This window comes from Zalophus californianus, chromosome 3 (genome assembly GCF_009762305.2).
Source record: "Zalophus californianus isolate mZalCal1 chromosome 3, mZalCal1.pri.v2, whole genome shotgun sequence".
NCBI lineage: Eukaryota > Metazoa > Chordata > Mammalia > Carnivora > Otariidae > Zalophus > Zalophus californianus.
The window spans coordinates 58,573,307-58,645,395 of NC_045597.1; the positions used below are offsets into that span (position 1 = coordinate 58,573,307).

The following is a 72,089-nucleotide window of genomic DNA, read 5'->3' on the forward strand; positions in this document are numbered from 1 at the left end:
TGGCTGTCCAATTTTCCCAACACCATTTGTTGAAGAGACTGTCTTTTTGCCATTGGATATTCTTTCCTGCTTTGTCGAAGATAAGTTGACCATAGAGTTGAGGGTCCATTTCTGGGCTCTCGATTCTGTTCCATTGATCTATGTGTCTGTTTTTGTGCCAGTACCATACTGTCTTGATGATGACAGCTTTGTAATAGAGCTTGAAGTCCAGAATTGTGATGCCGCCAGCTTTGCTTTTCTTTTTCAAGATTCCCCTGGCTATTCGGGGTCTCTTCTGGTTCCATACAAATTTTAGGATTATTTGTTCCATTTCTTTGAAAAAAGTGGATGGTATTTTGATGGGGATTGCATTGAATGTGTAGATTGCTCTAGGTAGCATTGACATCGTCACAATGTTGGTTCTCTGAATCCATGAGCATGGAACGTTTTTCCATTTCTTTGTGTCTTCTTCAGTTTCTTTCATGAGTATTTTATAGTTTTCTGAGTACAGATCCTTTGCCTCTTTGGTTAATTTATTCCTAGGTATCTTATGGTTTTGGGTGCAATTGTAAATGGGATCGACTCCTTGATTTGTGTCTCTTCTGTCTTGTTGTTGGTGTATAGGAATGCCACTGATTTCTGTGCATTGATTTTATATCCTGCTACTTTACTGAATTCCTGTATGAGTTCTAGCAGTTTTGGGGTGGAGTCTTTTGGGTTTTCCACATACAGTATCATATCAGCTGCAAAGAGTGAGAGTTTGACTTCCTCTTTGCCGATTTGGATGCCTTTGATTTCTTTTTGTTGTCTGATTGCTGTGGCTAGGACTTCTAATACTATGTTGAATGGCAGTGGTGATAGTGGACATCCCTGCTGCGTTCCTGAGCTTACGGGGAAAGCTCTCAGCTTTTCCCCATTGAGAATGATATTCGCTGATGGTTTTTCATAGATGGCTTTTATGATATTGAGGTATGCACCCTCTATCCCTATACTCTGAAGAGTTTTGATCAAGAAAGGATGCTGTACTTTGTCAAATGCTTTTTCTGCATCTATTGAGAGGATCATATGATTCTTGTTCTTTCTTTTGTTAATGTATTGTATCACGTTGATTGATTTGCGGATGTTGAACCATCCTTGCAGCCCAGGGATAAATCCCAATCGGTCGTGGTGAATAATCCTTTTAATGTACTGTTGGATCCTATTGGCTAGTATTTTGGTGAGAATTTTTGCATCCATGTTCATCAGGGATATTGGTCTGTAATTCTCCTTTTTGATGGGGTCTTTGTCTGGTTTTGGGATCAAGGTAATGCTGGCCTCATAAAATGAGTTTGGAATTTTTCCTTCCATTTCTATTTTTTGGAACAGTTTCAGAAGAATAAGTATTAATCCTTCTTTAAATGTTTGATAGAATTCCCCTGGGAAGCCATCTGGGCCTGGGCTTTTGTTTCTTGGGAGATTTTTGATGACTGCTTCAATTTCCTTAGTGGCTATAGGTCTGTTCAGGTTTTCTATTTCTTCCTGGTTCAATTTTGGTAGTTGATACATCTCTAGGAATGCACCCATTTCTTCCAGGTTATCTAATTTGCTGGCATAGAGTTGCTCTTATATAATATGTTCTTATAATTGTTTGTATTTCTTTGGTGTTGGTTGTGATCTCTCCTCTTTCATTCATGATTTTATGGATTTGGGTCATTTCTCTTTTCTTTTTGATAAGTCTGGCCAGGGGTTTATCAATCTTGTTAATTCTTTCAAAGAACCAGCTCCTAGTTTCGTTGATCTGTTCTACTGTTCTTTTGGTTTCTAGTTCATTGATTTCTGCTCTGATCTTTATTATTTCTCTTCTCCTGCTGGGTTTAGGCTTTATTTGCTGTTCTTTCTCCAGCTCCTTTAGGTGTAGGGTTAGGTTGTGTATTTGAGACCTTTCCTGTTTCTTGAGAAAGGCTTGTATTGCTATATACTTTCCTCTCAAGACTGCCTTTGCTGTATCCCAAAGATTTTGAACCGTTGTGTTTTCATTTTCATTGGTTTCCATGAATTTTTTTAATTTTTCTTTAATTTCCTGATTGACCCATTCATTCTTCAGTAGGATGCTCTTTAGCCTCCATGTATTTGAGTTCTTTCCGACTTTCCTCTTGTGATGGAGTTCTAGTTTCAAAGCACTGTGGTCTGAAAATATGCAGGGAATAATCCCAATCTTTTGGTACCGGTTGAGACCTGATTTGTGACGTAGGATGTGATCAATTCTGGAGAATGTTCCATGGGCACTAGAGAAGAATGTGTATTCCGTTGCTTTGGGATGGAATGTTCTGAATATGTCTGTGAAGTCCATTTGGTCCGGTGTGTCATTTAAAGTCTTTATTTCCTTGTTGATCTTTTGCTTAGATGATCTGTCCATTTCAGTCAGGCAGGTGTTAAAGTCCCCCACTATTATTGTATTGTTGTCAATGTGTTTCTTTGCTTTTGTTATTAATTGCCTTATGTAATTGGCTGCTCCCATGTTAGAGGCATAGATATTTACAATTGTTAGATCTTCTTGTTGGATAGACCCTTTAAGTAGGATATAGTGTCCTTCCTCATCTCTTATTACAGTCTTTGATTTAAAATCTAATTTGTCTGATATAAGGATTGCCACCCCAGCTTTCTTTTGGTGTCCATTAGCATGGTAAATGGTTTTCCACCCCCTCACTTTCAATCTGGGGGTGTCTTTTGGGTCTAAAATGAGTCTCTTGCAGACAGCATATCGATAGGTCTTGTTTTTTAATCCACTCTGATAGCCTGTGTCTTTTGATTGGGGCATTTAGCCCATTTCCATTCAGGGTAACTATTGAAAGGTATGAATTTAGTGCCATTGTATGGCCTGTAAGGTGACTGTTACTGTATATTGTCTGTGTTCCTTTCTGATCTATGCTGCTTTTAGGCTCTCTCTTTGCTTAGAGGACCCCTTTCAATATTTCTTTTAGGGCTGGTTTCGTGTTTGCAAATTCCTTTAATTTTTGCTTGTTCTGGAAGGTTTTTATCTCTCCTTCTATTTTCATTGAGAGCCTAGCTGGATATAGTATTCTTGGCTGCATATTTTTCTCGTTTAGTGCTCTGAAGATATCTTGCCAGTCCTTTCTGGCCTGCCAGGTCTCTGTGGATACGTCTGTTGCCAATCTAATATTTCTACCATTGTAGGTTACATATCTCTTCTCCCGAGCTGCTTTCAGGATTTTCTCTTTGTCTCTGAGACTCGTAAGTTTTACTATTAGATGTTGGGGTGTTGACCTATTATTATTGATTTTGAGAGGGGTTCTCTGTGCCTCCTGGATTTTAATGCCTGTTTCCTTCCTCACATTAGGGAAGTTCTCTGCTATTATTTGCTCCAGTATACCTTCTGCCCCCTCTCTCTTTCTTCTTCTTCTGGGATCCCAATTATTCTAATGTTGTTTCGTCTTATCATATCACTTATCTCTCGAATTCTGCCCTCGTGATCCTGTAGTTGTTTATCTCTCTTTTTCTCAGCCTCTTTATTTTCCATCATTTGGTCTTCTATATCGCTGATTCTCTCTTCTGCCTCATTTATCCTAGCAGTTAGTGCCCCCATTTTTGATTGCACCTCATCAATAGCCTTTTTGATTTCGACTTGGTTAGATTTTAGTTCTTTTATTTCTCCAGAAAGGGTTTCTCTAATAACTTCCATGCTTTTTTCAAGCCCAGCTAGTATCTTTAAAGTCATGATTCTGAACTCTAGGTCCGACATCATACTAATGTCCGTATTGAGTAGGTCCCTGGCTGATGGTACTACCTCTTGTTCTTTTTGCTGAGGTGATTTTTTCGTCTTGTCATTTTGTCCAGAGGAGAATAGATGAATGAGAGAACAAAATGCTAACAGGTTAACAACGTCCCCAGCAAATATACTGTATACAAATCAGAAAAGACCTGAAACCAGGGGAAAAGAAAGGGAAAGAAAGAAAAAAGAAAGAGATAAAAAAGATAAAAACAAAAACAGAACAATACAAAAAAAGCAGAATATGATCAAATATGATCAGGCTAGTGGATAGATCAGTGCCACACACTAGATTTTAGGCGTATTTTGGTCTGTTAGAAAAAAGTGCCTCCTAACATTTTAAAGGAAGAAAGACTTATATATGTACAAAATAAGGGTTGATACAATGAAGGGATGGAAGATGACTGTAAAGATGAAAATTATAAAAGATTTTATAAACGGAATTGATAAGATAAGTTGTTTGAAAAAAGAAAGAAGACTTAAAAAAATAGAAAGAAAAAAGGGAGAGAATGTGATCAGGCAGGAGACTAGAACAAAGCCATACACTAGTGATTTAGGGTATATTTTGATCTGTTAGAAGAAACTGTATCTCAAAATTTTAAAGAGAGAACAACTTATATATATATGCCAAAAATAAGGGTAACTACTATGAAGGGATAAAATATGACTCTAAAAATGAAAAATAAAAAATGTTTTTTTTTTTAAAAAAGGGATTGATAAGATGTTGGTTGAAAAAGGGAAAAAGAAAAATTGAAAAAAAAAGTTAAAAAAATTAACTTTGATGAACTAATGAATCATGGTTAAAAAAAGCCATGAATTCTATGTGCCGTATTCCACTAGCGCTGGAGTTCTCCCATTCTCCTTGATCGGTAAACTTGGTCTTGGCTTGCTGGCTGTTCGTGCTGATCTTCTGGGGGAGGAGCCTGTTGCCGTGGTTTCCAAATGTCTTTGCCGGAGGCTGAATTGCCCCGCCCTAGTTGGTCCAGGCTAAGCAATCTGCTCGGGTTTGCTCTCAGGAGCTTTTGTTCCCTGCAAGCTCTTGGTACAGCTTTGGAGGACCAGGGTGAAAATGGTGGCCTCCCAGTCTCCACCCCGAGCTGAGAACTCAGGGCCCCGCTCCTCAGTGCGCCCCCAGAGAAAAGCAGTCACTCCTGTCTCCCTGGTCTCCCCCAGAGAAAAGCAGTCACTCCTGTCTCCCTGGTCTCCGGCCGCACTCCGTGCTCACCCGGCCTGTGACCGAGCGTTTCTATCTCTGGCTCCCGACCCCGTGTGGAGTCTCCAAACCCAGCAGATCCCTGAGGTGCGCTCCCGTGCCGCTCCTCCCGGGGGAGGAAGGGGAGTCTCCCCAGCTCTGCCGCTTGTTGGGTCCCTGCTGGAGGAGCAGTGGCCTGACTGGGCCGCGGATCACAGTTTATGGCAACCCCGAGCTGAGAGCCCGCGCCTCGCCTCCGTCTCTGCAGCCGGCTTCCCTGCTCCGATACCTGGGAGCTCTGCTGCACTCAGGCACCCCCGGTCTTTCTGTGACCCCGAGGGTCCTGAGACCACACTGTCCCGGGAGGATTCCACCACCCGCTTAGCCACTGCAGCGACGTCCCTCAGCGGAGCCAACTTCTAAAAGGTCCGATTTTGTGCTCCGCGGCTCTAGCACTTGCCAGAAGCGACCAGCGGAGGCCCCCTCCCCCGCCGTCTATCCTCCCGAATATCGTCTCGGATTCACTTCTCTGTACGTCATACCTTCCAGTAAGTGGTCGCTTCTCTGTTCAGAGAGTTGTTGCTACTCTCCTCTTCGATCTCCTGTTGAGTTCATAGGTGTTCAGAATGGTTTGACCCCTATTCAGCTGAATTCCTGAGACCAGAGAGATCCAGGTCTCCTACTCCTCCGCCATCTTGCTCCGCCCCCCCCCCTTTTTAAAGATTTTATTTATTTATTTGACAGAGAGAGATACAGCGAGAGAGGGAACACAAGCAGGGGGAGTGGGAGAGGGAGAAGCAGGCTTCCCGCGGAGCGGGGAGCCTGATGCGGGGCTTGATCCCAGGAGCCTGGGATCATGACCTGAGCCGAAGGCAGACGCTTAACGACTGAGCCACCCAGGCGCCCAGTTTGAGCATTCTTATACCTGTGTGTGTACAATTTTGATGAAAATAAAAATTATAATGCAACAACATGGAGATGTGGATTTGGTATGAAAAAACAGGGTATAAAATTGTATGTATACCATGACCACAACTATTCTGAAGTCCACTCACCCACAACAAAAATTCTTAGCATCTACTATGTGCCAGGCCATGATCTAGGTGCTGAGGTTTCATTGGTGAAGACAAGTATGGCTTCTGCCTTCCAGGCACTTAGAGGCTGAGAAAGAGAGAGAGAGAGGAATCCTATAATTACATGTCTGATGACTATTTTGAAGTGGAAATTCAATGATTTAATTTAACTTTGTGACTTTTATGTTGAGATCTGAAAGAAGAGGTTAACTGGGTGAAGGAGAAACTGGGAGAAAGAGCCTTCCAAGGAGGAAGTACAGAACATACTAGAAGCCCAGGGAGGGAAAGAACACAGTGTGTACAATAAATGAGTCAAGCCCAGAGTGTCTGGAACAAGAAGAGTGAGGAGGCCTCAGCCGTGTTGAGTGTCACTGTTGGGGGTCAAGCAGGCTAAGGAGTGAAGGGAATCCATTGGGTTCATTGGTGACTTTAACAAGAGCAATTCCAGTGGCATTGTGGGGGCAGAATCCAGACTAGCGTGGGTTTGGACTGAGTAGGAGGTAAAAGCGTGAATATAAAAATAATTGGAAGGAAATATATGAGAAGAAAAAGTTTTGTATTGTTAGGATGAGATTATGCATGTCTTTTTTCTTCAAACTTTCTTAGATCTATCATCCTTTTTTTTTTTTAGGAAAATTGAAGGAACGTATTCAAATTTAAAGATTTATTTTTATTTATTTTTAAGTATTTTATTTGACTATAGTTGGCACACAGTTTTATATGACTTTCAGGTGTACAACACAGTGATTCAACTTCTCTGTACGTTTTGTCGTGCTCACCAGTGTGGCTACCGTCTGTCACGACACAACGCGATTACATTACCATTGGCTATATTCCCTGTGCTGGGCCTTTTATACCCATGATTTATTCACTCCATAACTAGAAGCCTCTAACTCCCACTTCCCTTCACCCATTTTGCTTACTCCCCACCCCCTTTCTCTCTGGCAACCTTCAGTTTGTTCCCTGCATTTATAGGTCAAACTTAAAGATTTACGTGAAGGTCAAAAGTTACTATTGTTTTTAGGTGGTTATACAGACCAACTGTGTACTTAGTCTTTCTGAGTTATATTATTATCCTACATTGTAAAAATGAAGTACTTTAAATATATTAGAAATACATTGTTTTCAAGGTATTGTAAAAACATTGGTAAAAGTTAGAATAATAAAGAATGTAGGACCTGGGGAGTCCTCACTTTCATTTGCTACACACACACACACACACACACACACACACACACACACACACACCATTTTAATACAAAACACATGGTGTGGTGAGGTCAGCAATCTAATGATTCAACTTTGGCCCAGAATCAGAGACAGCTCTGCAGCTTCAAGTGCCTTCATGCCACGGGACAGAAACAAAAGGGAGCTGAGTGCCACAGTCCAAGAGAGGTTTATGTTTATGGAAACAGCTTCCTTCTTTAGGGAATACATACCTTTGCCAGAAGTATTCTCTACATATTTATTTATGCTAAAGGCTCTATTGAGAAAATGAAAGGTTTTATTTCATTTGAAAACCAAGGCATAAGTAATCCAAGTAATCAGCAATATTTAGGGAAAGGTTATTCTCCTCATGAATTCCGATACTACTTGAACACTATTTCTCTGGGTCCCTTAATACTTTCTTTGTTATATGTGTATGTCTTGTCTCCCCTGATTCAGCAACCCATCTCTAATTTCCTTTAGCACCAGACCTTGCACAGAAAAGCAACTTAGTAGGTTCTGCTGCATTTTTTCATATCTACATCCATCCAGCATGGCAATAGACAAGGGGTAGAAACCTTTACCTTTTACAATGGCATTTGTTTTTCCTTTTCAAATTTGCCTTGATTTTCAATGTCTCCTTTGGTACTAGGTCATTGCTGTGACTAAATCTGCAGAAATCCAACACGCCCTATATTGCATCAAACTTTGGTCTCAGGTCCTCTAAGTGATGAGTAATAGTTTTGTCCACCAGAATATTGGCCCAAGATTTGAACCAACTGCTCATATTTCATTCCTTTTTTGGGCTAGTTTCATCAACAGCAGCTATGTCATATAATTAACATTACAATTATAATAACATAAGCCTTTGTAATTAATTTGCTCTTGCACCCTCTAGTCCCAAGAAACAGTGGTGACTCATTATCCTTAATTTGCAAAACACACTCTATTTTTTAATTTTATATTTAACATAATGAGATACAAAATTAATTTATTCAGGGTCTTACAAAAACAGAATTGCTGAGACAGGATTAAAACACAATTAACAAGTCTCAGGTCTTAGTGTTGCATCAATCATTCTTCTAATAGTCAAATTCATCCATCCATCCAGCCATTCATCCATTTATTCATTTGGCATAACTCTATCAAGCTAGGCATTGTGCTCAACTCAATAGAGAAAAAAATAGTTGTTACTGCTCTTAAAAAGTTCACAACTTTGTTGACAAATGCACTTAAGAAAACAGGCAGTTAAAAAAAAAGAGGAATAAATACAATGATTAGAAATGTGCCATGTGTTTTGCAAACAGATGTGTAGCCTTTTGATGTTTGAGCTGATAAAGGTTTCATACTTTCCCAAAGACAGGTAGCATTCCACCACCAGCTCTCAGGTAGGAATTTTACATGTAGGAATATTACAGTTATTTGAGAACAGTTTTAGGATTGTTATGTGACACTAATTTCTGAAGTATTTTCTTTTTTCTTTTAAGCCATGGAACTTGTCCTCCAAAGGACATTTTACAGACTTGTAAACAAATCAAATACAAACAAGGGTCCCTGGATGAAGGCAAAAATAACAGATTGGAGCCGAATCCAATTGGCTTGCTTGAGATTTCCATGAAACCCCAAAGGTTCCTTGGAACACTGTTGAAAACTAAGAAAAGTCACCATCCTTTCAAGTTTAAGTATCAACATGTCAGATTAGCCCAATTTTGGTCAATTGTGAAAATTAACTTAGGGTCTGATACTTGAACCAAACTTGGCTAATCTAAAAGTGGTCAGTTTATGGGTACGAATGCTCTGCTCTATTAACAAGCTTCAGAAATACTTCCTGATACTCTTCAGGTTTATCAGTGGCAATTTTTCCCCCTTACTTTTATAATCTGCCGAGTGCTTTCAGAAATTTTAAGTTAACATTGATCTCCTTTTCACAAAAACTGAATAATTACTTTTGAAATGTAACTTTGTATCAGGATTGGAGATGTCATGTTTGGCAAGGCAGACTCACTTCTTCCCTAAAAGGAGCCATACATAGAAATAAGTACTTCTAAGGAAGACCTCATAAAGTCTAGGCAAGAATCAAATAACACAGGATGCCTGGATGGCTCAGTCGGTTAAGCAACTGCCTTCAGCTCAGGTCATGATGTCAGGGTCCTGGGATCGAGTCCCACATTGGGCTCCTTGCTCAGCGGGGAGCCTGCTTCTCCCTCTGCCTGACGCTCCCCCTGCTTGTGCTCTCTGTCTCTCTCTGTCTCTCTGACCAAAAAAAAAAAAAAAAAAAGAATCAGATAACACAAGTTCATCGTAGCCAGATTATACAACTGTCTTATAATTCAATTCAACAAATAATTATTGTTACCTACTAAATGTCATGCACTACGTTAGACTGAGGGAGACAAAAGATGAGTGCTGCCTTCGGCCCCAGGAAGCTCACAGTACAATGTAGAACAAGGAAAAGACAAGCATACAAATGGAAGGCCATTGAATGTTGATGTGGTTCACCATCATGGTTCCTAAAAAGGGTGACATTAAAATGTCCATTATAATCATGTGTGGAAAAGCCTGCACCACAGACTTTTTCTGAACCTGTCTGCATGGCTCATAAAATGATAATTTTCTTTGGGGGAACTAACCTGTTCTTCCTTCGTCTTCCCCCTCCTGGTAGGTTACCAGCCAGCCATTTAATTATCCAGCCGTGTCCTTGACTCCTTGCTCACCTTCACGACGGCTCACACCCACATCTAATAAATCCCTAGGCCTATTGATTCAGCTTACTAAATATATCTTAAATAGATCCATTTCTGTCTTCCATACTCAATCAGCCTATATTTCTACACAGCACTTGTAAACATAATTAACTGTCTGCATAATTAGTGGTTTGCTATTTCAAATCCCTCCATCCACCACACTTTGCCCAGCTCAACTATAAACACCCTGAGGCCAAGAACAACATCTGTCATATTCACTACTATATCCCCAATATCTAGAGCAGGCTCACACAGAACATGTGTTCGATGAGGGGAGGAAGGGAGGAAATAAGTCAATCAAAATTCAGTAATTATCAGTGCTTCCATTAAACTCCCTCGTGATTATGTGAAAACAAATGTAGATAGAAATCTAGGTATATTCACTCTAAGACAGTATCATTATTTTACAGAAATAGTCAACTCCTGACAATGTCAAGTATTCAAGCTTCCTCCATTTTATAATAGATAAAGATAAAGAAATACAATGTATATGTATACCAAATCACCACTATGTACACTTTAATTATCTTATAGTTTGATTTGTCAATTATACCTCAATAAAGCTGAATTTTTTTTTTTTTTAAGAAAAGAAACAGGACCACATATCCCTTTAGGAGTTGACACAGTGCAGCACTCTAACCCAGTTGTTCACAATCTGAGTCTTTTAATTAATCTGCTGGTCTCTAAATACTGTGTGACTTGTGCAATTGAATTTGCTATGCTCTTTCTGCGACCCTGCCAAATACTCAGCCCCTGACCAAGAGTACATCCTAGATGTGGGTATGAGTGCATCTAAGCTTGACGTCTGCGATATGCATTACGTACTTGGTTTATTCTTATGTTTATTTCATTTACCAGGAAATACAATAGGCTCTTGTGTCCACTGTTGATTTGGGAACATGTCCTCTGCTTGTCAAGGTTGTCTCATAACATAGTCACAAGGTTTATGTGACTAGAGCCAACATTTCCCAGATCAACACACTTTGAAGCAGAACTCATTTTCAACAACCTTTTTCAAAGAGGGAGGAGTCTCCATCTCACCTTTCAAAGAGTAGAACATTTGCTTTAATTTGGTCAACAGTAATATTTCATCCCCTGCCTGTCTGCTGCAGAGGCTGCATATCACAAAACCCGAAATGCCACTGGAGGATTCAGCCTCCAGGCTGGATGCTCTTTATCCAGTCCAACCCAGCAATTCCCACCAAGCAAAGACAACCTCATTATGGCCTGTTCCATCTGCCTCTAGTCTTGGAAAAGGTTAAAACTTTGCAGAGGCTTAATGAACCATGTCCTGCCCTGAGAAACACAGATTTGTTACTGCTTTGCACAGAAATGAAACAAATGGAATAAAAACAGGAGTGGATGCTCTGAGTCACAGGATGTGGGTGAAGAGCTCTTACAAAATTGAGAACTTAAAAACTAATTCATTGAAGTGACAGCAAGGATATTTGAAGTCAAGGTCCTGTTCTGCACCAATAAACTATGTGACCTTGAGTAAATTATTGAACCCTATCGGGCCTCTGTTTCCATACCTCTAAAATGGGAATAATAATTCTTATTCTCACTTTCTTTCAAGACTTATAAAAGGATGAGATGACAGGTGGGAAAGCATTTTATTACTCTAAAGAAAACCAAAAGGTACTCCAAAATAGAGGCAACCCTCCCCCCAAATCACTCCTATTGAGAACTTGAAACAAGTAGATAGGTTCCTTTGCAACAATCTCCTCTTCTAGATGAATATGAAATTTAACATTTCCTGAATGTGCTTCTGTGTTTCAAGAGCAAGTTTCTAGAACTGGAAAAAAACAGAGGAGGAAAGACAGGTCATGATTCAAATTTTCCAGCAAACACTCCAAAAAAGCAGATGATTGGGTTTGTTCATTCATACACTCATGCATTAATTCTAGAAGCAGCCATTCAGTTCCACAACTGTTTATCAAACACCTACTATGCTCTAAGTACTGTGCCAGCCCCTGTGGACACAATAAGGATAAAAGTCATCCCGATCCCTGTCCCTGTGGATCTTACATCAAAGCATTTTTTGAAATGCAAGAATGAATCAGACATGATTTCCACCCTGAAGCAGTTATAAACTAGTTGAAAGGAAAGTGGCCATAAAACAAAATTGAATCATTCTCAGAAGACTCTGCTTTTAAGGACAAGAGGAGATGAATGGGTCACATCAATTCTCTCTTTTCCCTGGATCAGCACGCAGCATTAATAGCAGCCTATAGACATGCTTTAGTAGCTTCTGTCTTAAACCCTCCCTTGACCTCACTCCCTTTCACAGCAAAAGGTCTTACAAGACTTGTCTATGGTCAGAATCCCTTTTTCTTTCCTTGACTTGCTCTTCTTGAACCAGTTCATTGGGGATTCTCTCCCCACCACTCTATTGAGACCACTTGTGGCGAGATCACCAATGGCCTCCAACTTGGCAAGTTAAGGAGTCACTGAATTCAGTGGTCAATATATTGTGTTGAGATTTTTGTTAAATTTATTTCAAGATTTTGAAGTCTATAACTGTATTTTAAAAACATCTCTTTTCTCGTGGAGAGTCGGTCTTACTTAATTCATTGAGCATTATCGCCAATGCAGTATGGGGAATATCCGCGATAAGAGAAGGGCAGGAACATTACCTGCATGTGTGGGTGGGGGGAGGGTGGGGGAAAATTCAGAGATGAAACAACACAGGGAAATGTTGCCTTCCGTCCGAGTGAGGGATGTGCACATGCTCTCCTCTGTCCTCTCTAGTAAAACGGTTCTGTGAATCATCGACGGGATGATGGGAAGTAGGTGGTAATTTTAGACTCTGTTTTGTTCATTTTATCAAAAGCCATGCGGAATGGTGAGCCCAAACCTCTCCTCCAAGTTGGAGAGTGTGGCAGCAGCACAGTTTGCTGTCCCCGCCATTTCCACCTCCTGGACACCCCCCTCTCACCCACCGGGACACCATTTAAAGGTAGGTCTTGCTTCCCAGGGAGCCAGTGAGAGAGCACTCTGACTAAACACAAAATAGCAGTGTTCTCTGCCTTCTATAACGGCAGGAGATGCTGTTTTGACGGGAGGGGAGATCTCAGCGATAATTAAAAAGTCGGCTTGCGTCATTTATAGCCACGAGGCCCCTGTCAGTCTGATGCAGTTGTTATGTAAAAACACATCTGTCCTGCCCAGAATGCCCCAGTCCCGGCCTCGGCTTTCTCCATCTGTAGGGACCAAAGCTAGCTTGCATTCCCAGCAGCAACATGTTTATAACAGAAATATTAAGTGAGCCGAGATGATAAGAGACTTTTACCCACTTTTCCAGAAACACACTGGGAAATATGCTACGAGAACAATTCTTGCTTGTGTGTGACAAATCCCAACAAATCTCAGAGGCTGTGATTTAGAAATGACATCCTTCCCCAAGGAAAGAAAGCTCATGAGACTCAGTGGATGGCCTGGGTTGCAAATGGAGACTTTTCTGGCACCATAAAAGCCCACTGTTGCTCTTTATAACAGGCTGCACACAGCCCAGAGTGACTACACCAAAGAATACATTCAGAGTCAGGATCATTGGACTTTGACTGCATCAACCGATGGCAAGGCCTTTCCAGGTTAGCAGGAGTATTGCAGGCCAGGCCCGAGTCCAAAGAGGTGGCCACACATGAGAATGTGCACCATATTTCTCCTTGTATTTCTCACGGCTCTGAGCAGGGAGGTCTGTCATTTTTCTGAGTGTTACAGTCACCAGCTTGACCTAAGAATGTAAAAATGAAAAGCTAAATGGGAAAGCCCTGTATGGGCATTGATTTTTCACAAGCAGCCATGACCCTGGGCTTACAAAATATCTTTCAAATCATATAGCCATAGACCTGCGTAGGAACCTGCAGTAAAGTTTATCCTACAGAGAATGCACAGCAACCCTCCAGACTGGTCTATATTTCCTTCACTGTCAGAAGTTCCATGCCAGCCTTCGGAGCCCATTCTAGGACTTAACGGCTTCTCAGTCAAAACGTGCCAAATCCTGTCCAATTTCAGTCTCTCCTCCCACACACAGTCAAAACCTACTGGCTCAGGTTCATGATGCAAATGCAAAAGGGCTGCTTGCTGTCCTCCCTATAAATGTATTTTGCCTATTAGAAGACATGTATTTTATTTTTCATTTATGATTTGTATCTCCCACTTATTAATATGATTAAGGTGTCTGCAGAGAATTAGTAACCATACTTTCTCTCCTGTGGCCAGTGAAGAGCTTTTCCTTTTCAGTAATAACCTCCATGGTTTAACAGAGACAAATCAGTTCTGAGCTGCCCGCCCTGACCTGTGAGACCCACCACTGCTTGGCTTCGGCCCACCTGGGCCAACCCACCACCTTCCCTCCTGCTCTGGGGATCATTCGTAGCAGCTCATGAGCAGAAGATCTTCAGTTCCCCTTTTACTCATGTTAATGGTCTCGTCTGTAATGAGTTCATTTTCCCAACCAATGTCTCAGGGCACTTTCCACCTCAGCCCTTACCGGTATCTGCTGCTCTGGCCTCCTGGGGTACTCCGTGTGCGCCCCACAACTTAACACTTCATAGTCCCATCACCATCAGCCATGGCTCCGCTTGTGATCCCGCCCCTCCCCCCGCACCCCATATTTTAAGTAAATTTTTACTTCAAAACAATTTCAGATTTGCAAGAAAGTTACAAAAATACCACTGAGAGTTCCCGTGTACCCCTCACCCACTTAGTTTCCCCTAATGTTACCATCAAACACTATGATAGTACCTAGAGCAGTCCAAATTAAGAAACCACTACTGATACATTGCTATTCACTGAACTCTAGATCTTATTTGAATTTTACCAGGTTTTCTTTTTTTTCTTTTCCTTTTATTTATTTTTTTAATATCAGGTTTTCCTTAAAGTTCTTTTCCCGGTCCAGGATCCAATCTGGAACACCCAGTTGCATTTAGTTGTCATGTTTCCTTGGTACTTTCTTGTCTTCCAGGGAGAGTGTCTGTTTCTCCTTGTTTTTCATCACCTTGACCTTAACAGACTTGAGACATACTGGTCAGGTATTTTGTAGCATTTCCCACAATCTGGGTTGGTCTGTTGCTTTTCTTATGACAAAACTGTGGTTATAGGTTTTGGAAAGAATGCCACAGAGGGGAAGTACCTTTTTCATTATATCATAACTGGGGGTACGTGACAGCGACAGACACCACTGGGAATGTTAGCCTTGGTCATCTGGTTAAGGTAATGTTTGCATGTTTTCTCCTCCATAAAATTTATATTTTTCCCTTTCCGTGCTCTGTTCTGTGGAAACATGTCTAGCTCAGACTCAAAGCACCCTCACGCTCCTTTTTAACTACCTAATTATTTTGGCTGCCATTTGGGGGTACGTTTCTAAATTCTTCATGATCTCTTCCCAAAGTTCATCCCTAAAAGGAATATCATATTTTAATACGGATTCAATCAACAGGATAAACATTTTTATAACTTCTGCACATTACACACTGGTCAATTGTTTTTATTCTTGTTACATCGCTCTACCCCCATTCTTTTGCAGCTATTAGAAATTCACATGGCAAAGATTTCTTTAATTTGTCTCTTTCAAAGTGTATTTAAAAATAGATAGAAAGTAAATTATCTTAGATCCTTTAGGAAACAGTTTCAGAAAACAAAAACAAAAACAAAAAAAAGACAGCCAGGCTGTGAAATACAAGGCTTATTAATGGAGTATTTTCAGCAACACTGCAGCCATGGAAAAATAAAAGTGGAATTTGGAGTTTCGAGTGAGCGGGTTGGGGCAGGAGAACAAATACACTGCAGTCTCAGGGAAGGTGGCAGAACCGCCACGGGGAGACAAATGCAATCCCGGGGCTGCTTCCAGAAGCGGTGCCCCTTGGGAGTGGCGCAAATGGAGAAAAAGTCAGATGTGTTTATTGATTGGATCAACACTCGGTAGAAGGTTGGGACTGAATGACCAATAAAATCAATTAAATTTTTAATAATTTTCTGAATCTATAGCATTCAAATTACTTGGAAAAAAATTTTTTAAGATTTTATTTATTTATTTGAGAGAGAAAGTGAGAGAGAGCACAAGGCAGGGGAGAGAGAGAGAAGCAGACTCTACGCTGAGCGGGGAACCCACTGCGGGCTCGATCCCAGGACCCTGAGATCATGACCTGAGCTGAAGGCAGACATTTAACTGACTGAGCCACCCAGGAGCCCCCAAATTATTTGGAAAATTGCCTGGCTTTTTGCTTTCGTTCATACCGTGTTGATCCAGCCCTTTCAGGGCTTCCTGGTGTCTGTGCAGCGGGGTGCTAACACCAGGAGATTGTCCTCTACCAAAGGGTTCTGTCATCAACATATTTTGGATACTTTGCATACTATAGATTAGGGACGGATTGGCAAACTTTTTCTGGAGAGGGTCAGATAGTAAATATTTTAGGCTTTGTGGGCCCCATACGGCCCCTGTTACTCCTCCTCTTCTTCCTCTTCCTCTGCCACTTCTCCTTCTACATCACCTTCTGCTTCTACTCCTTCTTCACAATCCTTTAAAAATGTAAGGAACAGGCTTTGGGCCACATTTGGTCCATGGACTCCTGTGGACACTTTCTGAGGATTCAAAATGTATATTAACCCACTGATGTCTCTGTAGGATGGAAATGTGTTTATTATTGTTTAACCAGATTTATCCCAAATTTATTTAACCATAGAACTCTTATTTTTTCTGTTACCCACTTAACACCTCACGTAATTTATAGTCTTCTATGGAAAATGCTTTGGGAAATTCTGGCCTTTTTCACATATGGAGAATAATAAAGCTTATCCTTACCTCCCCCCAGATGCAAAGAAACACTCCAGATGGCTTAAAAACATAAATAGAAAAAGTGTCAGAGACTGCATCTGTGACCTTGCAGTACAAACAGATTCCCACGCAAGACTTCAAAAGTATTAAGCAGAGGGTAAAAATTATGCATTTGACTACATCAAAATTGAGGATTTCTGCTCAACAAATAGCACAGTAGAAAACCTTAACAACTGAGTAAAATATTGGGTGAAAATATTTGCAATGTCAGAGACCAAAGAAACTCGTACCAATTAATAAGAAAAAGATTGGGATCCCAATAAAAAAAATGGACAAATAATATGAATGAGCAATGTATAAGAAGGAACATCAGCGGGGTGCCTGGGTGGCTCAGGTCATGATCCTGGGGTCCTGTGATCGAGCCCCGCGTCAGGCTCCCTGCTCGGCGGGAAGCCTGCTTCTCCTTCTCACACTCCCCCTGCTTGTGTTTCCTCTCTTGCTGTCTTTCTGTCAAAAAATAAATAAAATCTTTAAAAAAAAAAAGAAGGAACATCAGAATAGTTAACATGTATATGAATAAGATGTTCAGCCTCACTAGTAATCAGAGGAATGCAAGTTGAAAGAATAAAATACTCCTTTATCCTATGCATAGTTTGGCAAAAATTTAAAAATTGGATAATAGTCAATGTTGGTAAGAATGTGGGGAAATGGATTTTCTCATTCACCACTGGTGGAGGCATCAGACCACTGCAACCATTCTGGAGAAGAAATTGGCAGAACTTAACAAATTTAGTATGTGCATACTCACTGTTGGGTGTAAAACCAGAGAAAAGTATCCACAGGTCCTAGGGTGACAAAAACAAAGAAGCTCATCACAGCATTTTATTTTGTGGCAGGGAGGTGGGAAGCAAAGTAGCTGCCCATCCCTATGGAAATGGATAAATAAGATACGGTAGAAGCTCATTCTGGAATACTGTATAGAAGACAGAACCAATAAGCTGGAGGTACATAAAACAACATGGATAGAGCTTTTTAAGAATAGTGTTAAATTTAAAAAAGTAAACAGAGTGGGAGTTATAGCATAATCTCAATCATATAAACTTAAAGCATATTAACTTATACTTAAATATATGACATATATTTGGTGTATGTACACACACACACACACACACACACACACACACACACACACACACATATATTTCAAAGATGCTTATCAAAGTACATGTACCAAACACAGAGGTGAGGTACCAAGGCTGAAGGGGAAAAAGAATAAGAAAATAAAACTAACTTTGCACAGATAAATGATGTTATTGTATCATAAACGGAAAAGTGCAATCAACTCAACTCTTGGCAACTAACATTAAACTAGAAGTCTTAGTTATATAAATGTAAATGCCTGTTACTATTCCATTTTCCCCATGATTCATCCTCTATCAAAGACAAAAATTAAATTGATCTTATGTTCTTTTTCCCCACACTGATCTGTGGATCGATATTCAGTAAAAAACAACCTGGTTTGAGCATATTAAGAAGAGAAATTTTTTTACATGGTAAAATGTACCATTTTAATCATTTTTAAGTGTACATTTCAGGGGCATTAAGTACATTCACATTCTTGTGCAGCCATCACCACCATCCATAACTCTTTTTATCTTCACCACCTGCAACTTCATAACTCATTAAACAGTTAAGTTCCCATTCCTTCTCTGCCCCCCTCAACCCGGCCCCTGGCAACTACCATTCTATTTTCTCTATTCTCCATGATTTTCACTATGCTAGGTATCTCATATAAGTAGAATCATACAATATTTGTCCTTCTGTGACTGGCTTATTTCACTTAGAATAATGTCTTCAAGATTCATCCATGTTGTAGCACGTGTCAGAATGTCCTTCCTTCTAATCTTCCACTGTATGTATACGTCACATTTTGTTTATCCATTCATCCACTGAGGGACACTTGGATCATTTCCACCTTTTGGCTATTGTGAACAATGCTGCTATGAATGTTGGTGTATCAGTTTGAGTCCCTGCTTTCAATTCTTTTGAGTGTGTACCCAAAAGTGGAATTGATGGATCATATGGTATTTCTACATTTAATTTTTTGAGGAGCCTCCATATTGCTACCCACAGTGGCTGGACCATTTTACATTCCTACTAACAATGCATGAGGTTTCCAATTTCACCACATCCTTGCCAATAGTTATTTTCTCTTTCTTTTTTTTTTTAATAACAAGGATGCCTAGAATTGGCAGCCAGTTAATCAGCATTCACAGTCATTTTTTTTGGAGCAAGTATTCATGCTTATCCAATGTCTTAACCGGGGTAGGTTAACTGCAGTAATGACCCCAAAATCTTAGTGACTTAATACAATAGATGTTTTCAATGTTCACCGCACACCCCAGTGAGTGTTAGCAGGAATCTGTTCCATACAGTCATTCAGGCACCCAGGCTCTTTTAAGCTAGTGTTTCTGCATCATAGGGAAGCTCTGGAGTCTACCACTGGATCCTCTATGATCACCCTGCTGTTGAAGAAAAGAGAGTACACAGCAAAGGCACCCCAACTCTTCTTTTTTTTTTTTTAAGTGAACTCTCTGTCTGACATGGAGCTCGAACTCATGACCCTGAGATCAAGAGTCACATGCTCTACCCAAAAGGCACCCAACTCTTAACTGCCTTTCTGGGGTGACACCTATTACTTCTCAATTGCCATGAGTCATATGAACCCACCCAGATACAAAGGGACTAGGAAATATAGCCAAGGAAGAAGAGAGGAAGAGAGTGTGGATTTTATTGAAAAGTTACCCAGTCTTTGCCATGGTTAATAGCAAGAGGTTAGAGGAAAATTTGGGGTTTGAGAAGAATTTTTTTAAAATACAGATTTCCTTTACTGTCTGCAAATTATTTTTAAGACTGCAAATTATTTACTGGTTGAAATTCTTAAATTTCGTATTGAAAGTATATGGCTTTCCCAAAGAATACATTATCCTAAGTACTTGGAGTGATAATTTTGTTAGTGTGACTCTTGAACTATTCAAGACCCATAGGTAAACAAAAACTCTTTTTGAAAAAGCAGTACATTTGGGGATGTACTATAATATATGTGAGAGTATCTTGAGGGTGTGGAAATAATGTGGCTTAATTTTCCCAGATGGAGAAGTAGGATGAAGCAAATGCATCTAAGATCTAATCATTCATTCTCCATTTGCATATTTTCTATCAATTTCAAGTGAGATAGCAAACTACAACCCGCCTATTACAGGACTCTAAAGTCAGAGTAAATTCTCTACCGCAAAATAATCAAGGCAAAACAAGATAAGACAAATGCACGCATGAGGAACTAAGCAAAATAGGCTGAATTAGAGCTTTTCAGCACACACTCTGAAAAACATAAACACAAAGCAACCTCAGACAGGCAACAAATTTGTCCTGAGTTCCACAGTGGAGTGATAAGACAGGTGACCTGGAAAATGGGGTTGGTGGGGCTGTCTGAGATTGATTAGTTCGTTGCCCTAATGCTCATGTAATAGGATGCCTTTCAGCTCCATTCTGCCTATTTTAGTCCAGATTCGTTTTCCCTGCTACCTCAAAAACGAGAAGAGATCCTGTCACTTCAGCCGTGCCATCCTGCGGAAGCCCGCTCCCCCAGCCGTCCTCCAAAATACACAAATGCAATTCTTGTTTGCTCTGCAACACAAAATGCAGTTCATCAACACACAATCTCAGAAAGTACTTCCCAAGAGACTGATTCCAAAACAAAGCAAAATGCCAGGAATTGAACAGAAGGGTGGGGGGAAAAGGGCAGACAATCTCATAAATGCAAAGAGGGCAGCCACGAACAAGCTACGGGACCGAAAAAATAGATGCGAAAGTGAATCCATCTCTATACTGCAGTCTTCATGGGAAACCTGAAATGCAAACAATCATTCCAAACCCACAAAATGGAGGCACAGCGAGGTCTGTCAGAGGGAAAGTGGGGGGTTTCTGCACGAAGTTTGGAAGTAGCCTGAAAACCATTGAAACCAATCTTTTGAAGGGGTAGTTCTGGAACAATGTGCTGCGGAGGTGACAATGCTAAGGATGAAGGATGAGCTTAGGAGCAGATATATGATTTGCAGCATGTCAAATATCTCCGACATGAAAAGTTATGCGCTAGGCAGTCTTCTCTGAACCTCCATCTATGTAATCCTAGCTAAATCGCTTTCTGCTGGGAGAACTCCAGCTTAATCCAGCCTGGAGCTTTCACAGAGAGCTCTGTGAACTGTCCATATCAGTATTCTGCTCTCTGAGGGAGAGAGTTGTGCACAGAAAATACTATTTATAGTTATCGAGTTTAAAATTAAACTGGTTGATCAAATAACAAATTTGAAATATTGTTTACTTGAAGGCTTAAGGTTTCACTTACCTTACCAAACAAACCTTACCAAACTATAAATCTGATAAATTTTTTAAATTAAAAACAAGGAGGCTTTTGATTGCTACCTGATCTGCTCATACTGAACATGCTAGGCGTCTATAACAGTGAATCCCATTTACAAACTTAATCAGATCCCTTTTTGACATTTTAAACATCATTAGTAAAAATAATGTATTCAAGTTCTTTTGAAGCCCTCCAAACGCCCAAGTGGGCAGGCTTACAACCAGAATAAGTAATACTTCCTTCAGGAACTTAGGTACTTTGGTAAATCTAATGAATTAAAATTTTAAGTTCTTCTAAACAGAAAATACACCTTGCAGGCTAAGTCCATTTTTTCTTATGCTCTTTTTGCTTGCATGACAAGCCTAAAATCAATGACACATTTTAAAGTGAATGCATGAGACTAACCTGCAGTTTCTCTAACATCTTAAATTCTCTAAGACACAATATATACTTTTATCATCAAGCGTTCATGAAATATTCGCATACTTATGCATTAACACTATAACTTTGTTATCCTTCATCATTTCCATATTCAATTCTTCTTACTTACAGTTTTGTATCTTAGGTGAGTTGAGGTTATTGCCTTGACAGTGACCACAATAGGATCATTATCTCAGGCAGCCTGAGATTGCTTATTGATCAGAGATCTGAGGCCAGCACGCAGGCCTAGGGGATGAATAAATTTGAAGGGATTCTTTCTGAGTCATTGAAGGACATACTGAGCCTTTTGGAGATAATCTCTATGACAATAAAGAATACTAAATCCCATATCGTTCAGAGAGGGTGAGTTGCTCCTGGTTTAAAGTTATGCTTTAGGTAATTCTTTCATCTTACAATCTCAAGTTTTCAACCTTTATCCAGGCTAAGCTATTTATTTTGTACCTCACTGAATTTTAGATTCTTTTATTATCCTTCATGTCTGCAGACCAGCAAACTTCCTGGCTTTTTAGTGAGATCCAGCTGGATTCTGCCTTTCCTCTCACACCTTTTCCGTGCTGTGTCTGGACAATTCCCAGCTCATCGAGAGACAAGAGGGAAGGCAGAAAAGGGTGTGGGCTTGCCCATGGATTCTGTCGCTAAAGCTGGACGGGATGGCTCTGTTTGTAGGCACCACAGGGAATGTTTTCTCCAAATACCTCCCCCTGAGACTCCCATTCAAGTTGTCTTCTCTTCTGTGATGCCAATCCCACAGCAGCACAGCACACATGCAACGGGCAACATGTCCTATTTCACTATGAGAAAATAGGATCGCGGGACATGAGCTGTAAACTACTTGCCTATTCCCAGTCCTACGTAACACCTGGCAGGTTTGACTCAGCTCCACCTATTCCCATGTAGCAGGTTGAATAATGGCTCCTGAAGATGGTCATGTCCTAATCTCCAGGGCCTGTGAATTTTTTGCCTTATATGGCAAGAGGGACTGGGCAGATGGGATTTCATTAAGCATTTTAAGATGGAGAGATTATCCTGGATTATCCAGATGGGCTCAATGTAATTACAAGGAGTCTCTCTAACAGGGAGGCAGAAATTAAGAGTCAGAGGAGATATGATGATGGAAGCAAGGGGCTGGAGTGATTTGAGGACAATGCCACAAGCCAAGGAATGCAGGTGGCCTCTGGAAGCTGAAAAGGGCAAGGAAATGGGTTCTCCCTTGAAACCTCCAGAACAAATGAGCCCTGATGACATCCTGCCTTTAGCCCAGTGAAACTGATTTTAGACTTCCAGGCCCCAGAACTGGACTGTTGTTTTTAGCCAATACATGTGTGATAATTTGTTATAGCAGCATTAGGATCCTAATAGGACCAGTCTTCTCCAGACAGCTATGGTTATGGTCATGCTATTTGATGCCTCCTCAGATCTTACTTTTGACTATCACAGTGTCCTTCCTGGCTAGGCTGCCCCATCTCCACTCAGGGGGGTCATTGCCTATTTGCTCATACATGTATTCCTCTGCTGGTTTCCAGCAGGGTCCAGCCAATGGGTGGAGCCTGGCGGGCAGGAGGGATGGAGAAGCCAGTGTATGTCCTACCCTCTCTCTGTGCCATGGAGTCTGTACCTCCAGGAGTCACTGTGTCTCTGCAATTCCTGCTGACACCAGTCCTAGCCTCTGCAGTGCAGAAACCCCTCCCCAAAAAGCACTCTAGCTCTACCACCTGCTGCCCTCCATCCCTCCAGCCAGGGGTGAGAGGTAGTGCGTTCTATGTTGGCTTATCTCTGTGGTGCCTCAACTTCCCTTGCTCGCTTTTTCTTCTAAACATGATGTATCTCATCTTTCATATTAAATTTCCACTGTGGGAAACCCTAAGTCATTTCTGAAGCGCTGCCACGGTTGTGCTGCTTTTCTCAGTGTCCTTGATCATTGCAGTAGGGGGACATAATGATTCTGGTTCTCTGGTCTACCTCAGAACCTGGAAAGTCCCATACCTCACAATTCTCTCAGCCTCCTGGAATCCTGCCACAGAAACATCCTCTGACTCTGGCCCAGAATTTCCCAAGCCCTGCTTTTTCCTGAGGGTATGCCCTTGAATGCTTTTTAATTTCATATCATCTCAATGGTCTTCTTCATATTAATTTTCCATTTGTATATTAGTCACCAACTCTGGCTATCTTAAGCCAAAAGCATTTGCTGGAAGGACCTGGGGGCTCAGAGAATCCACAGGGCCCGGAGGCATTCAACCATTAAAACCCACAGGAACTGAGGGAACCCAGAAGACCGGATGCAATGAGAACCACAGCCACACAGCGTGGTGGGTTGGTCAGCCAGCAGTAATGGCCCAGTTCTCATGTTCTTTTAGTACTTGTGCAAGATTCCGGTTCCTGACCCAGTGAGTTTGATTGATTGAGCCCAGATCATGTGCCATCCCCCAGGGAGAGGGAGGATGGATTCCTTTCAGTCTCCTTAGAGGATGGCAGGTGCTCCTTGTGCCATCAGGACAACACACATGGGGAAAAGATAATTCCTTCCAATGAAATCAGGATGCTATGAAAGGGCTCAAGGTTGGACAGCCAAAAGCAACAAATGACAATTTTCTACTTATTATCTTATGTTTCAAAATTCACCACTGATCCTTTTGAGATTAAAATTCTCACACCTCCGCATTTCTATTGTATCTCACAAATCCCCATTTACCTTGGTTTACCTTTTAATACACCTCTTTTGAAAGGGCATTAATCTTGGGCTGAATCATTGTTGATTTGGGATTTTTTTAAGTGTTTTTTTAAGTAGGCTCCACGCCCAGATTGGGGTTTGAACTCACGATGGATTTGGGATTTTTTTAAAAACTATTTTTAAAGTTAATTTCACAATCTGAAAATTACTTAATGAATGGGAAGTGTAAAGACACATTCTATTACCATGCCCTGTAAAGCAAGTCCAAATGAGACATTCCTGTCCAGGCACTGAATAGGCTCCCCAGTTTAGTACAGTGGGTTTCCAGTAGACATCTGGGATAAATAGGAGTGTTTTTTCTTCTGAAGCTTCTGGTTTAACAGTCGACAAAGCAACAGCATGTTCTCCACAAAAATGTTCTTAAGATGCATAATATTTCTCCAGTGAGGCACACAACAACCATCAAATATTTGTAAAGCCAGTCCTTATCTCACTATTGCTCCACTGTCCATCAGGAAAGGTCTCCAGGCTCAGCCTTCACTCCTGGCTCTTCTGTACCAGCCAAACCTCCCTCCCAGGAGCCCTTCCCGAGATCCATCCACACAGTGCCTACTGTGACAGACAAAACCATGTTGTTGCACATGGCACACATCAGTGATTTGGTGTTCGGACCAAAGTTAACATTTGGTAAACAAGCCTGCTGCCTAATTCCCCTTGAATCACTTTTCCTGTTGCACAACCATTCAGTAAATGAAATACAGCCCACACAGATGAGTGATGAAATCAGGGACATTTCTCTAAACCCGCATCAGTCTAGAGAGTAGGAGTGGGACTCCCGCTTCTTTTGTTTTCTGCTACTGGCCTGCAGATGCTGACCCTCCCCAGGACCCTACTGGAGAGTGGCTTCTCTCCCTCTCTCCTGGAGACAGAAACTGACACCAGCTGGCGCTGGCTGCCTGTGATGTATTATGTAATGCTGACTTGGAACTACCTGTGGTGAGTCACCAGGTCCGATTGCACTTGTCTAAAACAGAGGAATCCTTCAAAATGCACAAAGTCGCTGAAGGAAGAGGAAGCAGTTGATATGCTTCCATAATTCTGAACTACATCACTAAACTTGTCTTCTGTGTTATTTTTGGAAGTGATATATTCCTTGCATGTTGGTCTCTAGTTATTTATCTTTAACATATTTCATAATGAAGGTGAAAAAGATCAGCCCCTCTTTGTTATGCCTTATTTTTCTTCCTTGAAATCACAGCACAGCATTCACATACCATATACTGTAGGGCTATTAAAATATATAAAACAGACAACAGTACTCTCTGCCTTATGCAAGTTCAATAAATTCTTGTTGACAAACTGGCCAACCCCATCCAAAACGAGAAGAGATATCAGTTATACAATGATTCCTCCTTATAACAAATACAGGGCTTTCATTAATTAATTCATTACATTTATTGAGTACCTACTACAATCAAGCGCCAGGCTAGGGGTAGGGGAAACAATTATAAACAAAACAAGACATTGTCTCGGCTCTCATGGGACACAGATAGTAATCAAATAGTACACAGATATGAAACTACAATGATGACCAATGTTAGGAAGAAATACAAAATGCTATAAAAACCTATACTAATGGGAATTGATTCACTAGACAGGTCAGGAAAGTCTTCTCTGAAGAAATAGTGCTTGAGCTGAGATCAGAGAGATAAATTGAAGTTACTAAGCTGAGAAGACGAGGGAAGAGCATCCTGGGCTAAGAGAACAGCTTTGGGGCAGGAGGGAGTATTGGTGGCAAATAGGAAGAGCAAGAAAGTCACTGTGTCTGGACAGAGAGAGTGAGAGGAAGCAAAGCAGGACAGGAGCCCCACTAAGGAGTTTGTCTTATTATAAGAACTATGGGAAGTCACTGTAAAATAACCCTAGAACAAGAAGACCACGACCATGTTTGAGGATGGGGAAAATGAAACCTGTAGGCGCCAATCAGTTCTGCTCACAAGTTTTTTTTTAAAGCATCAAAGTGAGTATAAGAACAGCATGGACAAAAGATACCTCTCAGGTCCTCAGGTGTCTCAAGATGCCAACTGTGGCCAGCAGCTGGTCAAAGTGGCCAGTCCTTTAAATGTGAAAGGTCTGAACCATGGGGTTTCCAGTATTTATTTGACCACCGTTATAAGGCAACAATTCTGCCTACTCAGCCATCCACATTACACAGACCTAAAATCCCAGTTCTGAGTGATGAAATTCTTGCTGGACTGCATTTAAGAATTTTCTGTGTCTTTTTTGCAGAACCTGGGAAATTTCTGTTTATGTCTGTTTAGGGGCTTTCCATTGGCAAAGGCCTGGCTCTTGTTGACCACAGGGTTTCGAAAGAGGGTTAGTAATGTAGAGATTTTTGTTCTGAAGTTTTGTTCAGGGTGTGGAATGGTCACAGGGGGCCCCAGTAGGGGACAGTGGAAGAGGTGGGAGGTGACGGTGGCTTGGGCCAACGTGGAGACCACAGAGGAGATAAAGTGAGTAGAGTCATGGGATATTTAGGAGATAAATGTCAACAAGGCTCAGTAGTTGATGTAGGGATGAGATTCTAGGTTTATGAGTCACACAACTAGAGGGACTCCCAAACTCATTAAAAACTCATAACAGGAGGACTTTGACTTTGTGTTTCTGGTTCTGCATGTAAAGAGCTTGGAAGTCACCACTCAGTTCTAAGAACAAGTAAAAACCTGAACAGACTGAAAAATCAGCAACTCTCCTTGGATCCATAAGAGAGGGGAAGACAAATGGCAAACTGTTGCCCCTAAGATTGAAGAGACAGAAAGCAGAATTCAGAGAAATTCAAATTATGGGAACAGAGATTCATGAGCAGAAACCACCATTGGAGCCAATGCCAAAGTAGGAAAACCTAGACCCTAAACAGTGACAATTCTGAGAGTTAAAAATACCCAGTCATGAGCAATCTCATCCCTATACCAACCACCATGGGACAGCAAATATTGTGAGATTTACTTCCAAGAGCTCAACCAGGTTCCCACAGTACATACTAGAGAAAAAAAAAATCCCCTTGTGTTTCAGGCAAGGGGAGGGGGAAAATAACCACTTTGAACTATGGCAGAGTGCTCTGCTCTTCTTAATTAGGCCTGCCTTCATGGGGAACTAGTTAACCAGAGCCTATACTACTGGGGTATTAGCGAGCCCAACTGACCGGAGGAACGGAAACAACCAACTTCAGTTCACTCTGGCCGTCCTATCCCACCTAAGGAGGGGAGAAAAAGCCCTGAGGAACACTTGGAAAGCTCACAGTCCAGAGGTGTAGGCTCACTGAAAGACTGAGACCAGATCACAGGTTATAGAACACTTCCCCTCCCCAACACCTCATGACCGCATTACTAAAGGCCTATTTACAGCAGTTCCCTTTACCCTGTGCATCATGCCTACCCACCAAGAAAAAAGTACAAGGCACGCTGAAAGGCAAAAAACACAGTTTGAACAGATGGAGCAGGTATGTGAACCAGACATGCCAGGGATGTTGGAATTATCAGATAGGAAGTTTAGAACAACTATGATTAATATCCTATAAGATATTATAATATCTTATAACGGTCTGATGGATAAAGTAGACAGCATATAAGAACAGATGACCAATGTAAGCAGAGAGAACCAAAAAGAAATGCTAGAGATAAAAAATACTGTAACAGCAATGAAGAATGCCTTTGATGGGCTTATTAGAAGACTGGACATGGCTGAAGAAATCATCTGTGAGCTAAAAGCTCGTAATAGTGACATCGGCTTAGATAGGGAACATGAAAAGAGGACCAGATTGGATATGTACCTCATCAAAAGGAAAAACTTTGCAAGATGAAATGTTTTTCTCCATGCTAAGAAGGGACGGTGGCAGTTTTGCCCGCGAGAAAATGTGTAGGAACTGTGTGAATAAGCAAGTTGGGAAAAAGCTGGGTCAATGAGGAAATACACGACTTCAATGGAAAGCACAGGGAACTGTTATTTTCCACACAATTTTATTAAGACTACAGAATAAAGTGCATAAAGAAGCTTTGCAGATAAACATGGGAGAGGTGCTGGGGTGCCTGTGTGGCTCAGTCGGTTAAGCATCTGCCTTCGGCTCAGGTCATGATCGCAGGGTCCTGGGATCGAGCCCTGCATCGGGCTCCCTGCTCAGAAGGAGTCCGCTTCTCCCTCTCCTTCTGCCTCTCTCCAAGCTTGTGTACTCTTGCTCTCTCTCTCTCTCTCTCAAATAAATAAATAAAATCTTTTTAAAAAATTAAATAAATAAATAAAACATGGGAGAGGTGCTAAGATGGAAAGGGCTTTCCAAGTATTCATCATTGATCAATAAAAAATTTTCTTTTCTGAAGCCAAGTAAGGCTGAGAAGCTAGAAGACTCTAAGAGGCGATAGCTGGCATTCACAGGTCAGGCTCTGTGGAACATCAGCTCTGTTCCAGGCATGGATGATTAAGTTCTTATTCTTCAGGAACATACCAAATCCCTCCAGTATCTCTGAGGTTTATTCCATCCCTAAACTTTGTTGACGCTGAATACACTCCAAACAGGACTCAAAACACAGGCCATCATGTCTTTGATGGTTTGGTATGCTTTTGATCTAGCAAGTGTGTAGCACGTCCTCCTTCTTAAGGCCACTAGCTTAAGTTGACATTGAATTGGAATACTGGGCACATCCAGCTGGAAATTTCTTAATAAGCATGGGAATTCAAGAGGTGATGATGGAGCCCAAGGTGGGGAGAAGCCAGGGATGCTGCAGAAGCACGGAACACAGCAGGGTCCACTGAACAGGTCCCAGTCCAAGACTGTCCTCACAACCCTGTTGTTTAGTCAGCACTGCCATTACGTTTGGCAGTAGAAACATAAAGAAATGTAAGGTAATTTGGAGAGCTAATTTCAGCTATATCTAGCAAGGATGATCAGCCCCCTCATTTCTACTAAAATTAATCAGAGTTGAACTATTTTTATTCAGTAATTGTCTTCCGATCCTAAATAGTTACTGGAAGCTAAAACTTGGCTTTTAGTTTCACAGTGATGTTGCATTGTTAATTTTTAATTAGTCTGCTACATTAGTGTATCCATTTACGGATGACAGGTAATTAAAATGGTAACACATTTGTTTATATGTTCCTGTCTGCAGATGCCTGTCTGCAAATGAGAAGAAACAAAGGGAACTCATTCACTGAGAAGCAGAATAGCTGGGCCTTTTTTCCATTTAGAGACAAGCAGTACAATCTTGTGGGTGGGCAAGGTTTTGACACCTGCTGCAGGATAGAGAAGACAGACGTTGGGCTAAGTATGGTTCCTGGCATGTTAGTGCTAACCGCCATTTTTGCACTATTCATTGCAGAGCACTGATGTGAAGGGCAACCCTGTAAATGTTACCTGCACCGTAGGGGACCATAACCATGCTGTTAAGCTGCAGACTGAGGACTCTAGGTCCGTTTTGGCAGAAAAAATATATATATATAATATACATAAATATTATATATATATATAAGGTGTTTTATTTCTTAACACCAGTATCAAAATATGAAATTACACCACACTAAAGCTACAGCTGGTATGGTGCTCAAAAATATGGATCACTGGAAGTTGACAGGAGCAAGCAAGAGAGTGGATTCCAAACCAGAAAACAAAAGGATCTTGGCAAACCGGAGTGATAGATTATATTTATCAAGTTGATGTTGAATAAGGATAAGTATAAAGAATTTCCCTTGTATCCAGAAATCAATTCTACAAGGATAGGTTGGAGGATATGTGGTTTAGCAACAACACAGGAAAAAAGTTTTAAGGTTTTAGCTTCTTTTCATCAATGTGATGTGACTCCACAAGAATAATTCATGTTAGATCCCATTTATAACATATGATAGTATCTGACAAAAGAGAGATAAGTGTTCTGCTCTAGTGAAACCACAACATAACCTGATCACTGGACCCATTTCTCAGGAAGACTTTGAGAGGACCTGTTCTGGTTAGTGTAAACCCAGGCTTCTGATACAGTGAGAGCCATTGAAACAGGGGCTTAAAAAACAAAGAAGCTTGTTTCTCTTTTATGTAACCATCCAGCTGAATGTTTTAGGATGTTATGTGGCTCTGTTCCATGTGGTCATACAAGGAACCAGGTTCCTTCATCTTCTACAAGGATATTATCATCTACCACGGGGTTGAAAGGGTCACCACTCTGACGAGGTTACAGTTGAAGGAATAGAGGAAGGGCATTTGGAAGACATATGGACTATCTTAAGGTGCAGGCCAAGAATTGACACTCACCATTTCTGCTCATCTTCTACTGCCACCCAGTCTGTCCATACCTGACTGCATGAAAGGCTGGGAAAGGTAGTTCATCTAGATGTCCCATTTACCCCACTATAATTCAGTAGTAGCAAAGGACAGACAGAATAGATTTTGGTGGCTGGACCACAGTCTCTGCTACAAACTCTTAGAGAAAACAGCCATCAGAATAAGGAAGGAAAGTTGCATATCATGTTCGGAAGGATAACACATCAGAAGAAAACAAGTACTGTGTTTCCTGTGGGAATGATTAGACTAGTTTATCCTGTGTGGCAGTAGTGGCTCAAACTAAGATAAATAGGTAAAGGACTTCCTAAAATATTTATCAGAAGATAAGAAGACTTCCTTCTAGAGGTGGAAAGTCCCTCTAACTGGAGGTGTTTAAGCACAAGCTGGAGAAGACCTTTGGACTTCTTTTAGAGGGGTTGGAATTTCTTCACACATTCTGAGTGGCCAAGTGAGATCATTAATGCTCCTTTCCAGTTTGGGGATTCTATGCTTCTATCTAAACTTGTGTTTATAGGGCACAGGATAAGGGAACAGAATCCCAAAATTTCTTATGTGCTTGCTACGTGTGTGTCCTCACAACAGTCTTGTGAGGTAGGTATTGTTCACAGATTGCCGGTGTTCACAAAGGTTAAGGACCCAGAGCTATTAGGTGGTTATTACTGGGATTGCAATCAATACCCATCTGATTGCTAAACCCATATTTCCTTTATGCTGCTGCCTCCCAGAATGAAAGTCAAAATTAAACTGTGTTCCTCTTGTCTCCCCCAACCCCAACCCAAATCCTTTACCTTATCAGGGTCCACTGCCTGGGTGGGACTGGCTGTCCTATAGGATTTCGCACATGATAGTATCACTTGAACATCCAGTCCTTTTTCCAGCTCCTCTTAATGGGCCAAATGATTGATTTGTCATCCATGCTTTTCCTTAGCCCAGAGCAGAGCCACCTATTCATTCAAAAGTTTCTGCTTCTCTCCTTCTTTCCCTAAGAAGATGCAGGGGTTCTCCTCTAACCCCAGGCCAAGCCACAGTGTATCATTTTCTGCTTTCACCTGACAGTGTTGTGGAAAAAGTAAGGTTTAATGTGGAGTTAATTTTTCAGCCCTTGTGCATTGAAATGGATGTCAAAAGTGAATTAATCACCACTGAAGCTTCCACCATAGAAAATTTACCCAGATTCCCTCCAAAGAGAGGATGACTCATGCGAGCACCTGTTTTGTCTCCTTAGTAACTGGTCTTAGATTTCCCTTTTGCATTTGCATGCAGGCAAGCACAGCAAATTGGAGGAAGGAAAAAGGTTCGCAGAATACAGAGTGTGCTCTGGGCAGGATGTCACCTGTTATACTGTTTGCAGACCATCTTGAGCTTTATGTGTTCACTTTGCATCTCTGTTATAACCCCAGCATTGATTCAACCTCCGACTCAGTGTGGACGTAAGTCTGGAAAATTACTAATGGCTACAAGGAAGGTTTGGTGACACATAATGAAACTGGTACTAGCACAATCTCTGTATCGGGAAATGGATTCATCTCTGTATTAGAAATGGACTTTCCTTGCCTTTAACCTTTGCTGTAATTAGAGTTAGGCACACGACCCTATTAAGAAAGAGGTGGGGCGGGGGAAGGGAGAGGTTCAATCAAACCACTTTTCTGGCTTAACCGCAAGAAATAATACCTCAGAATTTGTTTTATGTAGTTCTATGTGGTTTTGTCTCTCTCTTTCACAAAGGTCTCTCTCCCTGGCACTGTGGTAAAATAAAAAGAATACTTGGATCAAGAGCTGAACACCCGTGTTCCAGTGTGTTCTCAGCCACTAATGAGCTCGTCCCTGTTACCAAATACTTGGCTTCTCTGGATTTCTTCTTGGGAAACTGAGGAATCCAGCTAGACAGCGTTATCCCTTCTAATTCTAAAATTTGGACTCCATTTCCTGGGATCTTATTGAGTCTTAAAGTTAAAAGTTAAGGTAGTTTAACGCTTAAATTTTGGGGACCAGAGATCATCCCAAATTGAAGATTACCTATCCTAACCGTTTATTTTACCTATTATGTCCAGAGAGGTTAAGTTACTTGTCCAAGATCGCATAAAATTCAAGTCTTTTCATCGTTTGACTTTTTAGTTTCTATGTTTATCATAATTCAACATACTTATTGTTACAGCCCAATGGCTCCACAAGACTTGTTATAAAACATAGTTGTCTTCTCACCATTTTTTTTCCTACGCTCCAAAGGCAGCTACTTTAAAAATGTTTTTAACTGTTACTTTTGGTTATTTACTTCAATATCTCTAAGTATTATGTTTCAGTTTTAGATATTGCTTCAATCACAAGACACAAATTTCTCATCCCTCTCTTCTCTCTGTGTAGTTATACCATAATTTTATTCAGATCAGTGATCAGTATTAATTTGATGACATAAACATTATTCTCAGTTGAGCTATGATGCGTGTTATAATTCCTTTTCTTTTCTGTTTTCTTTTCCCTGAATTTAATAATGATCATGTTTTTATTTTGCTTAATTTTCTATGAATAATCTCAAATTCAACCCAAACTCCCTATAGTTGTGTCGAGCTTATATTTTAAAACTCATTTGGGCCTTGTACAAACTTCATGTTCTTGAAGATATATGTCCCCAAACTTTCTGATTTGCTTCAGTCTGGACCAGTCCCTCTCAAGCCCTCCTGCCCAGGGCTTTCAACATGTGCTCTCCATTGGCCATCTTGCCGCAAATACCCTTCACCTCCCTCTTGTGTGAGAGCTTTAGTTTTCTTATTTCTATGTCTTCCTCTTTTGGGGTTTACTTCCTGATTTAGCAGAGCATTTCCTCCAGGAAATACCTAAGGAAAGGTACATGGGAGGTAAATTTTTTGAGACCTTGCCTGTCGAAAATATTTTTATTCTACCCTCACAGATGATTGATAATTTTTCTGGGTATAGAATCCTAGATAGAAAATTATTTCTTTCTACAGAATGTTGAAGGCATTTGTGCATGTTAATATGATCCAGTGTTGCTGTTGAGATGGGTAAGGCTCTTTTTTTTTTTTTTAAGAGAATCTGATGATTCTTTTTTTTTTTAAGATTTTATTTATTTGAGAGAGAGAGAGCACAAGAGGGGGGAAGGTCAGAGGGAGAAGCAGACTCCCTGTTGAGCAGGGAGTCCGATGCGGGACTCGATCCTGGGACTCCAGGATCATGACCTGAGCCGAAGGCAGTTGCTTAACCAACTGAGCCACCCAGGCGCCCTAGATGGGTAAGGCTCTTTATTTGTGAAGGAATGCTCTCTGATTTTCATACAGAGGTTATAGGATCTCTGAGAGATCACTAGGCTTCTTTGTGTTTGTCACCCTGACTAATCTCCATCTTTTTCTGTACCTGCCACTAACTACTTGTTTGCTGTAGGACTTGGTCCCTAAATACCCCCCCTTTTTTTTCTTCAACTTCATTTACAACAAAAACATGAAGGACACATGGACTTACTACTTTCATAGCGATATGAGTTTGAATGAAGTAACAAGCATGAAAGTATTTGCTTGATAAATAGTATCCGGATGCTCAAAAAATCTCATAGGAATTTTCTCTTTCCCTAAGGTCTACTAGCTTTCTATACATAAGCTTTAATAATAAAATAGTAAATAATCAATGGTAACTCTTTCCAAAGAGTTTTTATTGAGGCTATGTTAATGGTACTAAACTACTATTGGTTTGGGGGTGCCTGGGTGGCTCAGTTGTTAAGCGTCTGCCTTCGGCTCAGGTCATCATCCCAGGGTCCTGGGATCGAGCCCCGCATCGGGCTCCCTGTTCTGCGGGAAGCCTGCTTCTCCCTCTCCCACTCCCCCTGCTTGTGTTCCTTCTCTTGCTGTCTCTCTCTCTCTGTCAAATAAATAAATAAAATATTAAAAAAAATAAACTACTATTGGTTTGTAGCCTTATACATTGTCTTAAAATATGTAAATAGCAGATAACCCCCCAAAAGTTGCTTACTGAGGGAATATTGGATAAAAAAGGGAAATGTCTACGTTCCTTTCTTCCCCAAATCTCTTGAAATGGCAAAAAATACTTTTAGGGGACTAAAAGAGGAATAAACTTGTAATGTCACTGGAAGACAGGAGAGGGGAGTACCACCAGTGGTCCAGAGTACTGAGGAACTTTTGGAGGAGAAAAATCAGATGGAAATTTCAGCTATAATAGCAACTTAAAAACCTTAAGAGGTTACTATAATTAATTTTATGCCAATAAAGTTGAAAATATAATTTTTAAAAACATATAAATTATCAAAATTTATAGAAGAAGAAATACTAAGCCTGAATAAATCAGCCATTTTAAAGAAATGTTATCAGTTAACAATAATTCCCCCTAACCCTTTTATTTCTGGCTTTTTTTGCTTGACATTATGTTTATAAGATTTATCCATGTTGGGGCACCTGGGTGGCTCAGTCGTTAAGCGTCTGCCTTCAGCTCAGGTCATGATCCCAGGGTCCTGGGATTGAGTCCCGCGTCTGGCTCCCTGCTCAGCGGGAAGCCTGCTTCTCCCTCTCCCACTCCCCCTGCTTGTGTTTCCTCTCTCGCTGTCTCTCTCTCTCTCTGTCAAAAAATAAATAAAATCTTTTTTAAAAAAGAAGATTTATCCATGTTGCCTGTAGGAGTAAATTGTTATTTTTACGCTATGTAATATTTGTTTCATAAATATACCAAAAGTTCTTTGTCCATTATGTTATTGAGAGCATTGGGGTTGTTTCCAGCTTGTGACTACTGTAAATATCTCTGAATGAACAATTTTGTACCAATATCCAACATCTTAAAGGGCATATGTATGCATTTCTGTTAAATAGATAGCCAGTAGTGGGATTGCTAATTCCAGTACTGAAATTAGAGGATACGTAGGATTAATCTTAGTAGATACTGCAGGCACCTGGGTGGCTCAGTCGTTAAGCATCTGCCTTCGGCTCAGGTCATGATCCCAGGGTCCTGCGATCGAGCCTGGCATCGGGCTCCCTGCTCGGTAGGAAGCCTGCTTCTCCCTCTCCCACTCTCCCTGCTTGTGTTCCGTCTCTCGCTGTCTCTCTGTCAAATAAATGAATAAAATCTTAAAAAAAAATTTAGTAGATACTGCTTAATAATTTTCTAAAGGGGTATACCAAATTATATTTTTACTAGCAGTGTATGTGAATCCATTGTTCCGCATCTTTAGCAGCACTTGGTATTATCAGTTGTTAAAATTTTAGCCGTTCCAATGAGTACGTAGTGCTATCTTACCATGATTTTACTTTGCATTTATCTCATAACTAGTGATGTTGAGCACAATTTCATATGTCTATTGACCATTTCAATATCCTCTTTGGTGAACTATCTGCTCAAAATTTTTGCCCGTTTTTTGGGAGGGAAGGGTGAATAATATCTATTTTTTCTTGCCTGATTTATAGGAGTTATTGTATATATGTATATATCTGATACCTGGATATACCAGATACATGTATTACACATATCCTTATCTTCACTCTCATCTCTTTTGATAAAGAAAAGTTCTTAATTTTAATAAAGTCCAATTTATCAATATTTTATGCTTAATGCTTTTGGTATTGCATGAAAGATATCTTTGCATATTCCAATGTTACCTTTCTATGTTATCTTCACATTTAAGTGCACAATTAATTTGAAATCGATTTTAACAAATGGCACAAAGTAGAAATCAATATATTTTTTTTTTGGTATGGATATCCAACTGACAAAATCATTTATCAAAAAGACTATGCTTTTTCACGGCTTTGCAGGAGTAATCTTTGTCATGAATCAAATAACATCACATGTGTTGGTCTATTTCTGATTTCTGTTTTTCTCCATTGATCTCTTTGTCTCTTTCTGCACAATATCACACTGTCTTTGTTTTTCAAGATTGTCTTGATTATTCTTGGCCCTTAGTTGTTCCATATAAAATTTAGAAGCAGGCTTGTCAATTTATACACATGCACGCACATGCATACACACACAAATGTGCGTGTGCATGTGCACACACACATATACACACACTCAAACTCTGTGGGATTTTAATTGGAAATGCATTCAATTTATAAATCAGTTTGGGGGAAGTTGACAACTTTTCAATACTGAGTCTTCCAATCCTTAAGTATGGTATATTATTCCATTATTTAAGATTTCATTAATTTCTCTCCATAATGTTTTATTGTTTTCAGTGTAAAATACACGTATTTTAATAGGTAACCATTTAATGTCTTATGCTAATATAAATAACCTCATTATAAAATTTTATTTCAGTTGTTTGTTTCTAGTATATAAATATACAGCTGAATTTTGTGTATTGACCTTGTATCCAGAGACCCTATTAAATTCACCTTTTAATTGTAATAGTTTATGGGTTTTCCATGTACTCAATCATATGGTCTACAAATTATGATGGTTTTATGTTTTCCTTTCCAATTTTTATGACATCTCTTTGTGGTTCTTTCTTTCTTTCTTTCTTTCTTTCTTTCTTTCTTTCTTTCTTTCTTTCTTTCTTTGTCTTATTTTATTGCCTATTTTATTGCCTGGGACCTCCAATACAATGTCTTATTATTGCTTTCAGGAGAAAATCTTTTAATATTTCCCATTAAGTACAATGTTTGCTGTAAGTTTTCCCAAAAAACATTTTTAATTTTAGATTAAAGAAGTCCCCTTCTATTTTTAGCTTTTTACAAGTCCGTAAGGTACCAAACTTTATCAAATTAATTATCCTGCATCTATTGAGATGTTCATATAGTCTTTCCCCTTCATTCTGTTGAAGTAGAAAATTGCATTGACTGGAGTTTCTAATGTTACATAACCATGTATTCCTGGAATAAACTCAGTTCAGTCATGATGGCTTATTCATTTTACATGTAATACTGAATTCTGTTTGTAAGTATTTCATATATAATTTTTGCAACAATGCTAAGAAAAGTGACTAGCTGATAATATTCCTTTCTGGTTCTATTACCGGGTTCTTATAACAAGGGCTATCTCTGGAATCTTGGTCCCTAAAGTTTTGGCTGCCTTGGTTGTTATTTGAGATCTTCAAATAACTGTATGCTTTAAAAAATACTATTCAGCTTTTATAATTGTTCTCAGGGGAGGGTTTGTCTGATATAAGCTACTCATGGATAGCCACAAACAAAAGTTCTGCCTTTTACAAATTGGGTAACTTCAAACAAATTTCTAACCTTTCGTTAACCTTTTGACTTGTTTCAGTTCCTGAAAAAGTCTTTGGTTCCCAAAAGTGTAGTTTTGACTTACAGTGTCATTTAGTGCCCTCATCTGTTAAAACAGAGTTGTAGGAAAATAAATGAAATTTAATTACAGTCATAATATTTTATCTCCATCAAGAAGGAAAAAAAAAAACAATTTAGTTGGAAAATGTTAATGTGGCTATCTGTGATATTTTTCAAATATTAATCATTATAGTAAGGGGCGTTATAATACCCTCAATGATGGAACTCAAAAATTTCGTGGACAAAAGAAAGAAAGCCTTCATGGTTCATATTCTATAACAACTATTAACAAGAGAAAGACATTATCTGGGCAGCAAGGTAAACAAATTAGATCCTTTCATTTTAAATGGATGTTAAGTAGATTGCTTGCATCTGGCTAAGGAATATGGGGTGCATCCCATAGTAATGAAATAGATGGTAAGGTCAGTCTGAAATAGATGTAAACATTTAAAAAGGGGAAGGTGAGGGGAGAGTGGAGAAGTGAAGATAACTCTACCATCTGTTGAACTCCTACTATGTGCTAGGTGTTTTGCTGGCATTATCTCACTTAATCCCTGCAAACATAATGACAGATTTTTATCTCCATTTTATCAAAAAGGAAATTGAAGCTCAGTTAGAATAAATAACTTTCCAAAAATCATACAGATAGTAAGTGGGATTCAAATCTAGATCTGTTTGGCTCTAGTCCCATACTCTTTCTACTAAAATAGGCTGAGATTATACAGGAGAGAAACCAGGTTTTCTTATCAGTAAAGACTAGATTCTCTGTTAGTAAGCCCTGTAAATGGCACTGTGAAGGAAGAATTTGGTTACTTGTTTATGGATGGTTTGCTGGGCGACAATTTTATTTTGGGTGTGTATTTCCTCTGTCTCTGGAGTTCTTGGTATATTCTCAAATAAAAACATTTCCTGTTTATTACAGACTGGGCTAACATCCAATAATCAAGCAATATAAACAAATTCCAACATTTTTCTATCCTATGTGGAGTTGCATCCTGTGTATCTACGGTTGACTGGCTCAGTGGTGTAGGAAATGGTGCCAACTGAGTCTAGGTCATGGGTTAAATCTACATTTCCTAAATGTGTTTTATAGAACATACCAGTTCTACATGATGTTGACAGACACTATTCAGGAAAAAAAGTAAGCGTTTAGGAATGGTTCATGGCCATTAATAAAGTCTGGATTAAGCCAAGTTAAACAAATTTATTTCAGACTTTTCTAAACCTTAAAATATTAATATATATGGTATATATAATCTTCAAGGGGAGGTATAGTATTCATGTTTTCAAAATTTATTTGGTTCCAGAATGCTTTATATGAGGAACATCTTCTAGAATGGGTGTTATGTAGACTATATTATGGGGAAGGATGAGTTAGATGCCTTACAGGCCAATTAGCTTTATAGCAACACACTACATTATTGGGCACGGGATGAATGGTATAAAAGTGTAAACAAAGCAGCCCATGGTCTGGCCGTCCTAGTGAGTGGCACAGAAGTGTTGGTACAGAGCCTGGGTGACCTTCTGAAGGGACATCGTAGAGGGGATTCCTGAATGGGAGGGAAGTTGAACAAGATGGCCTTTAACTTTTTCTACATTCTAAGGTATTTTGTTTCCATGAAAATCACAATCTCTTTTAGAAAAACCAATAAAAAGTCACATCTGTAATTATGTATATTAATTAGGTAAAGTCTCAGCAGCCATAACAAAGAGACCCACGATACAATGCTTTAAATAAAGTAGAAGTTTATTTCTTTTGTAAAAGTCCCAAGGTGAGGGGCGACTGGGTGGTGCAGTCAGGTAAGCGTCCAACTCTTGGTTTCAGCTCAGGTCTGATCTCAGGGTTGTGAGATCAAGCCCTGCATCAGACTCTGCGCCCAGCATGGAGTCTGCTTGAGTTTCTCTCTCCCTCTCCCTCTGCCCCTCCCTACTGCATGCGTTCTCTCTCTCTCTCTCTCTCTCTCTCACTGAAATAAATAAATTAATTTAAAAAAAAAGTCCCAAGGTGAGTACTCCAGGTTGGCAGGTTGGCTTGACTCCAGAAGTTGCCTCAGAGTCCCAGGTTCCTTCCACCTCATTGCTCTGCTCCCCTGAGGCATTAGCCCTTTTCATGTGGCTGCAGCTGACTCCCTGGTCTGCATACTTTCCACATCACAAGAAAAGAGAGTCCTGGGCAAGCAATTTTCTTTCAGCTGGGTTAGGCTGAAGTTACCTACATCAATTTGCTCACGTTTCACTGGGGACAATCTAATCATATGGCTATACCTTCCTGCAAACCTGGCTGGGAAATCCAGTCTCTAAGTAGGTGCCCAAGAAGGGAAGGAAATATTTGGGAAGGACAACTAAGGCTCTGAGCCACAATAGTTGAGATAAATACTAAATGGTAATCACTACTTAGGCATTACTACCATTTACTAATGAACAGCAAGTTCAGACTGACCAAATCCTTCCAAGAAAAGTATTGAGTTCCTGTCAATATGATACTCAAGTACTCCAATTTATGAAGCAAGGAATTTCTCAGAAGGGTTTTGATTATCTGTCAGGGCTGGAGGATCAGTGCAGTAAGTCTGAAGGAGTTTTAAGGGCCAGTAAACAATTCATCATCAATTTCCTTGCAGGCTCATTCCTTATTGTCCTTTCAGTTCCTTAGCTGGATTTTTAAAAATGGCTCAAGAAGGGAGAAAAACTGGCAAATCTTGTAGATTTTCTAGACTTTACACAGCCTCAGCAATGTACAACAGGGACGAGCCCATAGGATATAGTAAATAATAATAATAATAATGTCCCCAGATGGGAAACCAATTGTATTGTAAATATTTAAAATTTTCTGTATTTATGCTGTTTTGTTATTAAAAAAAAAGAAAGAAAGAAAACAACTTTCTGGCTGAGGGGAGACTCCCATTCCCTGGGCTAGCCAATTTTTAGAGATATAAAAAAGGATGCAGCCAGGAACATACCCTTGATATGCAAACTAACCAATCCAGAGCCTTACTTCCTCTATCTGGCCAATATACCTCAGGGGGCAATATTCCTCTGCCTTAGTCATCCCAAGGCCAGGTGCCAGGCAACTATGGACCACCTCTACAGCCTGCAGAATTTATCCGAAGTAACCAATCCCAAACTGTTTGCCCTGCCCTTCCGTGTCTTTCCCAGGGAAACCTCAATAAAAGGCTCTGGTCTAAGCCTTCCCCTCCTTCCTGTCTTTTGCTACCTAACCACCCTGGTGACTTTCTCATGTGTGGAAAGAGCAGGCTGCTTGGCATGCCATACCCTCATGAACCTGTGAGTCTAACAAACTTTTTTTTTCCTGAGCCCCCCTCTGTGTTTTGTGGCTGCACCCGACTGACCATCTCATAAAAGAATACGAAACACCAGTCAAGAGCCAGGTTTACTGCCAACCAGAGAGCCCAGAGAGTGGATCTGCTGGTCTTCCTGCCTTGTGTTTCACTTCACCCCTCCCTAAGGATGCGGCCATGCATCCTAGGTATTTGAGGTTCTACTCCTTTCCTTAGAGTCATTCCCATGAAATAGCAACAGTTCCCTTTGCAAAATCGAAATCATTATCAAGTCTGCAGAGTAGGTGGATTCCATATGGAACAACTCAGGGGACAAAATGCCCAAAATTACTTCTCTGACCACCGGCATCAAAAATTTCACCATCTCTTGGGGCGCCTGGGTGGCTCAGTTGGTTAAGCGACCGACTCTTGATTTCAGCTCAGGTCATGATCTTAGGGTAGTGGGATCGAGCCCCGTATCAGGCTCTGCGCTCAGCAAGGAGTCTGCTTGAGATTCTCTCTCTCTCTCTCTCCCTCTCCCACTGCCCCTCCCCCTCCCAAATAAATAAATTTAAAAAAATTCACGATCTCAGATTCACTGGGGTTTTGAAAATTTCAGAGGTCTTCAAAAGGCCCCTGTTAAAGTGAAAATACCTCTGGGAGAGAAAAATATCACAAGCAAATTGTCCTCAAACCTGGGCATTGGGACCACCCAGAGAGTTTTTCAAAACTACAAATATTTAGGTCCTGCTTTTACCCTACTAACTCAGAATCTCCAGAATGGGATCTGGGCTTTTCCATTTTGTTTTCAACTTCCAGATGATTCTATATTCAGTTTTTGGAACCAGGAACTTAGGCCATTCTCAGTTAATAAGTTAGAGATTCATCAATACTTGAGTATTGTTTTGAGGGATAATAATTTGGGAGAGGGAAAAGAAAAGATTAGGAATGGGAAGGCTCTGGAAATTCCACAGGAAGTCTTGTGAAAATGCAGCGCATGTTTCCTTCTCAATCTCTTGCCTGAAAAATAGCCATTTGTCAAACAATATACTTCATTAGCTTTTTCAATTCTGAAATTCTCACATCTTATGGAAATGTCTGATCCCATTCTCTTTCTAATTGCCAGGAAATATCATGTCACATTTCACTTTTATCTTTTTGTTTTCTCCTAATTCATAAGATCAATCCAGCATGGGTAGTAAAGTTTGAATAATCTTCCAAACCTGGGAGGAATTCTGAAAAGGTCTTTCACTCCATTCCAGGCAGATCTATGGGACTTCTGGGAGAAGGGTTGGTTTGCAGGTATAAAAACTGAAAGGGAAAGGCAATCCACAGCATTCCTCAACATCCTTTCTCTGTGTGCATCAGACCTTCAGATCAAGGCCCTTTTCCTTACATCGAACTTCATCTTTTCTGCTTGATATTCAAGTCTATTTTCCCTGGGTTTCTGCCTTCTAGAGAAATGAAGAACAGCTGGTTGGGGACCTCCTACTCCCTGAAGGCCAAAGAATTCCCCATTAACATTCTTTTTTTTCAGACTAAATAACTCTGATTTCCATAACCTTTCTTACGGGCTTATTTCCTATTCCTTTATTTTCATAGCTGTCCTTTGGATGTAGTTTCTTATAACAAGAAATGAATCAATGCCAAATATAACCAAAGAGTTCATTCCCCTCTTTTTGAAGATAGTCTCCAATTTATATGGTTGTCTTAATTTTTAAAAAACGATTTTGTTGGCTATTGCTAATTGAGTTTCAATTTGTGGTCCACATGTTCTTGGGTTATTAGGGAAGGCTACTTGGTAGAGATAAAATAGCTCCAGGCTAGAAATCCAGACACTTGTGTTCTAGACCCAATTTAGTCACAATTAAATTATATATTTTCTTTGTTTACTTTTAAAAATGCATTTAGGTCTGTTTATTTCATCTATAAAGTGAATCAGATGGACTAGTTGACCTTTTAATTCACCCCGTGAATTCTTATTCCTACTTTCTTTTATTTTGATTCTTTTCCGATTTCTCAATAACCAAGTAATCTGAACTCCCATGGCACTTTCTTTGTACATTTCTTATTGATGTAACATTCTCTGTCTAGAATGTAATCTTTTATATCATATAAGGCATGCCACAGCTTTCCTACCAGACTGAAAAAAAAACCTTAAAGGCAGGACCCAGATAACTTTATTACTGGCTCTAGCACGGTGCTTTACCAATAAACATTTGCTGAATGAGTCTATGCATAAATATATAATCTTCTTCTGTCAAGTCAGAAGTAACAGTTTTTGGAGCGGGGAAATTGTGCTGGCAAATTTGTCCTCTGTATCTGGTAGCTCTGTCTCTGCCCCCACTGTGGTGAGATGCCTCTGCTATCTGTGCTGGTCTCTTGCAGCTAGTCTATTGCACATAGATATGTCAATGACAGGACAGATAACTGGGGATAAACAAGGTTGTTTTCCCCAGAAGAAACTCAGAGACTTTAAAGGGTTTGCAGAGCAAAAAGAACAAAGACTCCAGACTCCAGGTTAGAAAGAAGAAAAGACTAGAAAAGTATAGAAGAGTTTGAGTTGAAAAAGAAGTATCCAAAGTAGAAGGTGAATAGATTTTCTGAGTGGCCCCAAACCAAGAGATTAAGCTCTGCCCAGAAGGTTGGAGGCAGAAGTGCAATATTTGGGTTCAGGGAAACTGGTGAGAATAGTCTCAAAAATGGACCCTTATCAGCTCTGGTCACCCGTGATTTCCTAACTTGTAAATACTTTGAACTTCTATTGACTCACCTGCTAGAAAGAGCCATATTACCATAGGCCAGAAACCCAAGAGGTGTGGAGTGTTGCCATGGTGACTGCTCACCCTGAAAAGTGACACAAAGTGGAGCCGGAGGTCAGTGTGAGAGATTGGAGGGTTTTGAGGCTGGAAGCACAACAGAAAGAGCCCAAGCTCTGGGGAACAGACTAATGATGAGCTAACCACTCATTCTACCTCCATCCCAGAGGCCAGCTTTAGGCATAGCTAATCTACTATTGACCATTCCTATGCTCTTTTTTTAGAAGGAAGCCAGTAGGCCTAATAAAAGGTAGTTTGCAGTTTATTTTTCTCTTCCTTAGGTCTTTGACTAGGTGAATAGAATTTGATGTAGGCCAAAGTCACCAGAACTCAATAGAGATGCCATAGACATTTCTGTTGAGGCAGAGGTTGCTCCCTAGTAGCTTGCAGGACCCAGGGATTCAGGAGTAACCTGGCCAGTCCAATAAAATGCTGTGTATAGAATAAGGATATGTTCTGAGCACCAGAGTCACACTCCACTCCCATCCCTCTGGCTTTTAACTCATATTGAAACAATTTGACACCATTCCCGGATGAGCTGGAGGCCAAGGACTTGAGAATAGAACAAGAAGCACCCTCTTATCTGAAGATGATATGATTTTATTATTACAGCCTAAAAGTGACCTTCCAAGAAAATTGTCCTTGTGATCTGGTTACTTGCAGAAAGAATGGCCACAAATTTACTAGTCTAAGAATAGGGCACTGTCCCTGGCAACCATCTCCTAACTTCTTCCAGGCTTATACCTAGGTAAGGAGTCAGTGAAGCATCATGCTGGAAGTATGATCTCTGTGGTTGCTCTGCCAGAGTTTGAACTTTGGTTCCACCTTTTAGTAATTGGATGACATTTATTTTACAGCTCTTGGCCTCAGTTTGTTCATCTATAAAATGGGGATGTAATAATAATAAGTATTATCTCATAAGGTTGTTGTGAGGATTGAATGTATTTACATGTAAAATGCTTAGAATAGTGCTCAAAAATATTAACTATTTATATATGGCTACTAATCCCTTTTACCAGATGATGTCATCTATCAGCAATATGTAGTTGTTAATCTTTCAAGAAATCCAAAAAAGCTCAGTTACTCAAAGCTAAGCAGTCTGTAGGTATTATTACGGAGTAGTTTTTCTTTAGAGTTCCTGGTTGTTGTTTAATGGTCCAGATGAACACGTGGTTATATCCACTTTCCAGTGCCCCTGGGTTGGAATTATTGTGGCAGTGCTCAATGGTGTAAAACTTGGAAATCTCTCTCATGCATTTGGCTGTCAGTTAGTGAGGAATCTCAAAATAATTTCCCGAGGACACTCTTGGCTCTGCCCTCCCTTGGCTCACCTCAGAGGGACAGTGGGGTGGCTTCCATTTAGGCATGGTTCTTGTCTGGTTCCTAAATTTTTATAATAGTATATCAATTTTTCCCCCAGATTGACTGATTTTTAAAACATATGGTTTTTTTTTAAGATTTTATTTATTTGACAGAGAGATAGAGCGAGCACAAGTAGGCAGAGTGACTGGCAGAGGCAGAGGGAGAAGCAGACTCCCTGCTGAGCAGGGAGCTCGATGTGGGACTCGATCCCAGGACCCTGGGATCATGACCTGAGCCGAAGGCAGACGTCTAACTGACTGAGCCACCCAGGCGCCCAAAACATATGGTTTTGTATTAAAGTTGTAACACTGGAGAGCCGCATTCCAGATATTTGTCAGAAGGTATAATTTCTAGCATACTGCTGCAAGTTATAAAGATATCAAAAATCCTGCTGAGAAAAATAATATTCACAGAGGATTGTGTGTCTTTCCATACTCTAAGGTCAATGGTTTCCCAGATTTTTATATTTCACAGACCAATTTGAAAAAATATGATGATGGTTACTGACATAGGTTGCTAACTTCTTTTACCAAGTAAGGATATAACAAAAGGATAGTCTTTTAAATTGAGGTTTTACAGTAATTTAGTGCTATGGAAAATTCACTAATCACTGCACTGTTTTTCACTTTCATCATGAACCCATGGAAATGTCATCACTGACTGCCAGACTGGTGCCTGAGAACAACTAGATAATTTATAACTTATCCCTAGATGAAACCAGATCACCAGTGACTTCACACCTGGGATGCATCACTGTGGGTATCTGCAAAAGTGCCTCTACTGAATTGCGCTTTAATATAATGCCCTTGGCTAAATAAAGAGTATTATTAAAAGGGTTCCTTTGAAGCATTTCACTTCATTTAGTTCAAAGATGTTGCAAAGACATTACTGTTTACATTATTCAGTGACCTCTTTTGGAAGACCTACTGAAGAAACCTCACTCTGGTCTCAATGACAGAAGTACTTGGACTTGTCTAAGTAATGGATTGATTTTTTAATCTTCTATATTTTCGGACTTATTTTACTTCACTTCACACATCCTGCTAGAAGATTTAATTCAAATACATGGCTCACCTCTACAAGCACACAGAATTTCAAGAAATGTAATTTGCAAGTTCACCTTGCTCCATGTTCCTTTTGCCACATATATATATTTTTTACCCCTTTGAGATTGTGTACTATATATTTGTTTGTAAGCCATCCTAAATCCTTCCAGAGCTAGAAGGGATATACTTAAGTACATAAATTAGTCAATGGAGGCCCACCTGCAACCCAGATAGAGCTTCACAAGAACCTCTCGCTGCCCAGGTGGCCCGATAACATATCCAGAACTTGTCTGCACAGATTTCTCAGTGCTGACTGGACAGAAAGTCTATATATGTAGCCCATTAAGATGCCAACAGTTGGAGTGCTTGGGTGGCTCAGTTGGTTAAGCATCTGCCTTTGGATCAGGTCATGATCCCTGCATCCTGGGATGGAGCCCCATGTTGTGTCGGGCTCCCTGCTCAGCGGGGAGCCTGCTTCTTCCTCTACCTCTGCCTCTCCCCCTGCTTGTGCTCTGTCTCTCACTCTCTCTTGAATAAATAAACAAAATATTTTTTAAAAAATGCTAATAGCTGACACTGACCTGATCGTTGTCCTGCTCTATATTTTAACAGGAGCCATTAAGACTTACCTTCTGTGAGTGACGTGGGAATTTCAAGTGCTGTAGAAAATTTTGCCAGCGGGGAAATGCTTGGGAAAGAAGGGACCTCACATTAGTGTTTGTCCAACTGCAGAGCCCAATGTATTAGGGGGTTATAAAATTAGGATTGTGACTAACGGTTTTTTAAATAAAAAATTGTAAAGTTTTATGGTAACTTAGTTTTAAGGAAAATAAACAGAACCAACAGAGTGTATGTGTGTGTGTGTGCATGCGCACACACGCACACACACAGAGGTGTGTGGGGAGAGAGAGAGAGAGAGAGAGAGAGAGAGAGAGAGAGAGAATGGGATTTATTTTAAGGAATTTATGGAGGCTTGGTAAGTCCAAAATTTGGAGGAAGGTGGGCAGGCTGGAGATCCAGAGAAAAGTTGATGTTGCAGTTTGAGTCCAAAGGCCGACTGCCGGGAGAATTTCCTTTTCGGGATAGAAAATCATTCTTCATTCTATTAATGTTTTCAGCTGATTGGATGAGGCCCACCCAAAGGGGAGGGCAGTCTGCTTTACTCTAAGTCCACCAACTTAAATCTTAATCTCATCCAAAAACATTCTCACTGAAAACACCTAGAATAATGTTGGACCAAACGTCTGGTCACTGTGGCCCAATCAGGTTGACACATAAAATTAACCATTGCATGTACCTTCGTTCAGATTCACAGATCCAAAAGAAAATAGCAGGTTTTGCACAAACTACACAAGTTATTGCAGCCATCAAGACCAGATTCTAAATGAGCTGTACCAGTGGTATGCTGGAGCCAGCTCCTACAGGCTCCTTTTTTCTTTAATTTTTTATTTAAATCTAATTTAATTAACATATACTCTATTATTAGTTCCAGAAGTAGAATTCAGTGATTCATCAGTTGCACACAGCACTCAGTGCTCATTACTTCAAGTGCCCATCTCCCATTTACCCCATCCCCCCACTTACCTCCCCTCCCGCAACCCTCAGTTTGTTCCCTATAGTTAAGAGCCTACTGGCTCTTGATTGCCGATTGTGCCCTTGTCTTCCCAAGTCAGAGTTTGGTGACATCACATTGGTAGCCTGAAATCAGTCATGGGGGAGTGTTTACACCACAGAGATACTATAAACTAGGGGGGGGTCCCCTCCTAAATTGCTGGCTTACTACCATGCCACTGGGTGGGTCAGCTTTTTAACGATGTGTTAAGAAGTTTGTAATTTGGTTTAGCAGGTATGATATCAAGTCCAAACATGCAATATTTCGGATTTTAATAACAAAAATAAAGAATAGTTCTAGAGAAAGAGGTTCGGCTGCGAGAGTGGAGCAATGCCTAAATCAAAGGAACTTGTTTCTTCAAGCTCTTCTGGCAGTGATTCTGACAGCGAGGTTGACAAAAAGTTAAAGAGGAAAAAGCAAGTTACTCCAGAAAAACCTGTAAAGAAGCAAAAGACTGGTGAAACTTTAAGAGCCCTGTCGTCCTCTAAGCAGAGCAGCAGCAGAGATGATAACATGTTCCAGATTGGGAAAATGAGGTACGTCAGTGTTCGGGACTTTAAAGGGAAAGTCCTAATTGATATTAGGGAATATTGGGTGGATCCAGAAGGTGAAATGAAACCTGGAAGAAAAGGTATTTCTTTAAATCCTGAGCAATGGAGCCAGCTGAAGGAACAGATTGCAGACATTGATGACGCAGTAAGAAAGCTGTAAAATCAGAGCCACATGAAACCTGTACTGTTCTAGTTGTTTTAATTCTGTCTTTTTACATTGGCTTTTGTTTTCTAAACGTTAAGCTATTGTATATTTGGATTGCAGAACAATTTGTAAGATGAATACTTTTTTTTAATGTGCATTATTAAAAGTGTTCTGAGTGAAGCTAATTGTCAACTTTATTAAGGAGGATTGCTTTGTGCCTGCCACCTAGTGTAAAATAAAATCAAGTAATACAATCTTAAAAAAAATAAAATAAAATAAAAAATAAAGAATAGTTCTAAAACATACACAGGTTTTTCCTAGTCACACTTTCAAACTGACAAAACAAATAGTAACCAATACTGTCGATTGATAGTGGCTCATAATGCTGACTTTCCAACACCTAAATAAGTTGATTCATATAAAGTAAGCATATGTACCACTCATTTTGCTTAAAAAAGAATTGTTAAATTACTATAAGAATGTAATCAGCAAGATCCAATCTATGGGGAACTGTATAGGACATGCAATCAGTTTCTTAAGGAAATATATTAAGAAGGAGAGAGAGAGAGAACCTAAAAGTTAGAGCAGAGCTTCTCAAACTTCAGTATATATCAGAATCACCTAGAAGGCAGTTTGTGAAGTCCCATCCCCAGCGTTTCTGATTCAAGAGCCCTCGGCAATGCCAGAGAAATTGCATTTCTTTTTTTTTTTTTTAAGATTTTATTTATTTAGTAGACAGAGAGAGCGAGAGAGCACAAGCAGGGGGAGCAGTAGAGGGAGAGGGAGAAGCAGGCTCCCCATCGAGCAAGGAGCCCGATGCGGGGCTTCATCCCAGGACCCTGGGATCATAACCTGAGCTGAAGGCAGATGCTTAGCCATCTGAGCCACCCAGGCGCCCCGAGAAATTGCATTTCTAAGCAGATCCCAGGTGATATTGATGCTGCTGGTCTGGGGACCATACTTTGAGAACCACTAGATTAGAGACTTACAACACAAATTTACAAACTGCAATATATGGACCTTATTTGAATCCTAAACCAACCTTATGAAAAAAAGTTAGATAATTAAAAACATTTGACTGCTGATTATCTGCTGCTATTAAGAAATTATTGTTGTCTTTTTTTGAGGTGTGATAATTGTATTCTGGCTGTATTTTAATTAAAAGGTATTTACATTTCAGAAATATGTAGTAAAACATTACAAATGAAAAGGATACGATGTCTGCGATTTATTGCAAAACAGTCTATGGGGTGGTGGTGAGTAGTGGGGATCCTGCAGAGGAAACAATGATCACAGGGTGATCATTGTTAAACATGAGTGATGGGCACATGGGACCTTATCATGCTGTTCTCCCTGCTTTTGGGTACTCCATAATAAAGAGTTTTAAAAAGAAAGAATTGGACTCATATCCTTTTAAATGTCCCTTTCACTTCTGTAAAAACAAGTTATCTTTTTAAATCATTTCTCATTATAAAAAGAAAGGCAGGGGTGTCAGTCATAAAAAAGGCAAAGCTTTCATTAATTATTTTCTAACCAGAAAAGACTAAATTCAATGTAATCCCATTATAACCCAAGGATACAGGATAGTTACAGCACTTACCTCTGCTGGAATGCATTTGGGGGCATCATCTGCCCAGTGCAGACTTCACCCTTCCCCTGCTCTTCTCTTTGCTTCACAGCAAATCTGTCCTACTCCATGATAACACCCAAGAGCCAGACAGAGCCAGGAGGTTACTACCCATCGATTCTCAAAGGCTAGGAGAGGGGAGGGCCCAAATTTTGATGCTTCCTCCTGCTATGAGATCACAGCTGGGATTTGGTCAGTTATAATACCTACCAATTTTATTACAAATACTCAGAAGAAAAAAAAGGAATTGAAAGACGTAATGAGAAGAAATTCTATCTAAATAGACAGTGGCTTTTCTTTGTATGAGTATGTTTCTTCTTTCCCCAGAGGTAACCACTGACAGCTGCATTTTAGAACTGGAAGAAACCCTGAGAATCTCTGTAATCTATCCTCTCCATTTAATAAATGAGGACACTGATAGCCAGTTAAGTCACATCAATTAGCCAGAGTGAAAAAACTAGCTATTGGCAGAGACCTACCTGCATTTAAAGAGCTTTTTGGCTAAGTGAAAGTAAAGAAGGAAGGAAGATTGGACTCACAGAATAGCTGTGTGTCAGTCAAGCATCCACAGAGTGAAATTTTTAAATGAAGTTCTATGTACCTGTTGATTTTTGTTCCAAAACTGGAAACAGAGTTGGGGGTGTAGGCTATGAATGAATTCAGTTGAACATATTTGATAATTTAAACATTTAAAGAGGGAGTGTTGCTGCTACTATATACAGTGCTCAAAACAATGGTGCTCATGACACTTTTCAGCCAACAAGTGCCCACATCTTGGAGCACTGTGCACTAGAGGCTTTAAATGCACCATTCCTCATGCGACACTTGGTCCCCATGCCATCTCTGCAAGGTCAGTCTTAGTATTCTCACAGTGTAGGTGTGGAAACAGAGGCTCAGAGAAGTTATTAGTAAGTGGCCCAAGCTCATCTAGAGGGGTGGATCTAAGCTATCCTTCCCAGCCCTTGTTGCCAGTCCCTTTCCTAAGACCACTGTTCTTAGGGAAGTTCCACAGGTTGTGTCTGCAAAGGAGCCCTAAGCTGGAGGGGAGCGGCGGTGGCGGGGGGCGGGGGGGGGGGTGTGGAGTTGGTGACAGAAAGTGAAGACAGAAATGCAACCCAGGCTCTGTCTGAAGAAGGCACGCTTTTTAAAATCCACACAAAGCGCACCTGGGTGGCTCAGTTGGTTAAGCATCTGCCTTCAGCTCAGTTCATGATCGAGCCCCCGCATCGGGCTCCCTGATCGGCGGGAAGCCTGCTTCTCCCTCTCTCGCTCCCCCCGCTTGTGCTCTCCCTTTCATGCTCTGTCTGTGTCTCTCTCTCAAATAAATAAATAAAATCTTAAATAAAATAAAATAAAATCCACACAAAGGCCAATCCTTTTCCAGCCAGTTCCCATGCTTTGGGAATCCTTACTCCAAAGAGCCAAAGTTCCTGGAATTTCTCCCTTGTGTCTAAGCGAACCAGAACCATCACAGTGCATTTGGCCAGGGCTGGAGTGGGAATGTGAATTAACTGCAAGTGGGCACCAGGGAACTTTATGGGGTGATGGAGTATTCTAAAACTGGATTGTGGTAACGGGTGCACAACTGTATACATTTACTAAAAATAAACAAACTGTTCATTTGTGGTGAATGAATTTTATGTATGTAAATTGTATTTCAATAATGCTGATTTGTTTGTTTGTTTTTTAATGTCGTGATCTGATTGGAAATTCCTTAAGGTGGAGTCACTCTAAAAAGTCACTCAATAAAGATTAAAAAAAAAAATGTCCAAGAATGAATAGTGTCTTGCTACAATTAGATCATTCCATGGGATCTAGAAATTTAAAGATCAGGGCAGGCTTCATGGGCCCAGGAGACTCGCGCTGTCCCTCAGAGCCCTGTCTTCAGATGGACACCGCCCTAGGGTTAATGATATGCGGTTGCCATCCATCTTGAAACACTTAATGATTTTATCTTTGCCTTGTGTGTTGTATGTGGAGGGGATGGCGTGGCATGCATGTGAGCAGAGAAGATGCATGCAACGTGTGTGTCCGGAGTTCCTTGCCTCCCATTGGCACATAGCATGTAGCACTCCTGACCTCCGTGAGCACAGAATTTCAGAGTGTGGGAGTTCGCTGCAATGCGTGGGAGTTCAGCAAGGCTCTGAGGGAGAACGAGGCAAGCCCGTTACTTCTACAACAGGTAGAGGGAAGGGAAATGGCAGCCCCCAGGAGGCCTGTTTGAAACAGAACTTGCTTCCAATGCAGAAAGAAGGCAATCGCATTCTAAGAAGGGGGAACAACCAAGGAACCCTGTCGTATCCTTTCTGACTTGCATTAATTCGTTCCTTCCCTGGGTGAGCCAAGCTCTTCTGCTGGATAAAGGGAAAGAGAGCAATCCCTAGTTCCTCTTCCTTGCAGTCCTTTTTCACCTGGCAGGAACGGAAGGTAAAGAGAGCTGACAGAATGTAAGCATACCAGCAAGTGAAATGAAAACGGTGGGGTTAGTCCTGTGCGGTGTTTCCACCATTCTAATGAAATACATATGCACGTGAGAGCTACAAAATACACTAATTGTGTATCAGTGATTGCACACGAGGTAAACGCTCTTACATTTGCGCTTGGAACTGACATCTCAAAATATAAAGATGAATGGTAAAATTCATACCGATAATTGCACATTTTACTGTGTCTTTACTTAGAATGGCATCAAAGTAAGTGGCAAATTAAAAAAAAAAAAATCACAACAAGCTGAAACTCCGCGGAAGAAAGAAACACCTGTTAGGTTAGAGCACTTTACTGCACTCTTTCCCTGCCTTTTTGAACAACGGGTTCCCGTTTTCATTTCACAGGGGGCCTCACAAATTCTGAAGCCAACGATATGAAAAATAACTGCTCGACCTCCCCATTTTATGTATGAAAAAAATTGAAACTGGAAGAGATTGTGTGACTGGCCCAAGGTCACATTTAGAGCAGACCTGGTTCCACAGCCCAGGGCCACAACTCCCAGGCCAGGGTGTTTTTTCTTGCAGCTGTCAGGGAAAAAAAAAGAAATTAGTTGGCTTAAAACTGGGGATTTCTATATAGTATTTCAATCCAGCAAGTTCAAAGAATGCCCAAATTAGACACATTTGCTTCAAATGGATCTCAGAGGCTTTGAAGATGGCACTGTGGCATTTTGTTTAAGGCAAGTAAGCATATTTTCTGAGCCTTGAATTTCTCTCTGTCACTAAAGAGCTTAAATAGATTAAAAGTACAGCATTGAGAGTATCCGTGGCAAACCATTAAGGCTAAATGTCTATTTGTAAAGCCGGCTGGTTTCCAGTTAAAAGTTTTTAAAAGAGAAAAATGCATATGTTGTGTTTAAATGTGGACAGAGGAGGGCATAGGCCCTTCCCCCTGGAGTATTTAAAGGTGGGTACCCACCAGGGATACAAAGATCAGATGACCACACTGGACAGCAAGACACAAAAGACTCGCTCCTCCTTTGATGTGAGTCAGAGACAGAGAAGAGAATATGACCTGCCCTCTACTTGTTGAATTCAACAGGAGTAATGATAGGAGGCATGCTCTTAACCATCTTTAGACTGAACTTTATGTAGAATTGCTAGATGTGATATGGAAAAATAAATAAAATAAAAACCCAAATCCATCTAGTTGGAGTTAAAAAGAATCTCCTTGGTTCAAGGTGTGTTGCTGATCAAATCTCCATGTAGCCTTTAACGCTTCGAGTCCCATTCCAATGTTGTTTGTTCGCCACTCAGACTCTAGTTTCTCTTTTCTTCTCTCCTCTTTCCCTCTCAGTGTCGCAGAACTCATTTTCAACTCCTACAAAGTGGCAAGGAAAGTAAACACTGAGGGTCACAGTCTGGGATTGGAAGAGGGAAGTGACGGTCATAATGACCATAGCTAATATTTACTGAGCGCCTGCTATTTGCTGGGCACTGCACCAAGATCTCTACAGTCATTATCTCAGTGAATCTACACAACAGTTCTACGGGGTAGGATTATATAATTTTAAGATGAGGATACAAAACCACAGAGATAAGTAACTTGCCCTCTAGGTCACACCAAATCTGAAATCCAAAGCCAAGATGACATCAGTTAAGATACTGAGATATCTGTGCATTTATTTTCCCCTTGATCCCTACCTCCTATCTTATTACTCTCCTCCCACCCGCGCCCCCCAACACCACATTGCCCATCATGATAGCGTCCTGATGCTGAGGTCCTATTCGTCCAGATGCGCAAGTATGGATAGTGATATACAAAAAACAATTTACCCAAGGTCACCCCAGGCCAGGGTTTTTGTGGGCATTAGAGAAAAGCACCCTCCTCTGAGCTGACCCAGAATGGGCTGAACTGACTCTTGCTCTGCTGGACCTCCTTAGTCAGGGCATGACCTCCACAGTGTACAGGAGGGCCCTGAGCTTGCCCCCATCGTTCTGATGGGTGGTCATTTGAATGTCCAGTCATTTTGAATGACAGTGACATGATTACACTTCATGTGATTACACATGGACTCTCCTATGTTCCAGGGAGGACAAACATATCCTTAAAAGGAAATAGAAGGTTATTCAACAAATTGGTAGCCTTCTTTCTGCAGTCCTTTCTCTGAGCTCTAGCTCCCAGGAGATTGTCTGAATAAAGCCTGGGGAGTTGGGTGTTGAAAAGACTCATTAAACTCAATAGCACTTAATAGGCAGACATGCAGGGGAAAGCTCCACGTGTCTTGTATACTAGAACTCCTGAGCGGGCGCAGAGCACAACCATTAGGGAAATAAATCAAATCAATAACAGTTTGTCTGAACACAATTCAAGCCAGTGGGTAAAGATAAGAAGGAGTTCTCCTTTCAAAACAATGGTCTCATGATGACTCTCCTTCCATCTAACCACAAACTATGATGCATTCAACTTGTCGGCAACTCCACATAGCCATTAATGTAGAATACGGAGGCATTACTTTTGTTGTGGGAGAAGTCCTCATTACTGAGTCTCTAGAAATTACAGCAGGGAATCAGACCTTTTGTTTCATTGATAGGACAAAAAAAAAAAAAAAAGAAAAAGAAAAAAGAACCTAGTCATTTGATATAGCTCAGAATTCTAACATTTCCAAATAGGTACAATGTACATTTTCATTTCAAAGGCAGATTGTCAAGATTCATTATATTAAATTGTATTAGAATCTTGATTTTTCAAGAAATATTAAATCAAGGTATGTTATCATGCCATGAAAATTTGGCTGAGTGAAAAATCAGCGCTCCAGACCCACCATGGCCTTTGGTAAATTTCCTACCAGAATTATCTTTATCAAACCAGCTCTGGGAGGCTGAGTTTTAGGGGCCCACCTAATGACAATGGCTGCCATTTTGAATGACATGAACTTGGACCGTGGGCCTCAAATCAGAAAAGACTCCAGTGAACTCTCAGTCTTGCTGGTCTTCAATAACAGGATAATAGAGCTATAATTTAGTTTGAAGTGTGTATGGGGAGAGTCCATGGTGGGAATCCGAGCCTCAGAGAATGCAAAGTCAACCCTGCTACTAATAGGAAGTCACCTCTGTGGCAGCAAATCCTCTGAAGTAGCAAGTTTCTTTCAGGAGATACTGTGCTAAGATTAGAGGAAAAAACGTTTGTAAGAAAAGGAAGCAAATGTCAAACAGATAGCAGATTTATTTTCAGGATTATGTAAAGCACAAAAATGAAAGGATTTCCACTGCGCAGTGTTGTCATGGTTACCTGATCTCTTATCAAAAAGAAGAATCAAGCAGAGAAGGGAAACCTAGAAGGGGCAGTAACCAAAGAGGCCCGCACAGCCACAAGCGCTTTTCATACAATTGAGCTTGTTTATGAGGGTATAAAATAGGGGATGACATTTTGCTGCTCTAGATAATTCTTGAAGGATCTTATTTTGCTATGCAGAAGGTCTGTGTTCTGCTATGCTTTCACAAACATGAAAACACGATAGTTAAAACATCATCGTTCACAAGGATTTCTAAATGAACAGGGAAAATAACATATCTTTAAAATCTCCTCTCAGTGCACCTCCCCCCAAAAAATCCTTTCCCGAACTACAAAACGAGACTATAGGTTGAGTCATTTTCTTGAGAAAGCTGCATTCTTCTCCTCCAAAATATTTTAGAGGATTTTATTTGGAGGTCATCAGTTTAAAAAAGAAACTGGCAAATTATTTTTAGAGATTAAAAAGAAAATCCCTCTGGTGTCTGCTTCATAGTTAGCATAGAACGCTAATAGTATAAATAGCATAGAGTGCTAGGAACAATTTCCCACCAGCTCCACTGGCCTCTGTAAATGCCTAACCCTCACAAACCCTTGTCCTGGAAAAACAGAGACTGCAGATTGCTTTCAAATCACAGTCCAGTCTTCGACACATCCAGCAACAGCTTGCAAAGTGCTCTTACCTGCAATGACAGGTAGTTGGAATGTGCATAACGCCATTGGCTGAGGAGACTCAGCAGAGAAGAACAAGAAATTTGACCCGTGTTTATTCCATCTACTTGAAGAAGGGGTGCAAAGCAGTAAAAGTGTCTCTTTAACAGCTCCATCTTCGAACTACTCCCACTTGTCATTGCCCCCAGTACAAAAACCCGAAGCCCAGTGGACTAAACCTTGCACAGGGGGCAAAGAAGTCTTGGACCCATGGTCACTTTGAATTCTCTGGCAAAGAAATGACAGGAATCAACCTTCATTGAGGTCCTATTGTGAGCTGGATATTGTACCAGGCGCTACCTATGTAATATGTTATGAAATGCAAAGAGCGTTCCTGTGGAATAGTTTCCTCCTTTAAATGAGGGCACTAAGGCTCTGCGAAAACAGGGAACTTGCTCTAAGTCACAGAGAGCTTACTTCTAAACTCGCTTGTTACACCAGCCAACACCAGCCAGGGCAGGGCACGGAGAGCTTCTGCCCCAGATTAGTTCCACTCCCCGTGAAAAGCTTTGGAAGTGTGTACAATTTATTGTGCACTCTAACCATTTACATATTGACATGCAGATTGTTTTAAGCTATTTATATTTCTTTTATACGATAGTTCGGATCTCAAGTTTATTTTTTACTCTGTGTATGGTTAGGTTAACATTATCTGAAAATTTCATTTCAGAATAGGAAAGAAACATCTCAAAATATGTGTTATATAAAGGGAGGCTTTGAGTCTGAGAAGCCTGAAAAGCACTACAGTAACCCCTTATGCCCAGGTTAATGGAGAGCCGATTCTTATTTTCCTCTAAAATTTGGGACACAGAAGCATTTCTCAAGTCTATAGTGAAGTTATTATTATTGGAATACAACTGTAAAGTTTCTTAAAATAAACTAGATGTATTTCTAAACAGTCAGTGACAGGGGAGAGGAAAGGAAAATCTAAATTCATTTGTAAGGATAAGTTTCTTTTTCCCTGGAAAGTCCATGGTGTTTACATTAACTACTCACATCTCAAATGCTTCTTTAGGGTCAGGTACCAAGCCTAGGAGCAAGAGGGCAGACTGCTCAGGGAAGTGGTCATTACAGTGATGGTGTTGTGTGTGAGCTGGAGATAAGAGATGATTCCCATGACTTATTTATTTTTTAACAGGAAGTGTGCACCTCTTCATCTCCTTCATCTATTTCACCCACTCTCCCCATCCCACATCCCTGCTGGTAACAAGTTTGTTCTCTATATGTAAGGGTCTGTTTGGGTTTTTGTTTGTTTGTTTTGTTTTTAGATTCCATATATAAGTCAAACCATATGCTATTTATTTTTCTCTGACTTATTTCACTTAGCATCATACCCTCTAGGTCCTTCCATGTTGTGGCAAATGACAAGATTTCATTCTCTTTTTACGGCTGAGTAATAGTCCATCATACACACACACACACACACACACACACATCATATATTCATACATATATCACCTCTTCTTTATCATGGAGATGAAAAGTATAGCATTGGGAATATAGTCAGTACTATTGTAATAATGTTGTTGTATGGTGACAGATGGTGACTTACTGTGGTGGGCATTGAGAAATATGTGGAGTTGTCGAATCACTATGTTGTGCCCCTGAAACTAGTGTAACATGGTATGTCAGCTATACTTCAGTAATAAAAAAGAGAGAGATCTGTAAGGCTTCGTATAGCTACCGGGAAAGTGAGACAAGAGGCAGTTGTTCATTCTTCTTTCTAAGTTTTATGTGACTGAAGCCATGAGAAGGCGATCTCCAAGCTATTTTATTGAAAAGTCTCTAGAATTCTAGCATATTCTCTGGGATACACCTTCACTTGGGCATTTGTCCAGGAAAACGCAGACTTTGGGCTATTTTCAAGGAGCAAGTGGGGCACCTACGTGGCTCAACTGGTTAAGCATCTGACTCTTGGTTTTGGCTCAAGTCATGATCTCCCAGTCATGACATAGGGCCCTGCATTGGACTCCACGTTCAACACGGAGTCTGCTTCAGATTCTCTCTCCCTCCCCCTCTGCTTCTCCCTTCACTCATGCTTGTTCTCTCTCTCTAAAATAAATAAATAAATAAAATCTTCAAAAAAAAAAAGAGCAAGTATATCCAACTAACTCACCTATTTGATACTGCCCTTGCCTCCCACTTTTGCAAAGAAGAGTAAAGAGAATATCAGAAATAATAAATTCTCTTCTGTTTTTCTTCTGTTATTTTGGATCTAATACCTTTCAACAAGTGCCCTTATTCAACATGTACACAATATAAAAAGAAACAGCAGGATTTCTCTAGAACCAATTGACTTCTCAAAGTTTATTTCTTTTGATAAGAAACCATGTTTTAATGGAGAGAAGAAACTTTATGGTAGGAAGCTGAGGTTTCAAATTTTATTCAGGCTGTATTTTTACTAAAAACAACATTTTTTTCTTTAGATTAGATTAGATTTCATATTTCATATTTCAAATCCTATGAAGGCTTGTAAGATCCAAGTCCAACATTAAATGTTGTTTGACCCCATATCCTCCTTACATTAATAATACAGCTTATACATAAGTATGAAGGGACCAAGAACAGCTACACAGAGGCCCTCGCCAGCAGCAAGAATGTGTGGGACTTATAGCTACGTGCTGTCAAATGAATTATAATATTTTGAGCACATATAAATAAGAAAGAATATTAGGAACAAAACGTGGACCACAATTAGTCACGCAAATGACATTAATCTTCAATATGTCTCCATTTTATACAATTACAGATGCTAGACCATTGTTCTGGATTCTATCCTGACAGAGTAAAATCTAAGTACTTAAAACTGAAATATAAAAGTCGTATAATCCTTTATATTGAGAAGTTTTTAAAATAAACTCATTTTCCATAAGAGAAGCATTAAGAAAATGTAGATTACATAAAAACCCTGACCTGCTACATTTTTAAGGGATTCAATTAGGATGGCCACATTTTCTGTCAGTAGAAAAATCTTCTTAGGTCCACCAGGCAGATTTTGGATAAACGAGTAGCAATCATAGGGTGCTCCAAGGACATTACTGGAATCTGAAGAAAGTCTGTGTAACCAAAGTTGTCTTATCTAAATAGCCCTTAATGAAGTCACCTCTTCTGCTAAGAATTCTCTTCTCCGAAAGTGAGAGGCCTAAAGGTCAAAATCTATTTGGTGTCAAAAACTACTAGAGTGGACCCCAAACCAGGTCTATGAAAAACTCCTTTAATATAGATCCCTGTGGTGCATGAATAAAACACAATGAAGGTTGAAGAACTTGGATGTTGCATTATTCGAGTCTCTCCAACCTAAACCTGGGTACATATCAGTATCTCTTGTTTTATTTTACCACCATTCCTTCTCACATCCCTATTATCCTTATTTGTTACCCCTGTGTTCGAACAAACTGAGGCATAAAGTGGTCAAAACAATCTACCCTAAATGACAAACAAGCCATTCACTACAGAAACCCGCTAAATAGTAATCCACTGATTAATTAAGGATGATCCCTTGAACTTCATGAATTCACAACCATGAAAAACCATGCGTGTCTTTGCTTTCCTGCAAATGTTCCCTCTATTTTCTGGTTTCAAAAACTATGCAGATTCAAGAATTCAATATGAAGAGTGAGTTTCAAAATAATGAAACCAAGTAGCATATGTGGCTCGTATACACTTAGTTCTTATGGAGGGTTCATGTTATACTTAGATAAAACTTAGAACAAGACTAATCTGACAACTAGCATTATGACCAGTACCCCTGCCCCAAGAACAGCCAAGCTTCTCCATGTTCTTGCCTATTCCCCTCGGTATCCACTCTCCTTCCGGGTCTTTTCTTCTTCCATCCTTGCTACTCCCCACCCCTGCACTTGTCCTTGAGCTATTAATGTAATTGCCCACTTCCCCCCAGGTTAAGCATTAAAGATGTAAGGCTGGGGATCTGTGATTTGGGGCCTGTGATTGTTTGCTGGGATGATCAGCAGAATTTTCATATTGAAGAGGAAGAAAGGGACCCTCAGGGAAGAGAGTTCAGCAACATTGACTTTGGATACTTAGGATATGATGAGTGTTGGGTCCAAGGGATGGAAGAAGGTGCAATGGGACCAGCATTGCAACCAAGCAAGCCAATACTACTCCTACTACTACTATTACAGCTACTAATAAAATTATTGATAATAAAAATTTTGTTTGATGCTTCAGAAATCATATGTCTTCCAGAGTAAGGTATAATTACCTCAGGTGTAAGACAATTTCAAGGTCAAGAAAGGTTTCTGTGTTTTCTGAGTAAATATCCACCAAAGTTCTTGATAGCACAGGCAATTCCTTTAACACAGGGACAAGGTTTCTTTTCCCCCACCACAATTAGAGATAAAAGCCTTGAAAATGTAAATGTGTAGGAAAGGTGACACACTGGTATTGATTTCCTTCAGTCAATGTGCAAATGATGGTATCAGGAGCTTTCTTGGTTCCCTACTCTGCCCTGCTTCCGAAAATAAGAGTTTAGTGTTTTTGCGTCTGTCCTCCCACATGCTCCCTTCTGAACCTCGATCCATCAATAATCCCGCTGCTCCCTGGTATTGTCAACCTTATTCATTCAACATCCTAAGTGCCAAGCACCGTCCTAGACACTGGGGATATCACAGTGGATAAAACAGACAAAAGTCCTTGCCGCAACAAGAGAGATAAAGCACAGAATCAGAACCGATGCATCAAGCAGAAAATGCTGCAATTTTAAATAGAATGGTTGGTGTCACCCTTAGAAAGTGACATTTAAACAAAAACTTGAAGGAGACAAGGGGATGAGCCTTCCAGGCAGAAAAAGCAAGTGCAAAGGCCTTGAGGTGTGACATGCCTGGAACAGCATGTGTGTGCTCAAGGTATATCAAGAAGCCAATGAAAGGAGATCAGTGAGGTCTTATAGGTCATGGCAACTTGTTTTATTCTGAGTTAGCTGGGAAGCCACTGGGGGATTTTGAGCAGAGGAGTGATGTCATCTGGATTATATCCAGCATCTTGGCTGTTGTTCTGAGAATAGATTAAAGGGCACAAAAGTAGAAGTAAAGAGTCCAGCTAGGAGGTTAATGTAGCAAATCCAGGTAAAAGATGATGGCGGTCTGGAAAGGCCCTGGTCTCTAGGGAGTTAGCAGTGGAGGTGTTAGGAAGTAACCAGATTCTGGCTATATTTTGAAGGTGGAGCCAATAGTTCTTGCTAAGAAATCAGAAGTAGGGTGAAGAGAACAAGAGAAGAGGTGAGGATAATTCTGAAGCACTGGGCCTTGGCAACTATAAACATAGAGTTATTATTTGTTGGGATGAGGAAGATTTTTGGAAGGATCAGGTACTGGGGTGGAATATTAGGAGCTTGGTTTTGAATGCTAACTAGACATCCAAATGGAGATATTGAATATGCAGTTGGATATATAGTCTGTAGTTCTGAGGAGAGGTCCAAGTCATGAGATAGGGTGCAAGCTATACATAAAAAAGACAAGAGGACTGATGACTCATGGTCACGTGAGGAGAGTATGTCAAGAGATAGGAGTGATCACATGTGTCAAATGCTGCCTTTAGGTCACAGAAAATGCGGACTGTTCATTGACCATTGATTTTAGCCATCTAAGGTCTGTGAGAACTTCGACGGGGAACTTTCAATAGAACAGGTGAGCATAGCCCTCCATCCTGCCTCTCCTCACAGGGGTTAATCTAGGAGAAAATGAGAGATGAGAAATTAGAGAAACTAATACAGAAACCTCTTTCAAGGTGTTTTGTTGAGAATGGAAGGGGGAAATTAGGCAATGGCTTGAATGGGGAAAATGAGTTCAAAAGATATTGTTTGGTTAGTATTTTGTCTGTTTCAAGATGAGAGAAATCTTAGTGGGTCTGTGTGCTGACAGAAAAGACCCAGTAGAAAGGAAAAAGTCATTAGGTTAGAGAGAAAGGGAAAATTACTGGAGCAATGTCCTTGAGGAGACAGAGTGATAGGATTGAACGGAAGTAAAGGAATTAACTTTAGCCAGGAATATGGACAACAGCCCACATTTTCCACTGGCTCTTTCCCCTCGGCCTCCTTTAGCATCTCTCAGCTCCCCTATTATAAAACTAAACAAACTCCAATTGCATCTAGCAGTGCCCTCCATCTCTCCCTCCTTCCCTTAACAGTCTAGTATCTTTAAAACATTGCCTACACTTGCTCTCTTCCTTTAGCTCCCTCTCACTAAGCCCGAGACAGGCTGACTCTGCCACCAATGGCTCCTGAATTGCCTATTTCAATGGACTATTGTCTATTTTACTGAACCCCTCTCGCCATTGACTGCTTCCTTTTAAAAACCCTTACCCTCTGTTATATGGTATACCTCTATCCCTAGCCTACCATCCAGGCCCTCTCCCCAGCCTTCTGTTCCTCTACCAGACAATTCAAGTGTTAGTGTTCTATTGGATTTTTTTGGCCATCTACTCATTTGAGAAGGGAATATCACTTGTCCAAACTCAGAATTTCTATACACAGAGAGCTAGGAGATTTGTCTTGAAGCTGAGCTTACAGAGTAGGCTAGCTATTTTTATTTGCAGTCTCTATTTAGGATGGCTTGTTGGATGCAGATGTAGGTTCTAGGAAGGCTTAATCCCCCCACCTCTAGCCATCACTTGTTCTTCTGGGGTCAGGGCTTCAATTGCCACTTATACATGGGCTATTCTACCCAACAAGTACTAAAGGAATACTGAAAGTTCACTATCTTTTCAAAGGTCAAAGAAATATTTGAGAAAGAAAGGAAAGGAAGAAGAAAAAGAATAAGAAAGAAAGGAAAAGTGAAAAAGGAAATGTTTGATCAACTGCCTGCAAATCATGCCAAATAGTCATCTGCAATTTAACTCATATGATTGTCTATGTAATAATATATTGCACACAAAATATTTGGGTATATTTTTATATGACATAGAGAGGAGCCTCTAAAAGTAAGAGTGTTTAGAGACTACCAAACAGAATTATTTACTGAAAATCTAACCCAAAATGTCCTGAGCTCCATACTCTCCTTTCTAATTGCCTACTACACACAGTCACCTCAGTGACCACAGGAATCTCAAATACAACACATCCCAAAATAATATCTTCTTTCTTCCCAAATGTGCAGTAGAAATAGCATGGGTTTGGGTATCAGCCAATTTTCTAGGTTCAAATTTCAACTCTGAGTTAGTCATGTTGTGGAAAATAAGAATTTAAAATAAGACTTTGTCATTTACTAAGAATTGCAGTGCAGGAAGGCAAAAGAAAGAGTGTTCACCAGCCAGAGGTGTAAGCACATGAGTGCAACAAACTCTGGAAGGGACTGTGATAGAATGTCAGGATACAGTGACAAACAAGGAAAGGAGAGGTGAAGGTGCCTTTGATGAGGGAACAGGAGAGACTTCTCAAAAAGGGTTAACGTTGGAGCTGTGTCTAGAACAGGAGATGCTGTGCATCCCAGGGCATGGCTAGGAGAGGGCAAGGAAGAGAGGATTAGCATGAACTAACAGGGTCACCTGGGGCCACCACCAGATTTCTGGGCACAACAGAGGAGGTAAGGAGAGGAATTTGCGTTGGATCAGGGATCCTTGTTTACCAGGAGCTACCATTGCCCTTTTGTGCTGAGAACAATGGAAAGTCACGGAGGGAATTTAAGCAGGGGACAAGTATGATCCAATTTGCATTTGAGAAAAATAACTTTGGTAGCCATGAGGAGGATAAATTAGAACCAGATTGGAATGGAGAGAATCCTAATAGACGATGCAAACATGCAGGCCAGAAATGATGACATTGAATTAAGGCAAGGCAGTGTAAAGGAAAGAGAGGGGGAGTTAGGAAGGTGTGAAAGGATAAGCTCATGATCATCAATGGATGCTGGGCATCAGGGGTGTGGGCAACAGGACTCCCGGCATCATCAGGGACAGGGATCGCTCCTTAGAGGCTCATCTGATTACTGAGAGGACTAAATGGAATCATGTATGCATGGTACATAGTAAAAGTGCAAGAAATATTATTTCCCCTCATTTTTCTCCCTTGTTACTGGCACCATCACCTACCCAGTGGCTGAAGCCAGAAATAGGAGAGTAATTCTAGTCTCCTCTGTCCTTTACCCTTCACAACCAGCCACCCAAAGCAGATGACACTGAGTGAGGAAAGGGGAAGGTCAAAAGATGAAAAGTCAGGAAGCAATCATCCCAGAGTTTCCAGTTTGCCTCTGACCTGGATTTACTTTTTGGAAGAGCGGGCAAACAGAAGTCCTGTTGAAAGGTGTTCTAGGACTCACCCACCTTCAGGTTTTGCAGCCAGATGAGGGCTTCTTAAAGCAATCCCCACCCTCCCCACCACCACCTAAATGGTCATCTTGCCGGGTTCTCTTTCCTCTTTTCCCAGCTCACATTCACTGGCTTCCCAATGACCAAGCGTTTGGCTGGCTGCCGAGACTGGAAATGATTCTGAAAGATTATACACGCCCTCCCCAAGGGAAATGGTTAATAAACTAGATTGCAAACAGAACTGAATACAGTTTGGGGTCATTTTTGAGGAGAGGGTCTTTTATTTTTGTAAATAATAAGGGCTGGAAAAGGCAAAACCATAGGGACAGAAAACAAGTCCATGGTCGCCAGGGCCTAGAGTTGGAGGGTAAAGGCCTATGGGTGTGTGATAAGTGTTATATCACACTGTTGGGTGTGATAGAAATATCCTATAGCTTGGTTGTGACATTGGTTACATGACCGCCATGTTTTTTCCAAAGGCATGGAACTGTACACTGAAAAGCATAAATTTGACCATGTGTAAAGTATACCTCAATAAACCCAACTTTAAATAAACAGACAAATGAATAAACAAACAAATAAATACGTAGGTAGAAAGGGCTCAGTAGATGCTTGCCATAGTGATAGTAAGGGAGGGTGGTGAGGTATTAGCTGAAAAACACTGCAGATTTTACTCCTTCCTCGGATGTTTGCATTTTAATAGAGGACTCTAAAGCTAAAAAAAAAAAAGAAAAAGGGCTTTACAGCCCAAAGAAGTTAGTCTCCCGTAGGACACATTTTTTTTTTTTTCAAATGCACGGTATTTTATTACAATCTGGAGAGTTCTAGATGAAAGGAAGAGCCAGTAGGAGATCCAGGAGGCAGGAATGGGGAGACCATGACTGTCTCAAAATTTACAGACCACAGAAAGGAGATGTTTCCTCTAAGTGAAGGTGCCTTCCCTCCTCTACCATTTTTCCATCACTTCCATCAGAGGCTTGACTTCTCCTGGGTGATTACCCTGGCCCAGGATGTCAGATTCTTACTGAAAAAACAAGTCATATTTACCAGAAGTAGAAAGATACTACATCTAAATGCAGATTGGACAACGGGAATCAGTGCCTGGCAACTGCAAGAGAGGCTATTTAAAGTCAGCCCAGGCTACCCCCACCCCTCTCGGGCCAAGGCAAATGGGGGCTTTGAGCTGACCAACTTTCTCCTCTCGGGTTGAGCTGCCAGTCAGGTAGTAGAGGATTGGAAATGATTTTAGCTTCATTCTGCCACTCAAGTCTTCTGAAAACCAGGGGAACCACCCAGAGGTCTTTGAAAGGGAAATTCTGTCTGTGTTTCTCTAGGAATCACTCACCAATCTTGCAATACCAAAGCATCTTGCTTTTCTTTTTAATTCAAATGTCCTCATCTAACAGGACAAGGATCCTCTCTTACAAACCATTCACAGAACTAACTTCTAAGTAATTCAAAGCCCCAAATGTCAAATTCTTGATTTTTCTGCCACCCTGGTCACTTCTCCCTGCCTTATTTTCCCTGCGTACATGTGAGTACCTGTTTGAACCAATACAATGGTTCAAATTGTTCATTATACTGATTGTTAAACTATTCATCAATGTGTCCAGAACTATCTATTCCTCATCCTTCCTGGGTTGCAGGTTCAGGGGAAGGAGGCATTTGACCACTGTGCTGGAAGGGAGGTGACAGTGACAGGAGCCGTGGTGGCCTCCTCTCCTTGTCCATTGGGCTGAGGTGTCTGGGGGAGGGGGGGTCTGGGAGTAATAGCAGCTCTCACACACCCTAATCGGCCGCTCCGAAGACAGGTCACTCCGCGTCTGTGCCCAGCCTACCCCTCCAAAATTAAACCCTCTCTAGCAAATTTGATCTGCTACCTCCAACTCTGTTCCCTTGATACAGCCCTTTTGGGTTTTTTTTTTTAATCCTCCCCTCCTCCCCACCCCCAACAATAACAAAACACAAGACTCAGCCTGTTAATTGCTTCCTTCCTACCAAGAAGGCAGCCAGTTAACTACACCTGCTGAGATTGTTCTAACTTATGCCTGCAGAGTTGATGAAAGCGTTCTCCTTCTTTTGAAGTTCAGTGAGAGCTAATTTTTACCGAGTGCTAACAATGGGGCCAGGCATCATGCTAACCTCAGTAATGACAGATAATCCATATAAGAGAGGCAGCAGTTACTGATAGACCTGGCTGGGATCGAAATCCACGACCTACCCATCACCATAACCAAACTAAACTTTGCATTAAATGGGGTCGTCAGTTCTTTCTGCCCACCCCACCCACAACCCCAGCCTGTATTTGTGATTAAGCAGGATCCAGTGAAGAACATCAAAAATACTTTACTAGTCTGAAGGATTTCAGAAACTCTTCCAGAAAGTTCTCTTGTCTGCCCAGTCAAATGCACCTACAAAATCAGGGAAATAAACATACGTAGAAAGGTTAAAGGCAGGTTAAAGACTATTGAACTCTGCTGCCCAAGTTCTTTATTTTTATTCTCTGAAGTCATTAGAAATATAATGCTTTCAATGTTTTACCCTAATGTAAAAATTTGGCAGAGGATAACTGTAAATGTTGTGTTAGGCATATTTAAAGTAATACTTTTTCTGCCTATAAAATGTAAATGTTCCCATTGTAGAACCTTTGGAAAATACAAAAGAATTAAAGTAAAAATGAGTCTTACATATATTTCCATCACCCATAGGTAACCTGGTTAATATATTGGTGGGTTTCCTTTCTATAGAAATATGGATATATTTTCTAAGTGGGATGCCTGTGATATTAAAATATGTATACATGGGTGTTCACTGAATATTATGTTAGCCAGCATTTTTCCATCTATCTTTTAAATTGCCATCTTTAATGGCTGCAAATTATTCAGTAAGTAATAATTTATTTAATCATCTCACTAAAGTTGGAACTTTGAGTTTTTCCCATTTTTCACTATTATAAGAAATGCCATCTCTCACATTACTTTCCCAAGATTGTTTCCTGGAAATGGAATTACTGGGTGAAGGAACTTTTTAAAGCTCCTAAAACATTTATTCCTATATACAATTTAATGATTCTAAGTAGTACTTTATATAGTTGGCTGAAAGAAGATGTTGAGTTTATATGAAATATGTCCTTGTTAACGTTGTATGGCTAAAACCCTTTTGGTAAAATTGTCACCTTGACTTAAATGAATAAATCTTTAAAAAAGAAGAAGAAGAACAAGAGAAGAAAACAGTTGGAAATCATATCTACCTTTGTAGGGTAGTAGATGTTTAAAGGCTTCCAAAAATCTTGAGAGAATTTGTTATGACTGAAGATAAAGTATATAGGAATTAAAAAAAGAGAGAGATCTTTCTCTAAAATCAGGAATTTGATCATAAGAAAAAATAAAAGCAAAAGAAGGTTGAATTTGAAGTGAATGTTAAATTTGAAGAGATTCTTGAATCTTTGATTCATTACTTTCTAAAAGCTTTTTAAGATGTCAGCTTCGTGAGGTCTTTATGTTCTCTGCCGCATAGAGCAAACCAGGTTAAATGTGGATGATAAAGACCCTTAGGAAGAACATTTTGCTTTGATGAGACACCATACTTAACCTTCAATAGCTGGGGAGCCAATTACCTGCAAACTCAGCTGTGTAGACCCTTACTTTCCTTCGTCTTCCTAATAGTTACCCAGATTTATGTTCATTTAACATCTCCTTAGGACCTGGAGCAAACGTGGGCAGAAGACATGAAAGAATATAAACCTCAAATCCATCAATTTTGTTACAGTCAACTCTAAATGAAGCAGATTATCTTTTCAACATGGGCAATACTGATTAGTAGCACTCTGTACCCTGAAAGAACACCGCTGGGTGCTAGGGAGACAAATAGGCTTTAGGCAACTGTCAATCGGCCTGGGATGCTGCAAGGGCTGAGTCAGAGCTTACAGCAGAAACAGTAGAGATGCTCACAATATACCTCAGCAAAGCAGTGAGTTTTACAAATTTCAAAGGATCTTCACATGCCTGTGGTCATTTAGATCTTCTAACACTATAGAGAAATAATCACCTGTATTCCGGAAATGGGGCACAGACCCTCAGAGAGGTTTAATGCCTTGCCCAGTATTACAAAGCTTATAGGCAGCAAGATTAAATATCAAATATCTTGCCATTTGTAACAACATGAGTGGAACTAGAGGGTATTAAGCTAAGCGAAATAAGTCAATCAGAGAAAGTCAAGTATCATATGATCTCACTGATATGAGGAATTCTTAATCTCAAGAAACAAACTGAGGGTGGCTAGAGTGGTGGGCTGTGGGAGGGATGGGTTTAGCTGGGTGATGGACATTGGGGAGGGTATGTGCTATGGTGAGCACCGTGAATTGTGTAAGACTGATGAATCACAGATCTGTACCTCTGAAACAAATAATGCATTATATGTTAAAAAAAAGACATTTTTATGAGGACCGCATAACTTGATTCTAAAACTTGACAAATTGCCTAACACTACAACAAAGACTTTTGATGTACTATATGCTGGCTAACTTAATAATAACTAAATTATTATTAAGTTAATTATTATTAAGTTTTATTAAATAAAAAACATAATAAATAAATAAAACCTGACAGGACTGAAAAACCACTTACTCTCATAATATAGATCCAAAAATCCCAAACAAAATATTAGCTAAGAGAATCACAAACAAGCAGAGTTTATTCCTAGAATGCCAGGGTTGTTTAACATTTTAAAATTAATCAATGTAGTTCATAATATTTACAGATCAAAACAAACAAATTATGATCATTTTGATAGATGTGGAAAAGGCATTTGATACAATCAATGCCTGTTTGGGATGAAAGTGTTAACAAACTAGGAATAAAATAAACTTTCTTTAATAAAGAATATCTACAAAAATCCTACATCAAATATAAAATTAAACAATAGATTATTGAAAGTTTTCCTCCTCTATTTGGGAATGAAAGAAAGGTGATTCACATTTTTCTTGAGGTCCTGGTCAGTAAAATACAAAAACTAAATAAATAAATAAATAAAAGGCAAAAGTTATGTAAAGATAGAAATACAACATTACTGTTAGATGACCTGAGTATGCACATATAAAATCCAAAAGAATCCACAAACTACTAGAAAAAATACATTAATTTAACAAAGTTACATATTTAAAAGTTAATATATAAAAATCAATTGTATTTCTATATATCAGCAAAAAAGGAAAAATATTATTAAAACAAAACTTTTTACAGTAGCATCATATATATATATATATCAAATACTTGGAATCCATCCAAAGATGTATATAATATATGCGATTGAAAACTAAAAAACATTGTTGAGAGAAATTTTAAAAAGGTCTAAGTCAAAATAATAAGATATCTCTTTGAAATATGATATATTAAGTTGAATTCAATTCAATTATGAATTGAAATTGTTACTATGCCAACTCTCCTCCAAATTTATCTATATATTTAAGATAATCCCAATCTCAATTCCCGTAGGAGCTGTGTGTGTGTATGTACGGGTGTGCGCACGTAAATTGACAAACTGATTCTAAAATCGATATGGAAATGTAAAAAAAAATGAGAACGCCAAAATAATCTTGAAAAGGAAGAACAAAACCTGGAGGGCTTATACTAACAAATATCAAGACTTATTTTTAAAGTTCTAGTAATTGAAACCATGAAATATTGGTCCAAGGATAGGCAAATGGATAGACCAATGGAAGAATAGAATCCAGAAAAATAGGTTACCTAATAAAATAAAGATGATTCTGTACTGCAGTTCAAAAAAGGACTTTTCATTTAAAAAAAAATGGCACTGGGAAAATTGGATATCCATATGGGAAAAAAAAATGAATCTTGACTACTATCTACTACGTTGTATCACACAATGCAAAAAAATCAATTCCAGATGAGTTATAGATCTAAGTGTCCAACTATTTAGCTTTTATAAGAAAATATAGAAAGATCTAGTCTTGATAGGCAAAAATTTCTTAAGTTGGGCACAAGAAGCATTAGCCATAAAGGGAACAATATTGAAAAGTTGGAGTAGCCACAAACACTATATGATTGCAGTCATATGTGGAGTTTAAGAAAAAAACAAAGGAACAAACTAAAAAAAGAGACAAACAAACATGCTCTTAAATACAGAGAAGAAACTGGTGGTTGCCGGGGGGGATGGGTGAAATGGGTGGAGATTAAGGGTACACTTGTCATGATAGCACTGAATAGTGCATAGAATTGTTGAATCAGTATATCGTACACTTGAAACTAATCTAACACTGTACTTTAATTATATAGGCATTTAAAAATAAATAAATGTTTAAAAATAAAATAAAAATTTTAACATTAAGAAAACAAAGTTGGAGTAGTTGCAAGAAAAATGGACCATTGAGATCTGGAGTGTTGGATCAGAGTGAGAATGTCTGCGGCTTGATCAGTGGGAGATTCACCAGGAAGCTCAACTTTAGGACCTCTCCTTTGCACAGACCCCTTCCAAAGCCCTGGCAACCTGTTTGCATGGTCATATATTTTCACAAACGATACAAATCTTGGGCTTCATAAATCATGTCCTGTCCCAGGGCATGCTGGCTGCAGGCTCTCTTCCTGTCCCGTGGTGTTCCGTCCTCCAAGCCCAGACCCAGACTGTTCGCTCAGAGCTGCTGGTAGCCACTGCTCATCAAGCAGAGCAGGCATCTCCGAAATCAATCCGCCACCCTTGAGATTCCTTTTGCCTGGAGTTGGGATTGATGCAGACACTGGGGACTGTCAGCAGGTATGGGGTAAGTGGCTTGGAGAGAAGAGAACTGGGACAGGGGAAAGATGATGGGATATAGGGGGTAACAAAGATGATCTTCCTCACCAAATTTGGTCAGGGTCCTCAGACCCTCATCTCAGCTAGGCCCCAACCATTGAACTTCTGTGTCTATCTGTGCATCACTCAGTTGCAGCAGAGATCCTGCTAGGTCCATTTAGCAACATCTGGTCAAATTCCTCATCCCCCATCCTCAGTATCTCATCACCCTACCCTGGCCTGCCTTCAGCAAGAATCTTCTCAAGTGGGTCTAGCCAGAATGAAGCCTCTTCCTAGGGATTTTCCATTCTGACCCCAGACCCCAGCCTGCTCCTTGGCTGTAAATCCCCACTTGTCCAT

At 40.2% G+C, this 72,089-nt stretch overlaps 1 protein-coding gene and 1 long non-coding RNA gene across 2 annotated transcripts; one reads left to right on the forward strand and one right to left on the reverse strand.

The window, feature by feature from the left end:
- Positions 1 to 11,634: 11,634 nt before the first annotated feature.
- Positions 11,635 to 50,340, reverse strand: LOC113921023. Its single transcript, XR_003519478.2, has 3 exons — positions 50,232 to 50,340; positions 17,547 to 17,583; positions 11,635 to 11,755 (listed from the first exon to the last, which is right to left on the reverse strand). It is a non-coding gene; the product is annotated as an uncharacterized LOC113921023 (long non-coding RNA).
- LOC113921022 (activated RNA polymerase II transcriptional coactivator p15-like) lies at positions 48,049 to 48,887 on the forward strand. Its single transcript, XM_035726470.1, has one exon. It carries the CDS (start codon positions 48,266 to 48,268, stop codon positions 48,644 to 48,646), a length of 381 nt encoding a protein of 126 aa, XP_035582363.1. The 5' UTR covers positions 48,049 to 48,265; the 3' UTR covers positions 48,647 to 48,887.
- Positions 50,341 to 72,089: the final 21,749 nt, after the last annotated feature.

Bases quoted from the DNA above. Each gene is read 5' to 3' on its own strand.
- LOC113921022 (XM_035726470.1), top strand. From the start codon at position 48,266: ATGCCTAAATCAAAGGAACTTGTTTCTTCAAGCTCTTCTGGCAGTGAT.